The sequence below is a fragment of the Herpailurus yagouaroundi genome, unplaced genomic scaffold (assembly GCF_014898765.1).
Source record: "Herpailurus yagouaroundi ecotype Mexico unplaced genomic scaffold, PumYag 181, whole genome shotgun sequence".
In the NCBI taxonomy this organism is placed as follows: domain Eukaryota; kingdom Metazoa; phylum Chordata; class Mammalia; order Carnivora; family Felidae; genus Herpailurus; species Herpailurus yagouaroundi.
In genome coordinates, this window is record NW_024412412.1 from 18,315,743 (window position 1) to 18,387,831 (window position 72,089).

General features: G+C 39.6%; 2 protein-coding genes across 3 annotated transcripts; one reads left to right on the forward strand and one right to left on the reverse strand.

Annotated features, from left to right (window-relative positions):
• Positions 1 to 23,923: 23,923 nt before the first annotated feature.
• On the reverse strand, positions 23,924 to 39,266 carry TRIML2 (tripartite motif family like 2). Its single transcript, XM_040490022.1, has 7 exons — positions 38,632 to 39,266; positions 38,261 to 38,356; positions 35,485 to 35,673; positions 33,999 to 34,139; positions 31,519 to 31,541; positions 31,249 to 31,349; positions 23,924 to 24,598 (listed from the first exon to the last, which is right to left on the reverse strand). The coding sequence occupies exons 1-7, from the start codon at positions 38,818 to 38,820 to the stop codon at positions 24,009 to 24,011; spliced, it is 1,329 nt and encodes a 442-aa protein (XP_040345956.1). The 5' UTR covers positions 38,821 to 39,266; the 3' UTR covers positions 23,924 to 24,008.
• A 25,428-nt stretch (positions 39,267 to 64,694) lies between these two features.
• On the forward strand, positions 64,695 to 71,433 carry TRIML1 (tripartite motif family like 1). Of its 2 annotated transcripts, none has more exons than XM_040490023.1 (6): positions 64,695 to 65,215; positions 65,459 to 65,554; positions 66,727 to 66,957; positions 68,226 to 68,248; positions 68,427 to 68,587; positions 70,550 to 71,433. In XM_040490023.1, the coding sequence occupies exons 1-6, from the start codon at positions 64,790 to 64,792 to the stop codon at positions 71,098 to 71,100; spliced, it is 1,488 nt and encodes a 495-aa protein (XP_040345957.1). In that variant the 5' UTR covers positions 64,695 to 64,789; the 3' UTR covers positions 71,101 to 71,433. The 2 variants fall into 2 exon arrangements, with proteins under 2 accessions (XP_040345957.1, XP_040345958.1); XM_040490024.1 differs by having other exon boundaries at positions 68,427 to 68,524.
• Positions 71,434 to 72,089: the final 656 nt, after the last annotated feature.

The following is a 72,089-nucleotide window of genomic DNA, read 5'->3' on the forward strand; positions in this document are numbered from 1 at the left end:
AAAGCTGTTTAATTCATTTAGCAAACCTTTACTGAGCTGCTGTTCTGGGAAAGTATCTTGGTAATCACTGGCAACAGGATTTACAGTCACAATTCCTGCCCTTAGAGATCCCAGTTAATGATGAAGGTAAACACAGAGATAAATAACTTTCATAGGTGCAATTGAGACATGCATGGAAAGAAAATAATAAACATGAAGCGATTATCTATCTCAGCAATTTCCAAAGACTGAGTCAAGTAGCCCCTTCTCATGGTGATTTTAGTTGGTCACCAAAAACATTTTTTTATTAGATAATGATTTATTGCAAAAAATATATTACAAAAACTAATAATTTGTGGAGATTAATTCGGTATGAGGTTAAAACAGACAGTTAATTTTAAGAAGTCAGTCACAGTAAAGAAAAATTAAGTAAATAAGAGTTTCGAGAGAGCAAAGCTCTTGGAACACTAGTGAGGCAGAGATAAGGATAACTGATGTTTGGCAACTATTGACCAATCAGATGTCAACCAGAAACATGCTGCACTGGTAATGATATCATATGGAATATCTTCCCGTTTTTTTGAGGGTTTACTCTGGATCCAGGTTTATGTGCTTTAGAGTATCAGTAGTCACAATATCCCAAAGACATGTATTTTCTTGAGGAAACAGAGACTAAGAGAAGTGAATTAAATGGTGCACACAAGTAAAAGTGTATTCTTTAATTTCAGTACAATTGTACCAAGTAGGTGGCTAATATTGGAGGAGATGATAGCTAATTTTACTCATCTCATAAATCTTGGATTTGAATGGGGAAAAAATCCTAGGTTAATAAATACCATTTATGAGAGATGCTATGAAAGGGGATTATGAGCACTTATGGCAGAACAATTAGGGGTGGGAGGTAAGGGTAGAGAAGACTTCCTTCTGAAGGTGATGTTAAATTTGGCTCTCACGAATCAAATAGGAGTTCCTGGGCATGGCACGAAGAAAACTTCAGGGGAAGTTCCTAAGGAAGGACATGAAAGAAGTCTAGTCTGGCTGGGTATAAAGAATTCCTCACAAACAGTGATGGAAGAATGTCTGTGTTTCCACGGTCCTGCCAAAAGTAGTTGTCAAAGTTTTGGATTTTTGCCAATCTCATGGGTCAGAAATGGTATCTTAAGATAGATTTAGTTTCCACTTCCCTTATTATGAACCTCTTTGCTTTCTTTTTTTTTAGAATTTTCTTTATTTGTTCTTATTTTGTATTTGAGAGAGAGTGCTTGAGTGGGAGAGAGGGGCAGAGGGGAGAGAGAGAGAGAGAGAAAGAGAGAGAGAGAGAATCTTAAGCAGGCTCCGTGATCAGCACAGAGCCCAATATGGGGTTCAATCCCAAGACCCTGGAATCATGATCTAAGCCAAAACCAAGAGTCCAATGCTCAACCTGCTGAGCCACCCAGGCGTCCCTATGAACCTCTTATTTTAAGCTTAAGAACAGTTTACATTTCTTTTCCTATAAACTATTATATTATTGACATATTTTATTTTTCTATATATTTTTCTATTTTAATCTTTTGTCTATGATTTGAGGTATTTATTTTTTTTGTAATTTGACACATACCTTTCAGTTTTATTATTTTAATTTGTGATGAGGAAAGTTTCAATTACATTTTAAGCCAAATAAATCTGTATTTTATGTGGTTTTGAGTTTAGTGTCATATTGAGGAGTATTATGTAATCCCAGATTATAAATGTATTTTTCTGTGTCTTCTTTTGTATTTTTCTGATATCAAGTGCTTTGCTTGTTTTCAGATGTTTGCTAAATGTTTGCTAAATACATGATCATGGGGATTTATTTTGGCACAAAGTGTGAGGTATGGATACAATTAGATTTTTCTTGAATTATTTCCATTGTTGACTAATCTATCTTTTCCTAATTGATTTGAACACTGCCTTTATCTAATACTTGATTCTTATAGCATTTGAGTACTTTATTGGACTTTTTTTTTTTGGATGTTTATTTATTTATTTTGAGAGAGAAAGAGAGAGAGCAAGCAGGGGAGGGGCAGAGAGAGAGAGAGAATCCCAAGCAGGCTCTACATTGTCAGCACAAAGCCCAACACTGGGCTCAATCCTAAGAACCATAAGATCATGACTTGAGCTGAAATCAAGAATGGGACACCCAGCTCACTGAGCCACCCAGTCACCCCTACTGGACTCTATTCTATTGTATTGATGAGGCTATATATTCATCCAGTAGTGATGTCATGATTTAATTACTATTGTTTAATTGTTTTATTATTAATTTTTTTTTTTGAGAAAGAGAGTGCAAACATGAGAGACGGGGGACAGAGAGAATGTTAAGCAAGCTCTATGCCTTGCACAGAGCCCAATGCAGGACTCGATCCCACAACACTGGGATCATGACCTAAGGCAAAATCAAGAGTCCTACACTTAATTGAGCCACCCAGGCACCCCAGGAAGATACATTTGGGGTTTTTTTAATTATTTATTTTGAGAGAGAGAGAACACACATGTGCCAGTGCATGTGCAGGGGAGGGGCAGAGAACAAGAGGATTCCAAGCAGGCTCTGTCAGTGCAGTGCTCAATCCCATGAAATGTGAGATCATGACCTGATCCGAAATGAAGAGTTGGATGCTTAACTGACTGAGCCATCGAGTCACCCTGAAGGAAAATATCTTTGTAATAAATGTTTTGATATACTAAATGATCAGTGTTCTGAAGATTAAATGAGATGATCCATGTAAATTGTTTAGCCCAGAATTCACAATACATGTAAACCTAGAAGTTTTTCTGGAAGTTGCTTTTATCTTTTCCATCTATCTATCCAGCTCCTGTCTAACAGTCACATAATGTTTATTTATTTAGCTATTTCCCCTTATTAACATTCCCCCCTCTTATAACTATGTTATAACATTTGTTAGAATGTTACATGGGGTAAGTCCCAGAAGTGGATTTGCTCTATCTGAACCAGTGCATTTAAATAGATTTTTTCAGGTTACCCTACAGAGAGATTGTACTCAAATACATTATCTCCAAGTAATTATCAGTCTCTGTTTCCTATAACCTTGGAAAGAAAGTGTTATAAATATTTGTACATGTAAAAAAAAATCATTGTCTTCTTAATGCCTGAATTTGTATTCCATGCATTATTAGTGAGGGTAAATGTATATCTATTGTCTACTTTAACTCTGCCATTGTAAAATACATTTTCATGCTTGTTTGTTTTTTTAACTTATTTTTCTTTTGGATTCTTTGTCTTTTCTTTATTGATTTGTTGGAGCTCTTTATATTAAGACTATTAATACTTTGTCTTATGTGTTGCAGAACATTTTCCCTAGTTTGCCATTTGTCTTATGTAGTTTTAAATATTTTAACCTTTGGGGCGCCTGGGTGGCGCAGTCGGTTAAGCGTCCAACTTCAGCCAGGTCACGATCTCGCGGTCCGTGAGTTCGAGCCCCGCGTCGGGCTCTGGGCTGATGGCTCGGAGCCTGGAGCCTGTTTCCGATTCTGTGTCTCCCTCTCTCTCTGCCCCTCCCCCGTTCATGCTCTGTCTCTCTCTGTCCCAAAAATAAATAAACGTTGAAAAAAAAATAAATATTTTAACCTTTGTTTTATGGTATTCAAGATTTATGGCATGCTTGGAAAAGCCTTTCCTATTCCAAAATTATAAAGCTACATTTTTCTGTAGTCTTTCACACTCTTGGATTAATATGTTTGCATTTGTGTCTTTAATCCATCTGGAATTTATTGTTGAGTTTGAGGTAAGGCTATCACATTTTATTCCTAACTGCAGAGCCAAATGTTTCAAACTATTTACTGGATAATTTATTGTTTATATCCAGCTGGGAGTTCCCATCTCATTATTATTATTTTTTGGATACTATTTATTGGCTCTTTTCACACATTTGTTATTCCACATACACTTTAGAACCATTTGCTGTGTTTCAAGAACATTCTGAAGGGATGATATTTGAAATCATTTTAGAAATTAGGTGATAATTGCCATTTGTATGACATGAAGTGTTCCAGTTAAAAGCACAGTGTGTCTTCCCACTTTTAAGGTCTTTACATATACTTTATCATGAACTTCTCCATAAGTCTTTCATTTCTTATTAGTTCCTATATATTGAATCATTTTGAGGGTTTTATTTTCTTTCAATGAGATTATTCTTGCTTTGCCTTATTTTAGTTATTGATAAAGTTATCTCTGCAAAATACTATGAATGTGTGCACACACACACACACATGTCATGAGATTAATAATAAAGCACCAAGATGTGAGATGTATATGAACCTTTGGGTGCATCACTCTAATTGTACATGTTTCATGAGTCTATGGGTCAAGAATTACACTATCAGATATATACCTAAGTGAAATCAATTCATGTGTCCACCAAAAAATGTGTATATGAACATTTATAGCAGTTTTGTTCACAATAGGTAAAAATTGGAAACAATCCAAATGTCTGCCAATAGGAGAGTAGATAAGTTATGATTTGTTTATACTATGGGGTACTACACAGCAATACCAACAATAATAAAATAACTGCTGATACAAGAAACAGCATGGAAAATCTCATGACCACCAATACTATGTCATTCTATTTATGTGAACTTCAGTTACTGGTAAAACTAATCCTGTAGTAGAAGTCAGGATAGTGGTTGGGGTGTCTAGGTGGCTCAGTCAGTTAAGCCTCCGACTTCAGCTCAGATTATGATCTCAGCTCTGTGAGTTCGAGCCCCGTATGAGGCTCTGTGCTGACAGCTCAGAGCCTGGAGCTTTCTTCAGGTTCTCTGTCTCCTTCTCTTTGCCCCTACCCAGCTCACACTCTGTCTTTCTCTCTCTCTCAAAAATAAATAAACATTAAAAAAAAAAAAGTCAGGATAGTGGTTACTTTGGGGAAGGTTAGGTATTGTCTAGGAAGGTGTACTGGATGATCCTGAGGTATGATGGAAATCTTTTGAATCTAAACTTAAGTGGTAGCATCAGTAGTCCACAAATGTGTACAAGATAATTGATTTATACACTTAAGATTTGTTCAGTTTACTCAACTAAAGTTTATCCACTTTTTTAAAAGTAAGCTTCCTAATAGGCTTGTGCATATCTAGTCAGTGAAATAAAAATGATACTGAAAAACAAACAGGGGCATCTGGGTGGCTCAGTCACTTAAGTGTCTGACTTCAGCTCAGGTCATGATCTCTGGTTGGTGAGTTCGAGCCCCACAATGGGCTCTCAGCTGACAGCTCAGTGCCTGGAGCCTGCTTCGGATACTGTGTCTCCCTCTCTCTCTCTGCCCCTCCTCTCCTTGCACTCTCTCTCTCTCTCTCAAAAATAAATAATAAACGTTAAAAAATTAGAAAAAAAAGAAAAACAAATAAAATAAGAGAATCATTGTTTCAAAAATCCACTTGTGACCATAAGACTCATTCTAAGCACCAACACTTTGTTTTGCTTTATCCGGAGAGCCCCCAATATTCAATGCAGCATGCCCCTGGAGGATCTTTCCTCCTACACCTGCTGCTCCTTATGTGTCCTATATTTCTCTTCATGACATTTCTATCTCCCAGTCTCCCAAGTTAAAAGTTATGGCATCATGTTTTACACCCTATAATAACTGAACATCATCTCATACAAATCTCTTTTCCCCTTTTTACTAACACTATCTTCAAATGGAGTACAAAAATGCCTTTGGATGGGATCTTGCCCACACAATCCCTGATTCCAGTGTATTTTGCAAAATGCTCTCAGCTTAATTTTCTAGAACAGTACTTTCTGCTATGATGGATATAGTCTATAGCTGCACTGTCTTAATGGGTTAGCCACCAACCACAAGTACTGGGCACTTGAAATGTGGCCAGTTTGGCTGAAAAACTACATTTTAAATTTCATTTCATTTTAAGTAATTTAAATTTAAATAGCCACATGTGGCTAGTGTATCGCATGTTGAATAGCACAGCTGTAGAGATACAGCCCCACAAATGGGATTCAATTGTATATATTCACTGATTGTAGTTCCTGCACCAATATCAGTTCAGTTCTTGTTCGTCATAACGAACAAGTCGGGATGCCCGGGTGGCTCAGTTGCATGAACGTCTGACTCTTGATTTCTGCTCATCTCAAGATCTTGCAGTTAGTGAGATTGAGCCCCATATCTGCTTGGGATTCTTTCTCTCTCTCTCTCTGCCCCTGCCCCACTCTCTCCCTCTCAAAATAAATAAATAAACTTCAAACAAACAAACAAGTCATTTAGCATAATGTACTTCTCCAGGCTGGATTTGATCTATTAACATGGCTCAAGTAATCGAAGAGGAACACTTTTTAATGCTAAAGCTTTTCTTACCACTGTCCATAAATACTAGATTATTTTTAAGTGGCTTGACTCTGTTCTGCAGGTATGCCAAAAGGTTTCCATTCTCTACTTATCAACCTCATTTGAAAAGCATCTTATTGGAGTCTCCATCCCAAATAATAAAACTATGTGTGGCTGAAGCCAGGCGGTATTGTCTATTATATGTACAGATAACCAAAAATTATAAACAACTTAATTGGATCCAGTCAAAACTTGGGTAATTCATTTACAGTAAACGAATAGGATATAACCATATAGTTATTAAAATGATTTAGATTTGTACTGACACAGAATGATATTTATATCAAACTATAATATAAAATCAGCAGGATATAAAATACTAAACATCCCAATCCTAATTTATTTTTAATATAAAAATATGTATACATTCACAGAGGAATAAATTGAAAGGAAATACATTAAAATGTTAACAGCAGTGGTTTATCTCCAGGTGGTAGGATTTTTTGTAGTCAATCAAAATTTTCTATGTTAATTGGCATTAATGCTCTTTAAAAATGAAAACAGCATATTCAAATCCAGCAGCGTATTTCCACACGAGATTTAATTTCTGAGTTTTCTTCATAATCCATGCATAGCTACAATAGTAGGCAAAATGGAAATCCCAAGGTTAGCTTTGTTAATTCTTCAACAATGGGCATCTACTGATGGAGATTCTGAAAAGGGAAAATTTAAGACTCCATATATGGCCCCAGACAACGTCAAGTATAGTTCTATAATGGGAGCAGTATTGTAAGAAATACTTACCAATTCCAAAATTTGGAAATCTATTCAAAGATTCTAAATGAAAAGAGGAAAAGAAAACTAATCCTTAAAAAGGGGATTTGGGGTGCCTGGTGGCTTGGTTGGTTAAGCATCTGACTCTTGATTTCAGCTCAGGTCATGATTTCATGAACTGTGAGATAGAGCCCTGTGTCAGGCTCTGCACTGACAGCAACAGCCTACTTGGGATTCTCTCTCTCTCTCTCTCTCTCTCTCTCTCTCTCTCTCAAGAAAATAAACACTAAAAATTTGGATTGAAAAATAATATCTAGTGGAGAGGATTTTTCTAAACATAGCACATAACCCAGATACTATAGAAGATTCACCTGCATGGTAAAAACTACAAAAAGCAACATCAAAACAAACAACTATTGGGAAAAGGCTGCACGTAATATCACACAGGGGAAACTTTCTTAATACATAGATGCTTTGTATAAATCCAGAAATCAGAAACCAAAAATACATATGAGACACAAATGCAAAATTCAAAATAGTCATTGGGGCCCCTGGGTGGCTCAAGCGGTTAAGTGTCTGACTTCAGCTCAGGTAATGATCTCATGGTTTGTGAGTTCAAGCCCCATGTCAGGCTCTGTGCTGACAGCTCAGAAGCTGGAGCCTGCTTCTGATTCTCTCTTTCTCTCTCTCTCTCTCTCAAAACTAAATAAACATAAAATTTTTTTTTCAAACAAAATAGTCATTATTTTTGGGAGGGAGGAAAAGAGAAAGAATCAGGGAGGAGCCCATAGAAAGCTTCTAAGATACTAGTAATCTACTTTTTTCTTTCAACTAGGTGATGGGTTCACAGTGCTTTTGTTACTCTTTAGTAACTCTGTGTGTGTGTGTGTGTGTGTGTGTGTGTAGTCTACTTATCTACACACATATATATTCTGTATGTATATTTCCAAAAAAATGCATTAAACAAGGTTTGATTACACTACAGGTCAGAATAAAGGGAGAGAGACAATTGTGAGTGAAAATGTATGTTGGCATCTCTGTGAAGAACTAGGACATACATGAAAATGATAAGGCACATACTTTTTGACCCAATATTTCTCCTCTCAGGAAATTCACTCCAAATATATATACTTGAACATGTATTATACGAAACTATATTATATGAGTCTGTTTATTGTAACATCATGAGTTGCGGTAAAAATGTGAAAACATTTTGGGACAGGGAGCCTAGTATATAAAACACAGTAGTGTTTTTAGTACATATGCAGCTGTAACAAAGAATAAAGAAAAAATAGATAGATAGATAGATAGATACACAGATAGATAGATAGATAAAAGGAATTCCATGACATATTATTTTGTGAAAAGCTATGTGGACAAGTATGCTATATTTAGTTTATTAAAAAGAAATACATACATACTTGTATCTTTACAGACTCTCTGGAAAGAGATACTTGGTTGGATAGAAGGGCAAATGTAGGGAAGTGTGAGTATTATCTATATAAAGACTACATTGAAAATTTTTTCACATGGCTTTGTAATTAGTCATCAAAGCAAATTAAGTGCATTTGTAATTATATATCCTACGATTCCAGTTACACAAACTAAAACCTTAACAGAGGAAGGGGAATTGCAAGAAACATTCCATATCACATTAATTACAGTTGTATTTGTGTGACAGAGCTCAGGGGCTAGTTCACGTTTCTCCATTTTCTTTAAATTTTTTTTAATGTTTACTTATTTTTGAGAAACTGAGAGAGACAGAGCATGAGCAGGGGAGGGGCAGAGAGAGAGGGAGACACAGAATCCAAAACAGGCTCCAGGCTCTGAGCTGTCAGCACAGAGCCCGACGCCGGGCTCGAACCCATGAACCCTGAGATCATGACCTGACCAAAGTTTGATGTCCAACCGACTGAGCCACCCAGGCACTCCTTCTCCATTTTCATATTGACAGCTCACAGACTTAGCAACACAACCTTCCAGTGTTTCTTATAAGCTATCATAAGGAGTTGGTCCTGACAAAATGTGAAAAAAGATAACATATTAGTTCCTTCCTCTTGTGTAAGGAAAATGTTCAGTTACTGTCTCACACCATTCAATAAGGGCGAAATATCAAAAAGATACCTGCTCGGTTTCACTGGAACAATTCTGTCCCGACCCTTCTCTGGGAGAGCAGAACAGATGCAAACTTCTCTGGTGAATTGCTTCCTTCTTTACAGAGAGGGAAGAGGTGAGAAGGAGGAAGTGTTAGAACTATTCTTTCAGTCAACACCTGGAACTAGGCCAGTATCTGACACTGCCCTGCGAGAATACCATGAATGCAGCCCCCCAAGGACTACAGAAAGTTATTTGATTTTACTGAATCAAAACTAGAGTCTGAATGTGTACGTGTCTCTGAGCGGAGAGAGAGGGTGATAAAACAAATGTGGCCAAATGTGAAGGTATGTAGATGTTCATTGGAATTCTTGTCCCACTTTCCTACAGGAAAGAAAAAGTTGGTTACAAAGTCTTTCCTAATGCTGAAAATGTAAGATAGAAAGTTGTCTAGTCTCAGCCAGTTTCTAATATGGGAGTGGAGGATAAGGATGTGATCGAGTGGGCAGTGTCTAAACCTTTGTTGGAGGGGTAATGCTGTAATATAAAAGATGCTCCTATTCCTTACCTTCGTCTTCCTTTTAACACATTAATATCATCATGGTCTTTAAGAACTCTCACGACAATGTATAGCCTACATTAGTTATTTATTGCCATATAACAACATTTGTCATATCACAGGTCAGGAGTCGGGAAGGGCTCAGCTCGGTGTTCTGCAATGCTACAATCAAGATGTCACTCAGGGCTCAGCCATCTTTTGAAAGCTTTACTGGATAGAGATTCTTTTCCAAATTCTTGTGGTTGTTGGAAGCATTAACTTCCTGGATGGCTCTTGGACTGAGAGACTCAGTTTCTTGCTGGCTGTTGGCCACAGGCTTCTCACGGTTCCTTGACATATTGACCACCCAAAAGGCTACTTGCTTCATCAAAGCCAGCAAGGGAGAAAGTCTCTCAGAAAGACAAATGTTACAATCTTACATCACATAATGACAGATGCAACATCTCGTCACCTTTGCTGTTTTCTATGGTTAGAAGCAAATCCCATGTTCCACCTACACTCCAAGGGGGTGGATTACACAGACATGAATACCAGGAGGTGAGGTCATGAGGCTCCTTTATAGACTGTCCACCACACCACCTTACAAGGGCAAGTGTTTTCTTTTTTTATTTTAAGAATGTTCAAACTGGTCTTCCTTATAGTTTCAGAGATCGTGTGTATCAATTGTCATCATCCCTAAGACCCTCCCTTACCTTTCTCACTTTATATAGTTGAAGCCAAGTCTCTCCTAGAGGATATTGTATCATTTTTACTATTTATTTCTAGTTTGGATGTTTCCAAATATAGGATATGAGATATTCTAAGAGACTCTTTTATTCTATTTTATACTATTATTATGCTTATATAATCATCATAGAGGCCAACTTAAAAATATCTTTAGAAATTGTTATAACTTTATAAATTATAACTTGGAAAGCTTTCTGAAAGTTTACATCATTTTTCATAGACCATAATTTTGCAGGGAGATCTATAGTCCATGGCGTGGTCTCTTACTAAGTTGCTTCTGCTATAATCTTTTCTTTCTCCAGGAATAGGTACTACTCCCAATGTCTTAATTTCCAAAACATTCTATACTTTTTCACTCCTTTCTGAAAGTGAAAATATTTGTTATGATATCCCCAGATATCAATATACATTATCAAATGGATAGAGGTCTAAAACTTCCTTCAAGTCACTGATTACAATATATTTGTAAAAACATTTTATATTCTGACTAAACAGAGATAAACCTTAAATGAAACGGGTTTGCAGATATTATAAATCATTAGTCCAGGCATTTTTACTAAATGCCTCCAAGATGCCACGCACTGAGATATTTTTGGGACAGACTTTACCTCCTAGGAACACATATTCCGGTGGTAAGAGGCCATCCTTTTATATGATGTAGCCAAGTTTATGAAGATGCAACTATGGCTACAGTTTTTCTGAGTAAACCTGTACTCAGAGAAAAAGATGAAACCAGACACGAACCTTTCCTCTGAGGGAAACTCTTCCTCTTATTAGTCAGCCTCTAGTCCTCAAGTCCCTTTTTTAAGATTATCTAGAATAGCCTCAATCTCCTGGAAATGAAATACGTATGTTCTCTATGGCTTTGACCCTACAAAAGAGCTCAATCCATATTGAGCTGCCAATACTCAATCAGCAGTTGGTATTCGTCAAACCAGGACCCTCATGGGTTCCCCTGTCTGTGGTATTAATGGTGTTAGTGGCTAGGAGAACCATCAGGGGATGTTTATTCTTTTTATGTGCCTCCTATGTGTCAAGCACAAAAAGCTTTAGATTTATTGGCTCATTTAATACTTTCTAACAACCCAGGGAAGTTCATACTATTATTCCCTATTTTATAGATGAAGAAGTAATAACAAGAGAAGTTATGTAATTCATTCAGTGATTCGTATCTAACGAAGAGGATGCTATAGACTTTGAGACCAAGCAGGCCATCTAACCCAAATTCTTCTGCAGCTTTTGGTATCAATTCACTACTCGTCCCCCTCTTCCTGAGCATGGTAGTAGGACATGCAAAAGAGTGGATCCCTGTTTATGCCAACAGCATAGCTTCAGCTGCTCCAGAAAGTGATGCTTGGCTTTACACTTAAACCCTTCTCTGATGCTTTCTCCACTGATTATCCTGTAGAAGAAAAGCCATTTGTCAAGAACCTCCCAAAGCCAAATTATGCCTGGGGGAAACCTTGAGAAAGCTACTTTTTACCCAATGCTGGCCATGCTAAAACCTCATGGTTTCATTTTTCTACAGTTATATTATGAAACCTGGAGGGTTTTTTTTCCTCCTCTTTTTTGATCCTAAGTAATGTTCATGGGTCATTCTATCTCCTCAGACCGAAGTCACCATCTTAATCAACTGGAATTTGCTCCAGGATACTTGCAATTCCGCCATTTTTGTTGTGACAATCCCAGGTGTTCCAAGACTTAACAACAGGTCTCAGTGCCCTCAGGTCATCCCTATCCCAGCTTCCCAGATGTAAGGATTCCTGAAAGGATCCAAAGTTCCTCACAGGGGTCAAAAGCTAGCAGATCAATTTTGTGGGGGGCGGTGGGGGTTGTTATCACATAATTTGAATGACTTCAAATAGAAATGCTGATTCATATTTTTCTTGGAAAATAGAAGGAAGATCTGGCAGTAATGGACCCTTTGTTTCCTACTGGCAATACTCTCATGGAGTAGAAAGGCTCTCTAGTCTGCCCTGGTCAGCACTGCCCTGCTTCATTCCTTTCTTCCTTTCAAGATTTCTTCAAGATTTTAATTCACTGCTCTAAATCTGTGCTATTCAGGGTGCTCTGCAGCTAAGCAGCACCAGCATTACCTAAGGCTTTCAGAAATGCAGAATTTCAGGCCCATTTCATACCTGTTTAATCGCTCTGCTTAATCAGAGTCTGCATTTTAATGAGAGGCTTAGATGATTTCATTGCACATTAATGTCTGAGTGGCCCCGATCACTTCCTGTTTCACCTTTACTCACCACCTGCTAATGTGCAATTTTACATTCCGGCAATACTGAGCTCCTTGTAATTTTCCTACTCAAACTAGCTCCTTTTCTTCTCCTTGACTTAATGGTGCTATTTGCTTTGCCTAAATGGCCTTCTCCAAGTCACCCGCATTGCCCTACAAAACTCAAACTCATCTTTAAATTTCTGCTCAGAGGCCCCTTGGTTTTAAGTCACCCACCCATCCCCACCCCAAGTGTAATGAAGTAAGGCGTTCCTCCTCTGTGTTCTGCTAATGCCCTGTATATGATTCCTCAAGACTATAGCTGTCTAGTTATGTGGTTGTCTAGACTGTAAACTTCTGGTGAGCTCAATGAATGTTCTATCCATTTTTCTAGGTCTAGGTCCTATAAGTGGGTTGAATGATGGTCCTCAAAAAGATATTTTCATGCTCTAATTCCCAGAACCTGTGACCTTGACCTTATTTGGTGAAAGGGTCTTTGATAGTGTAATTACATTAAGGATCCTGAAGTGAGATCATCACCGGCATCCCGTGGGCAGTAAATCCAGAAATAAGTGTCCTTATAAGAGGCACACAGAGAAGAAGGAGGACAAGAAGGCCATGTGGAGGTGGAGGCAGAGACTGGAATGATGTTACCAGAAGAAAAGGAACACCTGGAGCCACCAAGAGTTGGAAAAGGCAATTCCCTGGAAGAATCCTTCCTTCAGAAGGAATGTGGCCCTAGTACCATCATGATTTCCATCTTCTGATCTCCAGAATGGCAAGAGAAGAAATTTCTGTTGTTTTAAGCCAATGAGTTTGTCATAATCTGTTATAGCAGGCAGTCCTAGGAAACTAAGAAAGTGCCTAATATATTTGATAATTTTCTAATTGTATAACAATGGCTGCTGTTACAAGCTCCTACTAGCTACCAGGCATTTTTTTCAGGTGCTTTTCAGATATGTGGAAAGATAAACCACAGGATGGGTGGAAAGGGTATACAGACGTACTACATACAAGGTACTCAGAGGAGGACAGTGTTTGTTATCACACACATTCTCACTTAAAGAACTGGACTACAGATGATGCTTTTAATAATCAACTGAAGATGATTCACCTGTAGGAGTTCATCAACTCTTTACCAGCCAGCCAGCTTGCTCAAGGGCCCTTGAAATCTTAAATTTTTTTTTAACATTTATTTATTTTTGAGACAGAGAGAGACAGAGCATGTACAGGGGAGGGTCAGAGAGAGGGAGACACAGAATCTGAAACAGGCTCCAGGCTCTGAGCTGTCAGCACAGAGCCTGACGCAGGGCTCGAACTCATGGACCGCGAGATCATGACCTGAGCCGAAGTCGGCCGCTTAACCGACTGAGCCACCCAGGCGCCCCAAGGACCCTTGAAATCTTGAAAACAACAATATAACTAATGAAAAAGAGCAACACATAAAGGATAGATAGGTCAAAGAGTCAAAGAATACCCAAACCTAGGTGAGCTCAGTTTCCAAATGCATAAAAACTTAAGCACTTTTATGTGTTTTATAACTTTTTCTCCCCCTCATAACCATAGAGGGCTTACAGGAAATGCTGTTCCTTATAGCAAATGAATATTTAAGTTAAATAATTCTGCTTTTTTTTTCTGAAAAATTATAGGAATTATGAAATCAAATACTTGGTTAAAGAGTGGCACCTATAGGCAGTGCTGTGCCGGGAAGTGTTTAACAACCAGCTGAAGTGAGCAGCATGAATCTCCAGCATTCACTGATTGCCATGGTGTAAATACATTCACCATGACGGACTTAAGGTTCGAATGTGATGTCAACTGGCTGGCATTGTTCCTAAGAATGTAACAGTTGGCTCTCATGGGCTTTATCACAGCAATAAGTAGGGGCGACTAACACAAAAGAATTATCAGGATTCAGATTAAAGAAGTCTACTTACTTGAACAGGGGAGAAACAGGAACTGGAAGAGGCTGAAGAATGCTTGCACACTACCTGAGTGACACAAAGGGAGAACAAAACCTAAAAAGCAGGGTCTCTAATGTGATCCAATTTTTATGACACTTTATCTTTCCACACACCCAGAGATACAAAGAGAAACACGCTAGACTGTTTTATCTAATTCTGTACACGACCCAGTTAAGGTAAGGAAAGGTAAGGAACGAAAGGTAAGTTAAGGAAACTACTACGAAAAATTATGCCTCACTGTATGTTAACTAACTTGGATTTAAATTTTTTTAAAAAGGGAAAAATAAATAGAAATAAATTTTCTGACAACTTTTATGAATGATTAAACATATTTAAAGGAAAATAGAGGATAAAAGCATGGATTCTTGGATCATAATACTGGGATTTGAATCCTGACTTTATGCCTGATTATTGATAATATTGAACTTGTCAGAGCTTCAATTTCCTTACCTGTATAGTGGAAAATAATAGGGAAAATAACCTACTTCACTGGGATACTATGACATTAAATGAGATAATGCAAAAGAAAAAAGAAGGAGGAGGAGGAGGAGGAGGAGGAGAAGGAGAAGAAGAAGAAGAAGAAGAAGAAGAAGAAGAAGAAAGAAAAAATTATGCCCAAGAAATGAGGGAAATTGAGATCAACATAATGGCCCACCCCTATGTTAAAACAATACTAAGACCGAAGGTAATTTAGCAACTAACTTTAGGCAATTTACTCCTGAAAGATGACTATGAATCACCTAAAATGGTTTGGTAAGCCATGCTCATCAATACTTAATCAATACCTAGTTTACTAGGCTCAATATCTGCCAGTTCTCTGCCCCGCAAAACCCACCTTAGAAATTATCTGACACAGACCTTTAAAACCCTATAAATATTCTTCATTAATTTCCCCTTTTGAGACCCTACGTATAGCCTGGTAACCTTAAAAATAAAACTATCGACTATTTTACCAGCAAAATGGGTTTAGTTGGGAGTAGTAGGGAATTGCAATTTAGGACATGTAAACTCCAGCAAAATCTTACACTATACCAGAGAACAAAGGAGGGGAAAACTCTCTTGCAGAGGAGAGAAGGGAGTTGGGATGGCCTGTTATAAACAAAAAATGCATTGAAGTAAACTGGGAGTATGAAGGATTGTGGCTTTTCATTGGCTGAATGTGACAGTTTCTCATTGGCTAAGCCGTCGCCAGGGGAAGAGAAAATCTTTCTTCCTTATGCTGGGGTACTATAGGCTTCTTCCCCATGGGTCTGCAGAAGGCTTCAGGAGAGGTGCTTGCTGTGTGAGCCCCTTCTGGCCTCAGGGCTCCACTTCAAATGAGGCTTCCTTTATTTAGCTCCACACTCCCATGTGTCTTCCCTTAATGCATGAAGTCTAATGAACACAACTTTGCTTTCTGGGAGTCTAATTGTGTGGGTAGGTCTTTGTAATCCTGAGAGAATCTCAAAAATAGATACTTCCCCCCCCCCCCCCCACTTTGGATGCTCTTGTTTGGATGCATACCTAGAACTACAACCACCATCTGGATAGGTAAAAGACCCCGCTTATGACAAAAGGCAACATGTTGAGAAAGAAAGGGAGGGGAGAATGGATGGAATGTGGCAAAGGGTGGAAAGAACATGATCTAGTCTTCAGGTTGCTGGGCAGCAAATCAGTCTCAGATTCCCACTCTGTTTATGGGGGTTGCAGACGGTTCAGAGCTTCCGGTTACTCATGTAGTTATGGCAGAGAGAGGGCATTGCACACACAGAAACAGAGGCACAAACCCCTCGAAAGATCAGATGACATTCCCCGATTGCTTTTATCCGTGGTAGATAAACTTCACTGAAGTAAGAGGGCCGCACAGAGCAAGAGCAGGTATCTTGGTGCATCTTCTAGTTGCTACTGACATTCTTTGTACAAGTCTCATGATAGATCCCAAAAGTGTAGTTTGAAGTTGAATCACAGACACTTTATATGCAATGCTTACATCACCATTCAAAGGTAGTACACAATTTGGTTGCAATATTTCCACTTCTAGAAATTCTACAAACATTGGGACCTACCTGGTACAGAAAGGATCAGAACACATCCTTACCCTGGGGGAAAGGAAAAGCCAGTGAGCACTCAGATTTATTGGTCTCAGTCGCCTGTTATTCTGAGGGTCTGGCAGACCCCGGCATTCCCACCATTGTCAGTTTATTAATTTATGACATATTAGTTAATTGTTGCTATTCACTTAATATAAGTAACATTAGGTTGCATGAATATGTTGCATCATATTAATTAAGATTAATAAGTTCATTTGATTAATTTTAAATATTTAAAACAATTCCCATGCATCCAGGATTCAAACCAGGGCTTACTACTCTGGGACAGCTACCGAACTTGGAAAACGTTAGCCTAAAAAGCACAAGTTTTTTGTTAGACACAGGTTTAAGGGCACACTGCAGTGTTGGTGGAGGACAAAATCACTCACAAAGTAACCAGTAGCTAGATGAACACTGGTCTCTGCACCAAATCCTAGCTGGAACATCACCATATGTTTTTTTGTTGTTGTTGTTTGTTTGTTTTTTTCTTTAGATATGTTCTTACAAGGATGATTTTCTGTTAGACTTTAATGTTATTATGTTTGTCCTAAGTGTGGACTTCTGCATTCCTGCAGCAGTTGATAGTTGGTTTATCTTTACCAAATTTTCACTTTATCTTCCAGCATTTGGTCTTGCTGGGGGAGCTCCCTGGGTCTTCACCGCCTAGCCTCCTTACTCTTATTGGCTTGTTTCTTATTTTCCTCCTTAAATTGGGAAATTGAAGTGTGCACGTTTTGCCTTGTTTTGGAATTATACATATTTTTCTCGTGAGCTCTAAAGGTCTTGATAACACTGCAGACAGAATACTTTAAAGAATCCCTCCTTTTATAATTGTCATAGAAATAATCTGATATTCCAGGTAACCTGTGAGATTAAATTTCTGGTTGTTTAAAGGAATTATAGTATACCACTGAATAAGTGGAGAATATCCAGCATTTTACATTTTCTTTTGCAAATAAATACTGTAGTTCGTAAGATCAAGAAGAGCCACAAGGATTATAATTTTAAAAAATCAACATGAAAATTATAGGTCCAACACCTCTACTTCCCTCCATTCCTGCTACCTAGATACACTCAACTCAGGACTTATAGAATTTACATAGTTCTTTAAAACATTTTTTTTAATGTTTATTTTTGAGAGAGACAGAGACAGAATGCAAGTGGGTTAGGGGCAGAGAGAGAAGGACACACAGAATCCGAAGCAGGCTCCAGGCTCTGAGCTGTCAGCACAGAGCCTGACGCGGGGCTCAAACTCACAAGCTGTGAGATCATGACCTGAGCCAAAGTCGGATGCTCAACTGACTGAGCCACCCAGGTGCCCCAGAATTTACATAGTTCTTAATGTTTCATTTTTAGGCATTATCAGTAGCTCCCTACCCTAAGAAATCAGAATTTACATTACCCCCATCCCCACAGATAAACTTTCCCTCCCTCATCATTCTAATATAATCATACCGACATTTGATTATATCAATTTTCATTGTGTACTTTGTGACCCAAGAAATATCCTTCAGCTGAGCAAATATAAATACTCTTCATTAATCAACGTTATTTTCTTTAGACTTACCTGCCTCATTTTCCCTATGTTTTCTTTCCTTACTTTTCAAATGTACCAGTCACTAACTCATCCCTTAAACTTTCCTATGGAGGTATAAAGCTCTTAATAGTCAAACATCTATCAAATAATCAGTTCTAATGATTTTTTCCACATCTTTCTGTGAATCTTCTGTTCTACTTTGGGCAAGCTGTTGCTGATATCCTGGGAATTTTCTCCTTCACCAGTATTTTGGTAATTCCCTTACCTCTTTCCTATGTTGCATTTACCACTTCTGAAATTCTTTCTTTCACAGTATACTCCCTCATTGTAATGGAGCACATTCTATGATGGCTTAGCAAGCAAAGAGCTAAGCTCAACTGATAATTTGGCTAGGTATGGAATGTAAGTTGGAAGCATTTCTCTGCAGAACTGGGAAAGGCATTACTCCTTTGACTTCTATTTTCCAGTATTGATATTAAGTACGAAGCCATTCTGATTTTGATTTTGTGTTACCTATTTTCTCTCCTCCTGGAAGTGGTTAGACTCATCTCTTTATCTCTGGTATTCAGAGATATCCCTGATAATGTTCCACCTTGCTGTGGATGCCTTCATTCATCACGTTGGTATAAGGGACTCTTTCGATGTAAAATCCATCAATTTAAAATGTGTTTGAAATTCTCCTCCCCTCCACTTTCTCTGTTCTCTTAATCCTGGATTACATTTATCCTTTTCAACTATTTTTCATCTTCTTGCTTTCCTCTCTGGAATATTTCCATCTTTTTTTCTTCCAAACTTCTTACTGAATTTCAGTACTGTAAGAACTATAAAGTTCTTCATTTTTTTTTTGTTTACATATACATAGTATTTCTAGAATATCTTTTCATTTCTGAGGCAATTAATGGTTTTAGGTTTTCCTCCAAATTCCACTTTCTTACTGTTGGTCTTTGTCTACCACATTCCAGATTTTTCTTAAATCATTTGTGGTTCATTTTTATCTATGATTAGGGTACTTAAAAGATGACTGGGAAACTAGGTGGGACAACAAATACCAGGTCTTTCCTCTTAGTTTAACAGTCTTTCTTGGGACAAGGGATAAACCTGATCCCAGCATTCTAGAAGCCATCTAGGGGCCTGGGTTTCACTATTCAGTATTCAAGCTTTAACTTCTTTTCTCTCTTTTCAATAAGGTGTCTCACCACAACCAACACATTAAAAGTCCATTCATTTTTTAACAAGAAGTCCATTCACCAATATTTAATGAGAGGCTCCTGTGGGACATTCACAGTGTTTAAGGTGAGACAGCAGTAAATAAGACAACTTTTCCAAAGGGAAAATGTATTAATTATGTTATATTCTATAAAAGTATGGCTGTATTGTCAAAAAGAAGCCACGAACCTTCTACTGAGGGAATAAAATCACTCAGATATGAAGTGGCTAGTGATCATATGTCTGTCTTTATATATGTGTATACGCATATATGTATATCTTCTCTTCAAGCTAGTTTTTAAAATGAAAGGAGAGTTTTAAACCTTGTATAGGAACACTAATTTAGAGAAACATAACCAAAGAGAGGAACTGCAAATGCTTGCACTGTTGTGCAAAGATCTGTTCTTAGTGATTGAAAAGATTTAACCCCAATGGATTCTTTTATTTGAAGCAAGTATCCAACTCCCCATACCGCATATTCATCTCAGGCTTTATATCTGAGCTGGAAAGTTAGTCTACTATTGGGTCAGAAAAAAATTGAGCTCTGATTTTTTAAATCATATTCAGAAACCTGCCTGGAAAAACCAGATGGTCACTGGATCATGATGAAAGGATCTTAGAGAACTCTGTTTCATTACTAGCTATCCTATTGAGAAAACAAAATAAAAGCCATTTTTAGAGAGTTCCTTAGACAACATTATATTCTAAAGCTCCAATGTCAAACTGTCTTATTTGCCCATCGATGTCAGGGATCTGTGTTTTGTTCTCTCATGTAAAGTACCTGGAATATAGTGATATATGTTGATTGTACTGTTCTCCATTCATTCAAAGAAAGCCCTTGCCATTGTGGAGATTACATTCCCGAGAGAGAAGAGAAGATAGATAAATTAAAGAAGAATCCAGGGAATTACTGTTGCTATAAAGGAAGTAATGTAAGAGGAAGAGTGAGGATTGGATAGAATGTTCAGGGAAGGTCTTTTTTTGTGGAGTGTAGGCCAAGGAAGATAAGAGGGGAAGGAATGTGTCAGAAGGCCACCACAGTAGTTTAAATGAAAGACAAGCCACAAGAACTAGTGTGGAAAGAGGAAAGATGGTTAAAAAAAAAAAAAAAAAGTTTGAATTAGGATATATATAGAAGTACTTGGTGATGGATTGAATGTAGAATGGGAACAAAGTAAAAGGGTCAGTGATGACCCCTAAGCAATTTGAAACAAAGTGAAGCGTGAAGCTTACATGAAGCATGGGATGCCTAAGAAGTTGGCACACTTGGGAATGTAGTGGGCTCGGAAGGTGGGGAAGATATTCTTGATGGATATTCACATGTCTTTTTCTCAAGTTTTTGAAAAGAGGCTTTGGTCTTAAAGAGGTGAAGCATGTCACACACCTTCTCCAATTCCCTAAATTACTCAACCCAGGAAAGTAGTATCTCTCCCTCTCCCTCTAAAACAAGCCACCGAACTCCATAATGAAGAATAGGATGGGGCACCTGCATGGCTCAGTCGGTTTATTGTCCGACTTCAGCTCAGGTCTGTGCTGACAGCTCTGAGCCTGGAGCCTGCTTCGGATTCTGTGCCTCCCTCTCTTTCTGCCCCTCCCCTGCTCATGCTCTCTCTGTGTCTCAAAAATAAATAAAAACATTAAACATTTTTTTAAAAAGACTAGGATATTCTCAAAGAAAATTCACATGTACAGTTCCTGGACTAAAATTCACTCACCTCTGAAGTTCTGAATTTCAACATCGAACGTAGGAATAGCTTTTAACTTCAGAAATTTCGCAGGCCAAAGAACAAGAGTTAAGGAGATTGCAACAAGTACCCTTTGACCCTGAGGTCCACCCTCTTTTTCAAACAGAAAATCCACTGGTTTCTGGAATGACCACATAGTTCTATCTGAAACAGGAAACACAATGCAGGGTATCTTTAGCTGACCGGAGAGTGTTCATTAGAATAAACACAAAGCTCATAAAAATACTCAGAAACAAAAATATTCACCTTAATCGTAATCTATTTTTTAATTAAAAAATTTACTATACAAATACATAAGGTAAAATTATTTTGAGAAATGTGAATTTCACTTTTACATCTTATCAGGCTTTGACTTCCCCCACCTTCCCTTCCAGTCAAGCCTAGTTACCTGACTGAATACCTTTAGGGAGAGACAAACTGAGTGGGTGGAAAGATTAAATAGCCTGCTTAAGAGATTGTGTTACTATTTGGTGATTTCTAGCAAATTTTTGTCTCTGTAAATTAAAAATAAAAGCATCTACCTCTTAGAGTCAAAAGATCCAGATGATACATACAAAATATTTGGAACCTTACCTTGCAGATAGCATATTAGAAACTTAAATTATTTTAATATGTAATATTTAAATTCAATATCCTTTTTGTCATCCTACCACATTCATCATCTATTGCTGCAGAGAATTCTTTCCTCTCCTGTGGGCGTAAATTTCCAATGTCACACTTAGTGCTTTTCAGGGCAAATTTCCCATTCTCTTGCATACTTTCCAATTTGTCCGGACACAACTAAAATGTGACCTCAGTCTTTTTACATTCGCTGTCTATGTGCTTTTTGCCTTCCATGTACTACTGATGGACAATGTTTATCACACAATAAGCAGGAAACCCAAGAAATCAGAACCTTCCCCATGACTTCCCCATGAATTCTTTATCTTCTCTTTATCCTTTTCTTGCTTTATACAAGATCAAGAAAATTAACTGCAGTGAGGTCACTTACCTTTCCTTCTTTTAGCCCCTTATAGATTATTTCAAGCAGCCTGACCTGACTCTCAACTGAAGGTAGGAGTAGGTCTAGATTGGTAGCAGCTGTGAGCCTTCCCTTACTTCTTAACCCAGAAAGGTATCAGTAGTTCAGCTATAAAGAGCCTCACAGCTTGATTTTTGCTACACATTGTAGAGCACTATTTCCAAGCTATAACTACAGAATGGAACTGGATTTTTAACTTAAATGTACCCTGGGCAAAAAACTTAACCATATGCAAAGTGTTTTAAGGGTAGCGATATCGTTCCGGTGTGGTGGGATAATCCTGTTTCAAATCACTGGAGGCTCCTCTGATGACCCAAGATAGCCTTCCTCTCACTTAGCCCAGGTATCCAAGACATTCAGTTTCTTAAAGCAACTGCTAATTATATCTTACCAGCCAACAATTTTCCTAAAACAGCAGTATGGTTGGCAATCCCAGTCACATGAACCGTGCACACTCGTCACTAGATGCCATGCAAAGCTTACTCTCATCTGTAAACCGAATAGCCTACCTCCCCAGTATTATCACCATGTCTTTACATTTTAAGACTTAGAATTGCAAGCCACACAAAAGGCTATAGCCACCGACCAAACCAGCTGTTTTGTTTCTTGCTTTTACTAATTTTCTTCTTAATCTTGGCTGCATATTGTAACCGCCCAGACAGCTCTGGAAAAATGATGCCTGGGTTCCAACCCAAGATTTTGATGTAATTAGTGTTTCAGGAGGGGTGGCTTATTCATATTTTTAATTTTATTTATCTTAGAGACAGAGGGAGGCAGAGAGAATCCCAAGTAGTCTCTCTACTGTCAGTGCAGAGCCCAGTGCAGCGCTCTAGCTTATAAACCGTGAAATCATAACCTGAGCCAAAGTCCAGTCGGGCACTTAACTGCCTGAGCCACCCAGGTGCCCCAGATAATTTTAAAAAACTCCACAGGTGATTTTAGGATAAATCAAATTTGTAAACCTGCTACTGTACATGAACAATAATTTCTTTTTTTAATGTTTGTTTTCGAGAGAGAGAAAGAGAGAGAGTGAGCATGAGGGGATGGGGAAGGCAGAGAGGGGAACATCACATCCAAAGTGGCTTGAACTCATAAACCCTGAGACAATGACCCGAGTTGAAGTTGGATGCTTAACCACCCATGTGCCTCCTCCCCCAAGCCTTATTGTGATTTGCTGTGAAGATGTGCAAAGACTTTTCTTGTCTTGACTTTACTTGTGTATCTTGAAGCATTGAATTATCAGGCTTCTTATAAGAAATCTAATTATCCTTGTAAGAAAGTAGAATACTTGCAAAAATAATTTTAAAATATTCACATTTTCTGCAATACCTCCTCCCCACCCAGATAAAGTACCCGGGGAAATCGAGTTCTCTGTTTAGAACGATGTCAGGAAGTCTTGACACTGCCAATAATAGGATCAAAGGATGTCTTCATTTCACCTGTCACTGTGATGATGTCCTCAAATCTAAAGTCTTGATTATATCTAATTGTGTTTTCAGAAGTCGCTAGAGTCCTTAACTTAGTCCTACAGAGTCCAGGCTGTATTACTTCTCTAAGTTCCCAATTTTATGCTGCATATGCATTTATTGTTCTAATTAGTAGGGCCCTTCCGTTATTATATTCATGACTCAGTTTCAATGTAACCTCTGCCACTAAATAGGTGTTGAAAGCCACATGAATGCAAAAACTCTGGGATAATGAACTAGATTCCAACTCAAGTGTGAGAAATCTTTTATTGGATTACTTTATGTAGATTCTTTTACAAAGTCAAACTCTTTACTTCTGCCCCCTCTTAGATTTCATGCCAAGGAAGACTGTGGGCTAACAGTAACATCACAAGAAGAAACAGGAGGAAGGCAAATGCTAAGTGAGTCTGAATTTGTGACTCCACTTGGGATACAAAGAGAAAATATGGGCCTGAGAGCTCCTTGGAAGGTGAGGGAAGAGAAATTATAAATGAGGGATCTGTTTGCCACATCATAGAAGGATATGTGCCCAGACTCACAGTCTAGGAAGACTCCAACTTTGTGCATCTGCTCTCCTCTCAAGGAGACCCTCTTCAGAGGGGGAAAGGCCCAGAAGGTATAATTGGTTCCCATCAAAGAACCCATGAGCAAGACTTTATTTCCCGAAGCAGTGGGTAGATCACCATGTCTGCTGGCAGAATCTTCAGATACCCCCAACTGCCACTTGGTGGCCTTCTCCACATCCACCTCCCAGTAATGCCTCCCTGAGGTGAAGCTTTCCACACCCAACACGGTGGCACTAAAGACAAATCTTCCTGGGCTGCGAGGCACGTCCTGCTGGACATTTCTGAGATGCATGCTTCTCAGATCCTCGGATAAGACCAAACAGGGATTAGCTGTTTTAGGATCCAAAGTGACAGCTCCTGCAGGGAGAGAGAAACTCAGTTAAACTCAGTGAGAGTTGTCCATGCCCACACCACAGACTATTTCTAACATGCAGAAGCTTGCCAATGAGTGGGCTCGTGTCGCAGGCACAGATATGGAAGAGGCAATCCAAGAGTTCAGGACAGGTAACCTCTGAGCTTTGTATCAAGAAGTGGACACCAGAGAAGAAAGTGACATAATGGAAGGAGATGCAATCTGAGGAGGAAGAACAAAGAATAATGGAGCACACAGAGGTTTGGAAGTACCTGTCAAACCAGAAAGGAATTTGAGCAGGCTGTAAAAATGGCATCCAATCCTACTTAGGTATCACCTGGGACCCATCTCTACTCCTCTGAAGATCTCCAAGCCTGGAACTCCAAGATCTATTCCCCTACAGAATCATCAGAATCTCCTAACAGATCAGGCTTTTCCCTGTGACCGGCTGTGATTCCCTGTAACTGAATTGCTCTCATCTGAAATATCACCAGAGTGTGACCCGGATGCCTACAAATTGTTGCCAGCAGGCCCTTGATATTGAGTAAATCAAAAGAACATATTAGCAGAGGCTAGAAGACCTGAAGGAATCCTCCAGGAAAAAAAAAAAAATCAAGCTGAGAACAAGAAAGCTCAATGTGATTTCTTATACTTGGATGAAAGTAACACTTGCCTTCATACCTCAAACTGTTCCTTCTCTTTATCTCTTTCTCCTCAACCGTTTCTCAGGGCTAAATGGTGGGTCGTCCTTTTCACTACATGCACTCTTTCTCCCCAGGTTACTTCACCTAGCCTCAGTTTTAAATATCTTCTATATGTTCATGGCTTACTTCATGGAGAAGTTGCGAAATACCAGTTCGAAATAACATAAGCATTTAACACATACTGTGCCCAAAATGGAACTTCAAAACTACTCCTTTCTAGTTTCTACTTCAGTTAACAGCATACTTACTTCTTCAGTTGCTAAAGCATAAACCTGGAGTAGTTCCTTATTTCTTACTCTAATTTTTAATCCAGCAGAAGGTTTTGATGCCAAATGCACTTAAATTTCTGGAGTTTAGGCCTCATTCATATTATTAGGTGGTCTTAAAAGCCATAAGCCTTTACATTTAAATACAAGTTGTCCCAGACTTTTAGTATTTCCAGAAGATGGGCAGAAACATATGCGGACTCTCTCTACAATAACGCATATATTCATTTTTGAACTCAAAGAATTTCTAAAAATAATATCCAAGGAAAAAAGCAAAACTTTCTGTTTAAAAAAGTCAAACACATACTCAAAGTAAGAAAGCGCTATTTTTTTAAAAATTTGTTTTTAATGTTTATTTTTGAGACAATGCGAGAGACAGAGTGCAATCAGTAGAGGGGCAGACAGAGGGAGACACAGAATCTGAAGGGGGCTCCAGGCTCTGAGCTGTCAGCCCAGAGCCTGACGCAGGGCTCGAACTCACAAACTGTGAGATCATGACCTGAGCCAAAGTCGGACGCTTAACCAACTGAGCCACTCAGGCGCCCCAAGAAAGCACAATTGAGATTAGCAAAAATAAACCTGAATAACTTTAGGTATTGGAATTACCAGGCACTGAACTAAAATAATTTTTGCTTACAAGTTTGAAGACAAAAGAAAAGCTTAAAAATATCTACAGGATATAGAAAAGCTAAAAAGCAAGACCAAATGGATTTGACAAAGAACAAAATAGATTATCTAGAAATGAAAATTAAAGTGTCTATGACTCCATCAAAAGTCTGCTAGAACTGATATATGAATTTAGCAAAGTTGCAGGGTACGAAATTAATGTACAGAAATTGGTTGCATTTTTATACACGAATAACGAAGCAACAGAAAGAGAAATAAACTGATCCCATTCACAATTGCACCAAGAACCATAAAATACCTGGGAATAAACCTAACCAAGGATGTAAAAGATCTGTATGCTGAAAACTATAGAAAGCTTATGAAGGACATTGAAGAAGATACAAAGAAATGGAAAAACATTCCATGCTCATGGATTGGAAGAATAAATTTTGCTAAAATGTCAATACTACCCAAAGCAATCTACACATTCAATGCAATCCCAATCAAAATTGCACCAGCATTCTTCTCAAAGCTAGAACAAACACTCCTAAAATTTGTATGGAACCACAAAAGACCCCGAATAGCCAAAGTAATGTTGAAAAAGAAAACCAAAGTGGGAGGCATCACAGACTTTAGCCTCTACCACAAAGTTGTAATCATCAAGACAGTATGGTACTGGCACAAAAACAAACACATAGACCAATAGAATCGAATAGAGAACCCAGAATTGAACCCATAAATGTATGGCCAACTAATCTTTAACAAAGGAGGTAACAGTATCTGATGGAAAAAAAAGTCTCTTTAACAAATGGTGCTTGGAGAACTGGGCAGCAACATGCAGAAGAATGAAACTAGACCACTTTCTTACACCATACACAAAAATAAACTCAAAATGGATGAAGGGCCTAAATATGAGACAGGAAACCATCAAAGCCCTAAAAGAGAAAGCAGGAAAAAAACCTCTCTGATCTCAGCCGCAGCAATTTCTCACTTGACACGTCTCCAAAGGCAAGAGAATTAAAAGCAAATATGAACTACTGGGACATCATCAAGATAAAAAACTTCTGCACTGCCAAGGAAACAATCAACAAAACTAAAAGCCAACCAACGGAATGGGAAAAGATATTTGCAAATGACATATTGGATAAAGGGCTAGTATCTAAAATCTATAAAGAACTCACCAAACTCCACATCCAAAAAACAAATAATCCAGTGAAGAAATGGGCAGAAAACATGAATAGACACTTCTCTAAAGAAGACATCCAGATGGCCAACAGGCACATGAAAAGATGTTCAATGTCACTCCTCATCAGGGAAATACAAATCAAAACCACACTGAAATACACCTCACACCAGTCAGAGTGGCTAAAATGAACAAATCAGGAGACTATAGATGCTGGAGAGGATGTGGAGAAATGGGAACCCTCTTGCACTGTTGGTGGGAATGCAAACTGGTGCAGCCACTCTGGAAAACAGTGTGGAGGTTCCTCAAAAAATTAAAAATAGATCTACATTATGAGCCAGCAATAGCACCGCTAGGAATTTACCCAAGGGATACAGGAGTGCTGATGCATAGGGGCACTTGTACCCCAATATTTATAGCAGCACTTTCAACAATAGCTAAATTATGGAAAGGGCCTAAATGTCCATCAACTGATGAATGGATAAAGAAAATGGGGTTTATATATCCAATGGAATACTACTTGGCAATGAGAAAGAATGAAATCTGGCCATTTGCAGCAACGTGGATGGAATTGGAGGGTATTATGCTAAGTGAAATAAGTCAGTCAGAGAAAGCCAGATACCATACGTTTTCACTCATATGTGGATCTTGAGCAACTTAACAGAAGACCATGGGAGGGGAAGGAAGGGGGAAAAAAAGTTACAGAAGGAGGGAGGCAAACCATAAGAGACTCTTAAATACTGAGAAAAAACTGAGGGTTGATGGGGGGGTGGGGGAAAGGGGAAAGTGGGTGATGGGCACTGAGGAAGGCACTTGTTGGGATGAGCACTGGGTGTTGTATAAATAAACTGAAGTGTCTATGGACGATTATAAGAAAGCTATATATCAATATGCCTCATTAACCTAAATACCAAAATTCTTTAAAGTATTAGCACATTGAATCCAGCAATATATAAAATGGATGAAACATCATAACCAGGTTTACTCCTGGAATGCAAGGCTGGGCCAATGAAAAAATATATTTACCATATTAATATATGAAGAAAAAATATGCATCTAATAAATTCAACATTTGTTCACGATACAAAGTTTTAGCAAACCAGGAATAGAGGGAGAACTTCCTTAACTTGATGAAAGGCAACTACAAAAACCTACAGCTAATGAAAAGTTCAAGTGAAAGACTTAATGCTTTCTTTCACCCTAAGATCAAGAACAAGGCAAATGTTTCTCAGTGCTCTTATGTGATATTATATTTGAGGTCATAGCACCAGTACAAGGTGAGAAAAATACAGAAAGGATTACATATTGTAAAGAAATAAAACTGCGTGTATTAATAGAGCACCTGACTCTCTTTGCAGAAAATCCCAAAGAATCTATAAAAAAGCCACCAGCTCTGAATGAGTTTAGCATAGTCATAGATGCAATGTCAATATATACAAATTATTTTTATATATAAGCAATAAACTAGAAATGAATAAAATTTCAATTAGAAGTGTGTATAAGAACTAAAAACTATAAAATACTTAGAGACCCATCTAATATGCATGATATTTGTTTGCTGAAAACTTCAAAACATTGCTGAGTGAAGCAGACCTAAAAAGAAATATATCATCTTATCCCTAAATTAATCTATACGTTCAATATAACACCATTTAAAATCTCAGGTTTTTTTTTGTAGAACCCAACAAGCTGATTTTAAAACTTATGTGGGGGCGCCTGGGTGGCGCAGTCGGTTAAGCGTCCGACTTCAGCCAGGTCACGATCTCGCGGTCTGTGAGTTCGGGCCCCGCGTCAGGCTCTGGGCTGATGGCTCAGAGCCTGGAGCCTGTTTCCGATTCTGTGTCTCCCTCTCTCTCTGCCCCTCCCCCGTTCATGCTCTGTCTCTCTCTGTCCCAAAAATAAATAAACGTTGAAAAAAAAAATTTAAAACTTATGTGAAAAAGCAAAGGATCTAGAGTAGGCAAAATTATTTTTATAAGAACAAATTCGGAAAACTTACATGCCATATTTAAGACTTCCTATAGAGTACACATTCAAGACAGTGTTGTATTAGCAAAAGGAAAAACACAGTGATCAATGGACCTATTAGAGTCAATATAGACCTGCTTAAACGTGCCAGCTGATTTTCAAAAAAGGTGCTAAGTAAATTTAATAAATAATATCTTCACCAAATAATTCTGGAACAACATGAACAAAAAAGGATACATACATGAACAAAAAAGGAGCGGGTGGGGAGTTATACCAGATCCTGAGTCATACACACATATGACTCCAAAAGAATAACAGACATAAATGTAAGAGCTAAAGCTTCAAGAAAAAGAAATCTTTATTTGGATACTAAAATACTTCTTAGCACACAAATAGCACAAACCATAACAGAAAAAAAAGTTGGTAAGCTGAATTTCAAAATTATTTGCAATAATCAAGATATACAAGCCACCCCAAGTGTCCACCAACAGATGAATGGGTAAAGAAGAAGTGGTAGATATACACAATGGAATATCAGTCAGCCACACAAAAGGATGAAATCTTGCTATTTGCAACAACATGGATGTAAATAAAGACTATAATGCTAAGTGAAATAAGCGAGTCAAAGAAATACAAATACCATGATTTCATTCATGTGGAATTTAAGAAACAGAACAAATGAACAAAAAGAAGACAAACTGAAAAACAGACTCTTAACTATGAGAACCAAACTGATGGTTACCAGAGGGACGCAGGTTGGGGAAGGGGTATAACAGGCAATGGGGAATAAGAATACACTTCTCATGATGAGCACTGAGTAATGTACGGGCTTGTTGGATCACTACTTGTGCACCTGAAACTAATAAAACACTGTGCACTAACAACATTGGAATTAAAATTAAAAATTTAATAAAAAAAGAAAATATAAATCACAGAGTGGAATAAATATTTGCAAAACGTGTCTGATAAAGAACTGGTAAATATTAATCAGAAAATATAAAGAAATCACAAAACTCAATAATATACAACAAAATTTTAAAAATAGGCAAAATGTTTATAGATATACTTCAAATAGATATAATAAAGTACAAATAAACATGAAAATATGCTCGACATCCCTAGTCATTTCAGAAATGCAAATTAAAATTTAAAGTGATATATAACTACGTATCTATTAGGTCAGCTTTAATTAAAGAAAAAAAAAGTGACACTACCAAATGCTTATGACGATGTAGAGCAACTGAATCTCATACATTAACAGTGGGAATGCAAAATGGCACAGCCAATTTGGAAAACAAATTTTACAGTCCCTCTCCTAGATATGCAACCAAGAGAAATGAAGTCATGTCCACTTAAAACTCCCTAAGCAAATATTTATAGCATATATTTAGAAATAACTCAAGTGGCCATGGAACTGCAAGAGAATAAATTGTGGTCTATTCATACAATGGAGTACAACACAACAACAAAAAAGAATAAACTACTGATACACACAACAAACTTGGATATGCCTCTCATGCTTTACACTAAGTGAAAAAAGCCAGACTCAAAAGGCTACCTACCGTATGAATCCACCTGCAGGACATTCCAGAAAAGGCAGTGGGGCAGGAGATAGAAATCTTTCATTATACGTATATGTTGACATTTTTTCCCCTAGAAGTTTAATTTTTTTTTTTTTAATTGAAATCTTCTTGCAATCATGTTTCAGGGTTGAAAACTGGGAAAGGATTTGCACAGGAGAGCCTTTCAACATAAGAGCATACAATTATTTTCTTGATAACTATCCAATGTGCGTAGCATTATTAAACTCTCCAGTCTTTTTAAATCCTTAAGCTCTTTGGAATCTACTTGTATTTATGGTAGGATGTTCGCTGGATTTTCCAATACAAAGTCAAGTGCCCTGTAATCATGGAGGTGTGTCGACTTACTTTGCAGAACTTTGAGCATTCTGCTCATTCCTGTTACTTGGCATAAACTCAGGTCCGTGATTTGGGCTTGCTCCAGACACTGAAGCAGTAGTGACTCACTCCTATTAAAAAAAGGACAGCCTGTTATCTGTGCAGACGCCAGGCCCCTCACTATTCAGAGGATGGATCTTGTTACATGACCTCCCGATCCTTACCCCAACATCCCTACTCCTGGGTGCTCGTGTATCAGACCTTGACTCCCACCCCAATGTTTCCAAAATGAAAACTTACCTTTTCAAAGAAGATCCTGCATTCTGCAGGGTGAAAAAGAGATAAGGTTAGTATCTGAGCCACGCCTCTTGTGAGTTGTACCCCTGAAAATATCTTCTCATAATGAAACTCGATTTCTACATAATTTCCTCAGCTTCATGGTACTAATTATCAGATACCAAATTTTAACACTGAATGGTAGAAGTCAGAAAAAATACTTAAAATCACAGTTATATTCCCAAGGTAACTATTTGGGTTTTTTGTTTTAATATTCTTAGTTTTATTATTCAGGGACTATATAGTCATTTTACATGGAATTTAGAACCTGCTGAGTCATATGATGTCTTGACAAGATTTATATTTAATCTGGATGTCTTTCTTTCCTTCTTTTAAAACTTTTTTTTAAGGTTTATTTATTTTGAAGGAGAGAGAGAGAGAGAGAGAGACAAAGACAGAGGGAGAGAGAGAATTCCAAGCAGGCTCTGCACTGTCAGCGCAGAACCTGATGTGGGTCTTGAACTCACAAACCATGAGATCATGACCCGAGCCGAGATGGAGAGTGCAGATGCTTGGGGTGCCTGTGTGGTTAAGTGTCCGACTTTGGCTCAGGTCATGATGTAATGACTGCAAAATTTATCACATCATACACTTATAATACAATATTGTTTAATATATTCATTATACCACGCATTAGATCTGTATTGTTTATTACTATTTATTACAAGTTTGTGCCCTTAAACACCATCACTCTTATCAACGATCTGCCACCCTATTCCATTCTCCAGTAAGTACCCTTTTACTTTTGTTTTTTTAAATAGGTTTAACTTTTTTAGATTCCATATATAAGCAATATTGTACAATAGTCATATTTCTGACTTATCTTGCTTAAGCACAATGTGTTCACAGTCTATCCATGTTATCACAGATGAGAGGATATTTTCCTTTCTCATGGCTCAGTAATATTCCATCATGTATACGTACCACACCTTTTTCATTCATTTATCTTTTAATGGACATTTGGGTTGTTTCCAAACATGAGTATGTGTATCCCTTTGAAATTCTGTTTTCATTTCCTTTGGGTATAGGCACACAAAGGGAATTGCTGGATCATATGGTAGATCTATTTCTCATTTTTTGAAATACTTCCATATTGTTTTCTACAGCGGTTGGACCAATTTACATTCCCACCAACAATGTTTAAGTACTCCCTTTTCACCATATCCTCACCAGCACCCATTGTCTTTTATTGATGATAGTCATTCTAACAGTTGAGAGGGTCTATCTCATTGTAGTTTCTTATTTAAATGTTTATTTTTGAGAGAGGAGAAAGGGAGGGAGGGAGAGGGAGACAGGGAAAGAGGGGGAGAGGGAGTAGGGGGAGAGAGAGAGAGAGAGGGAGAGAGAATCCCAAGCAGGCTCTGCACTAACAGCATGGCTCGATCCCATGAACCATGAGACCATGACCTGAGCTGAAATCAAGAGGTGGACACTTAAATGACTGAGCCATCCAGGTGTCCCTCACTGTGGTTTTGATTTAACTTTCCCAAGGAACATATTTTCCATTCCTCATCTCAGTCATCTTATCCAGAATAGTCATCATTTCAAACTCTGCCCATCTACTTGCTTTCTATACTGTCAATGGCAAGAGTTGAGCAGGTGCAAGGGCTTGCTAAACTGGGGATGGTGGGGGAAGCTGGGTCAGAAGCTGAGCATAACTGAGCCACACCTACTTTAACTGTCTGGGACTGGGCTCTAGAATAGAACCCAACAGTTTATCAGCAAGTGTTTCTCAAATAAGAGCACTCCCATTGCAAATACGAGTCCAGCAGCAGCAGGATATGGATAAAGTCTTAAAAAGATAATAATTTACTAGTTGAAAGGTGACGCATTTAAAATATACAATACAAGTCATGCAAATAAATCTCACCCTTGTTTCTCCAAGGTTACTGCTCAGTGTTTGTGTTACAATCTCTGCGTTTATTTTGCCAAAGTCAGTCCGTGAATGTTAACGAACATATGTCTATACATATATACGTATCCACAAAACCAAACAAAAAAGCAGTTCCGTATGTTTCCACTCCAATCAAATACCCTGAAAATACCTTTTACCACTATAGAGTTGCTTCATTCTTTTTTTCTGGTTGCAGAATATTCTATTGTATTGATGTGTCATTATTCGACTAACCAATTATTCACCCTAATAAGGGATATCTCAATTCAAACTAATTACTGATAGTCTTAAGGTGAGAATTCATACCATGAAGTATGAAGTAATCAGTAACTAATTACTGATAGTCTTAAGGTGAGAATTCATACCATGAAGTAACTCTCCCCTGTACCAGGGTTTTAGATAATTCATAATGCTTTTGGTGACTGCCAAAAGCTACACAGCCTTCATGTATGTTTGCAAATTATAGAATATTCTAGAACTGACATTTAATGAGAACGGTCCACTTCTCATTTCTCAAATACTGCAATGAAGATCATTTCTGGATTCTTACCTGGAGCACCATTAGGGTGTATTTCCCACACTTCTTCTCCAGCTCTACAGTCATCTTTTGGAGGCTGCAGATGTGTCCCGAAAGCTGGCCTTCACTCTCCTTCAGTTTATTCATGTTCTCTTTCCCCAAATCGTTCAGTCTCTGCAGAATCATCTCTTTATTACTATTTTACAAGTGATAATCTCATTTATTCACTAATTCAACTACCTCTTCAATGCACTTTTCTTCCTGCCATTTCAGAGATACATATAAGTAGATATGGCCCGACAACTCCTCTGTGTCAAGAAGGACACCTCACTAGAAGCTAGATTCTTTGACACAATATATTTGTGTTGATGTGGAAGGTATGCACATAGTCCACTTATACAGAAGACAACCTGACTCTAAAACAGATCACGTTATTTTGCTGTACAGTTTTGTCCAGAAAGTCTCCTATTACCTTCATTAAATTAAGATTTGAAATTAAAAATATAATCAATTAATAAGAAAGAATGAATCAAGCTACTGACATTTTTTTATCCTTGCAAAGATGCTTTATCTAGGCATAAGAGCACATGCTCATGTTATTTTTCTTCTTAACACAAAGGATGCATATTATACCCTACTTTAAAAAATTTTTTTTAATGTTTATTTTTGAGAGAGACAGAGAGTGAGCAGGGGAGGGGCAAAGAGAGAGGGAGACACAGAATCTGAAGCAGGCTCCAGACTCTGAGCTGTCAGCACAGAGCCCGAAGTGGGGCTCCAACCCACAAACTGTGAGATCATGACTTGAGCTGAAGTTGGTCGCTTAACCTACTGAGCCACCCAGGCGCCCCTACTTGTTTTTTATTAATAAATAGTATGTTCTTGGAGAGCATTTCTTATCCATACACATACGGCTGTGTTATCTTTTCTAACTGCTGAAGAGCATTCCATTTTAAGTACATAATACAATCTATTTTGAGAGTCCTGTATTGATGGATATAGGTTGTACTTAATCTCTTGCTATCATAAACTTTACAATTAATAATAATGCCTAATAGTCTCCACTGCATAATACGTGCAAACACTATTTAAAGAGCTTTATGTAGATTATCACATTCAATCCTCACAATAGCATAAAAACTACAGGTATTTTCTCCACTTTATAGCTAAGGAAACGGAGTCTCAGGTTAAACAACATGTATAGGTTAGACTAGCCACTTAGAGACTAGTAAATAGCAGAAGCCAGGTAGGAATTTCACCAGTCTGGCTTCAAACATGACCTCTAAACCATGGCTCTATACTGGAATAATTTTACAGCATTCCCTTATCCTTGCATCTTTTTATATGCATGTAAGTATATCTGTAAGATAAGTGACCGGAAATAGAACGGCTGGCTGTACATACATTCTTTTAATGTACGCGTGGCTGTCACTGGATGTCTCATTCTAGAATTGGCATAATGTTCAGCTCCCCTTTCCCTCACTTCCCAAATACTGTGAGCGTGCCGTTTTCCACCTCTCACCTGTAGCGTTTCCTGGGACTGCCCCTTCAGCTCTGTGGCAAATGCCAGCACTTGATTCAGATGGTCTTCCCTCAACTTTGGGTTGAATACGCAGTCTTGTAGGCTCCGGAAGTTCATCTCTTCAACCATCAACCGGAACCTTATTCTATATTCAGACTCAATCATCTCTTTAAAATCCTGCTCTTCTCCCTTCATCACAGATATAGATAAGAGACTTCAAGTTAAACAGCAGAGATAAATATTCATGGTCACTTTCCATCTCTAACTCCAATACAAAGACAAGGGAATATCAAGTACAGGGGAAGAAACAAAATGCATACATACAGAGGGCAAAGAAAGTTTCACGATCAACCAACATCAACATAATCTTAGAACATGCAATGCAGATGAACACATGTTAACTGACTTAGAAAACTGAGGAATCTACAATCACAGTGGCAAAGAGAGGGAGATGAGGAAAATTGGAAGGTGGGGCAAATGGATTTGGCTGTGCTTTGGATAGTGAGTATCAGGAAAGGGAAATGGTAGGGTGACACCAAAGTTGTTAGATAAAGCAACTGGAAGAAGGAAGTTGCCAAAACAGGAAAACAAGGGACGGATAGATTGTAGAGGCAGGGAGTGTATCAGCAGCTCAGTTTTTGGATATGCTGGTTTTGATTAGTCAATCAGTCATCCAAAAGAGATGCTGAATAGAAGTTGGATGTGAAAGCCTATATCACTTGGAAGTCGGAGCTACAGACTGGCACTGGGAGTGGCCAGCTTAATGATATTTCATCTCATGAGACTCCGCAGTCAATACTTATCAAGAACCGAACCACTGCTCACCACCTCTACCACTAACCCCTGGTTCACCATCACCTGTCCCTGATAACTACAACAGTCCCCTGTCAAGTATCCCACCTCTGCTCTCACCCTCCTACAGTCTTGTCTTATCTCAGCAGTCAGTGTTTCTGTGAGAATGAAAGTTCAATCAAGCCACCCCTCTGTTCAAAACTTTCCTCGTTTCCCTATTTCATTTAAACAAAATTTTTTAAAGTTTATTTATTTATTTTGAGAGATTAAGACAGAGAGCAGGGGAAGGGCAGAGAGAGAGAATGAGAGAGAGAATCCCAAGCAGACTCTGCACTGCCAGCACAGATCCTGATGTGGGGCTAGAAACCAAGAACTTTGACATCATGACCTGAGCTGAAATGAAGTCAGATGCTTAACAGACTAAGCCACCAAGGCACCCTTCCCTATTTCATTTAAAGTCATCTGCCCTAGGGGTGCCTGGGTGGCTCATTCGGTTAAGTGGACTTTAGCTCAGGTCATGATCTCTCAAGGTTAGGTTTGTGAGTTTGAGCCCCACTTCCTGCTCTGTGCCGACAGCTCCGTCTGGAGCCTGCTTCAGATTTTGTGTCTTCCTCTCTCTCTGCCCCTCCCCTGCTGGCACTGTCTCTCTCCCCCTCAAAAATAAATAAACATTAAAAAAAAAAAAAGTCAGCTGCCCTATAGATTTGGCCCCTTTATCTTCTAATCTCACCTATCAGCTTCCACTGCCTTTCCAGCCCCAACTAAGAACCTACCAGATTCTGCCCAAAACAGTATAACTCAATCCCTCAACAGCTTGAGTTTTCTCAACTGCCACTTTCTGAACAAGGTCCTGATCACTTTATTTCAAAGTATATCCCATCATGCTTCCCTCTGCCCACCCCTCCCTGAATGTATAGCATTTACCATGTAACATTCATTTTACTTATTTGGTTTACTTCCATGAGAATGTCAGTTGCTCAGTTGCACAAGGGCAATTTTTTTTTCCCTCTCTTACTACTGAATCTCCAATACCTAGTATAGTCCCTGGCAAAGAGTGGGACCCCAATATTTTATTTTTGAATATATGGTGGTTAAGGCTGAAAAAAATGGGGATCAGTTGAAAAGTTCTTGCAGAGTCAGTCAATTCTTCTCCTCTATCATCTTCAACTAGCCATTTATTTTCTTTAAAATTGAAAGAGAGAAGAGTCAGAATCTGGATATCTGGCACAGAATAGAGTTAAAGGCTTGAGTTAGAAGGTTTGAAATCAGAAGTGAAACATGGGCATAACAGACAGCAAGCCCTCATTCTGGACAGTAATTCTCAAACTGCCTTTTAAATGGTTTTAGGATTCAAATTTTAAAAAAGGGGGAGGGGCACCTGGGTAGCTCAGTTGGTTAAGCATCTGACTTTGGCTCAGGTCATGATCTCATGGTTTGTCAGTCTGAGCCCCGCATCAGGCTCTGTGCTGACAGCTCAGAGCCTGGAGCCTGCTTCAGATTCTGTCTCCCTCTCTCTCTGCCCCTCCCCCACTCACACTCTGTGCCTCTCTCCTTCAAAAATAAATAAACTTAAAAAAAATAATAAATGGTTTCAGGATTTACATGGCCACCAACACTACATGAGATGCTCACTCGCCCATGGCACTGTTATAAACTGTTATCAATCATTAGTATCTTCCAATAAGGGTTACAAATGTCATTTCACAAATTTAAGAGTTAATTTGTATTCTTCTTACCATAAAAAAAGTTCAGGATCTTCTTATTCAAAAGGTAGTTGCATTTCCTTTTCTGCAAAATCTCATTTCTTTGATCGTTTTTCTATTGAATTTCTAGTCTTCTGCTTATTGATGTTAGAGAGTTCTTTATTTGTAAAGAAATTAACACTTTTCCTACCAATAGATTTCAAATATTTTTCCTGGTTTGTCATTCATCTTTTGACTTTGTTTATGTTATTTGCTGTCCAAGACTCGAGATAAGCACTGACCTGAATCATCACCATTCTTTCTTGCTCATCAGCCAATATGCTTTTAGCTACTTCAAGTTTCTCCTTCAATGTGTTCAATATCTCCTGGAATAACTTCTGCAGAGAAATAGATCACAAAACTCTAGGTAAAGTAATTGCTTTAGAATAGTTAGATTTTTCACCTTGGACAACTGAAAAAGGGCCAATACACCTATGTTTTCTTAGCCTTTACGTTTAAGGTCTAAATATAGTACCTGTCTAGAATTCTCTGATAAACACTGCCTAAGGGAAGTGGCCTTGCGGGATCAGAATATCGCCTCCCCTCCCCCAAATAAGTTAGTAAGAGGAGGCGGCCAGTGTTAAGAGTGCTCTGGGATCTGCAGGAGGCTCACCCTATAAACGCCAGCAGCCTCTTGTACTCCACACACCAAGTGATTCTCGTGCTCCTGAGAGTGGAAGCACTGGCCACACAGCAGGATTTGGTCATCAACACAGAACAACTGCACTAGTTCCAGGTGTTTCTCACAGTAGACATCTTCTGGGGATTTTTGCTGTAACCGGGAGCTGAGCCTCCTGGACATCCTGGCAGGTGTCCCTAGGTGAACTTTCTGCCGTGGAATACCTCCCTGCACACTGAACCATAAAAGAGCGGCGGTGATTTGGGGGAGTCACACTTGCCAACCGCGGTGTCCACCCTCAGCCAAGCATCAGATCCCCTCAGCGCATCCGCGGCTCCTCGAACCCGCAGGTCTTCCGCAGCCAGCAGCCACGTGCTCGGGGGAGGACACACGGGACTCACACCCCTATCCTGAGATTGAGGGGGCTTCCAAGTTTTCTCAAAATTTAGCACTGGGCTGAAAATCAGTTACAAGTGAGGACACAGGACACCACTTCCCCGTAAGGCACTAGGAAAAAAAAAAAAAAAAGCAGCTGAAGAAGAAAGAAAAAGAAGAAAAGGCACTTACTAGAAGGCAGAGTATTAAAGCTCTGGAGGAACATCCGGGACTAGAGTGCCGCAAAGACTGGCTTCAGGCATTTAAGGACGCTCTCCCTTTCCCAGGGCTTGCACAAGCCGGAAAATGCAGCCAGCTTCCCGGGCCTCCTTAAAGGGGAGTGGCACTTGGGTGCCAAGTTTAAGGGAGAACCCGCTTTCTAAGTACGCATGCGCCTAAGTGTGAGGCACCTCAAGTTTTGTGGGCAAAGCCGAAGACATCTGTCATCTAAGAGCTGGCCAATAAAGATATCGATTAAAAAAATAAAAAGGCACCCCCAAAAGAAAAACTTAACAAAATTTAAGGGAAACTAGATTTTTCACCTTGGACACCTGAAAAAGGGCCAATACACCTAAAGGGAAACTGCTTTTAAGGAAAGAGAGAAAGGGATCTATAATCTCTTCCATCCCCATTTCCAGACGATTCTGATTACCTTTGAGCAACAATTCTGATACTCGAGGAACATTTTAATTCTATTCCTAAAAGGGATTACCCACTGAATTTGGGTAGCTTTTCACCAACGAAGAATTGCCTTGCCTTACTTCTCTTTTCTAACTCCATCTCCAGCCATTGTTACGGTGGTGACACTGTAACACCCAAGTATTAATTTCTCAAAAAAAAAAAAAAATCCTCTATCCTGTTTACATTTGTCCCCATTCCATCTTATTAACCAGCTCTTTTGACAAACTCTTGGAACAAATCTGACAGACCTCCGAAGTCCCAGACTTCCATTTGTGGACTTACTAGCTTCCCCCTCGCCCGCCCACCAGGATGCTCTCACTGTCACCCAAACCCTGCCATCAACTAGACCTCCTGTCTTTTCATTCCTTCTCATTTTTAATTTAAGACATGCAAAACACTTTTATAGCTATGAAGTTGATTAATTGTGTATGTATGATAACTTTGTATTTTGTGAGGATAAATATTAAAGCAGCAGTTTTCAAAGTGTGGTTCCCAAGACTTGGTTTGCCTTTTTTACTGTGTTAACATTTGTGCTGATAGTAGATAAAACTTCTGGCATCTTACCATTCATCAAGTAAGTAGCACCAAGTATGGTCATTTATCGTGTTTTTCAATCTCTTGCATACTCCCAGTTAATTTTTTTTTTTTTTTACTTAATAACCTTACTTTCTTGATGAAACAAAATAATAAGTGAGCTATTAAGTACAGGATTTAATTAATATTTTGGGTGACAAAATGAAAACTGCATAGAGCATTTATGCTGCATTTGGGAATACAGGCGTTGTCTCAAGAAAAAAACACTTTCTATAACAGTTACAAGCCATACTAGCCATGTTTTTTCCAGCACGTTTTTGTTGAAAGAACAAATGAGACAAATGTGGTCATTCAGATGTAGCACTTTGGAAGATATTTTCTCAAACACTAACAGAGTGACCCTGTCATTTCAAGAAAACCAAGTGAGTGTATTAGTTGTCAATGATAAAATTCTGGCTTTGGAGAACTTGTATCCACTGTCGAAAGCTTGACAGCTTCCCAAGACTTTGACAGCTTCTTTTCTGATAAAAATTGGTGGTGATATTAACAAATGTGACTTGGATATTGTATAGTGAAATATGTCAGCATTTGGAAAGCCTGAAAGACCAATGCCTGATGTTAAGATTATGCAAGGATAGGGGCGCCTGGGTGGAGCAGTCGGTTGGGCGTCCGACTTCAGCCAGGTCACGATCTCGCGGTCCGGGAGTTCGAGCCCCGCGTCAGGCTCTGGGCTGATGGCTCAGAGCCTGGAGCCTGTTTCTGATTCTGTGTCTCCCTCTCTCTCTGCCCCTCCCCCGTTCATGCTCTGTCTCTGTCCCAAAAATAAAAAAACGTTGAAAAAAAAATTAAAAAAAAAAAAAAGATTATGCAAGGATAAAATGTAGATGCAAAGTATCAGACAGAACAATGGATTTTAATACAATAGAAAACATTCATTGGTAAATTCAGGAAGAAAAGTGCTAATTATCTGAAAAAAGCTATTAGAATGTGCTCTCCTTTCCCAACAATGTATTTGTATGAGGACAGATTTTCTTCATATATTTCAACTAAAATAGCACTGCAGTGGGTGGAATGTTGGAGCAGATATACTAGCTGTCTGATAAACCAGAAATTAAAGAGATTTGCAAAACTGTAAAACCATGCCACTTTTTTTCAATTAATTGTTCAGAAGAGGATCCTCATAAAAATGTTATGTTTACATTTAATAGTTTAATATATATATATATATATATTTTAAACTCAGTTTTTTTTTAACGTTTTTTTAAATTTATTTTGGGGACAGAGAGAGACAGAGCATGAACGGGGGAGGGGCAGAGAGAGAGGGAGACACAGAATCGGAAACAGGCTCCAGGCTCTGAGCCATCAGCCCAGAGCCTGACGCGGGGCTCGAACTCCCGGACCGCGAGATCGTGACCTGGCTGAAGTCGGACGCTTAACGGACTGCGCCACCCAGGCGCCCCTTAAACTCAGTTTTAATTTCTAAATCAGTGACTACAGATAGATATGACACACAAAAAACGTTTTAAGGTCTTCACCAATAATTTGGGTACAAAGGAGTCCTGAGACCAAAGTTCTGAACCATGGTCTTAGAGGACATATTCCTGAGAAATGGGATTCCTGATAAATACACCTATAATTTTGGTACATTTTGCTGGAATCCCAACCACAAAAGTTGCACAGTTTTGTGTTCCAAGCAACATATGAGAAAGGTGTCAAATTTTTGCTTGCTTGATAGGTGAGAAATGGTATCTTTATATATTGTCAGTTTACATTTTATTTTCACATGCTAAAAAGCCATTTTCATTTCTTTTTCTATGAACCATTTGTTTAAGCCTTTACTCAAAAACATTTTTTTTAAGTGCTTATTTTTGAGAGAGAGAGAGAGAGAGAGAGAGAGAGAGAGAGAGAGAGAGAGAATGAGTGGGGGCAGAAACAGAGGGAGACACAGAATCCAAAGCAGGCTCCAGGCTCTGAGCTGTCAGCATAGAGCCTTATGCGGGGATCAAACCCACAAACATGAGATCACCTGAGCTGAAGTCTGAGGCTTACCCGACTGAGTTATGCAGGCGCCCCACCCTTTACTTTTTTTAAACCAGGCTTTTGGGGGCTTTTTCCTTAATTTTAAGAGATATTTATACATTGAAAAGATTGATCCCTTGTTACTACACAAACTGCAAATATTTCTCTCTACTTTGAGATTCTTCAACCTTCTTGTGGTTTCCCTTGTTTTGCTTCCCTCATGTCCTAGACCACTCAACTGAAAAGACTTATCAGTCACAAAATGAACACAAGTTTACAATTCAGCAGCCACTCCTGGCTTTATCTTACCTGACTTCTCAGCAGCAGTTACAAATGACCATGACCCTCCTCTCAGAACGTTTCCTTTTGCAGTCAAGATCTTAGATCTGACATCCCTCTACTTTCCTGGTCTGCTTCTCAGCATCCTTTTTTTAACCTTACATCCTCTTGAGATTTTAAGTTTTGGGGTGCTTCGAGGGTCAATTCTAGTCCCTTATTCTAGTTCCAGTGACTCCCTAGATAATCACATTTCCAAAAATTTAAGTACCTCTCTCCAATTTAATCTTCTACCTACACAGAACACTTCCAACTTATTGGCAATTAAATGCCTAATAAGCACCCCACATTAGCATATCTAAAGCACTATCCAGGATTTCAAACAATACCTTCTTTTCCCCAGCTCACTTTAAAACTGATTCATTTAGAAGCATAATTTAAACCGCCATCATCTCAACTACTTTGTGTTCAGCCCTGCCCCCACCCCCCATCCCCAACTCCTCAGCTCAACCAGAATACTTTTTTAAACCTAAATCAAGGTTTCTGACAACTTCCCTTTGCACTTAGGCTAAAATCCAAATGGCTAAGCAAGTTCTAGATGGTTTCCCTGCCTACATATAATCTCACCTTTATCTTCCCCCAGCCATTGTCCATTCCAGTTATGATAAATTCATCTGTGCCCTTTCTGCTTCCTCACTCGGCAATGCTTTTCTGTCATATTTTTATACTTCTAGTTCTTCTTTCTTCCCTTCAGTTCTCAGCTCAAATATCACTTCAGAGAGGCCCTTTTAGAACTACGCAATTGGAAATACCCTCCCACTATTTATATCCTTTCGTTTTCTTTGTTATCTAATTTTATGCATGAACAAATATATTTGTTGTTCACTCTCCATCCACAAGAAATTACAATTCCTTAGAGGCCCTATATCTGCACCTGACTTACTAGGTGCTCAATAAATATTTTGAAGAAATGTTTAAAATCAAACCAGCACAAAGTTAAAGGGAAACCAGAGAAAGAGAGAATAGAGATTAAATATTTTTACAGGAAAAAAAGAAAGGAAAGTTGGAGAATACTTTGTTTTCCTAGAATGTTGACTATGTGCTAAACTGTTACCAACATTTATCTCATTTTTCCTAATTTAATCTTTCCCCTTTGCCCTCGCTTTCTTATTTATTCTTTTATAAGGTTACATTTCGTATATACACTAAAACTTTCACAATATTAAGATCAAGTCTAGATATTTAAAGAAAACCATAAGGAAGGAAATGGTCTTCAGGAAAAAAATCTCACCTTTCTTTGTAATCCTGAGTATTTCCCTTCAGGGAAAAAGCCAGAATAGTGGTGACTGAAGGGCTTTTATCTGTTCAGCTGCTCCCAGGACCTCACCTCTCACCATCATGTAGGAAACCTGTGAAGTTTCAAATTCTATCCATATGATAAATCTAGGATAGTGGTTATCAAACTTCAGTGAGCATTAGAATCATAGGAGTTTAGGGGCGCCTGGGTGGCGCAGTCGGTTAAGCGTCCGACTTCAGCCAGATCACGATCTCGCGGTCCGTGAGTTCGAGCCCCGCGTCGGGCGCTGGGCTGATGGCTCAGAGCCTGGAGCCTGTTTCCGGTTCTGTGTCTCCCTCTCTCTCTGCCCCTCGCCCGTTCATGCTCTGTCTCTCTCTGTCCCAAAAATAAATAAACGTTGAAAAAAAAATTTTTTTAAAAGAATCATAGGAGTTTATTAAACCAGATTTGTGGGCTCCACCCCCAGTCTGATTTGATAGATCTGGGTGGAGTCTTAATTCATATTTTAATGTGCCAGTGACTTTGGTCAGGAGGTTTAGTCTCTTTGGGTGGGTCAGTATTTTGTTCTGTCTCCAAGGTCTGAAATGGTGATACTACATTAGTAGCCTCATTATTATTTTTTTAATTAGTGATATAGGTATATAGATATAGATACTTTCCACAGGAAGAAATCCTCCTAGAAGCCATTGCCCTAGAATCTCATTGTGTTTATGCCTTAACCATACCATTTCATCTGAAATCATTAAGTATTTTCACTAAAGAATAATACCAGAGTTCGTTGTTAGTTTTCAGGATATTTACTAAAGAAGGTGATCATGGCATTAGTTGTGGATAGAAAAGTCAAGAGTAGAAATAACAGCTTGAGGAACGTGTCACAGGTGGGAAGTCAGGGGACAAACCAATAGTTCATAGTTGGTCTCAGTGGAGAGGAAATCTGCACGACTTCCCAAGTTTACAGTTCTACCTCTGGAAGATGTTCACTGCATCAGTCAATTCCCTGCTAACCATACTAGAGTGATTTATTTATTTTTTATAATGCTGACAGGACAATGAGAAATTCTACTACTTGCTATCTGATTTTCCAAAATCTGGCTCCACCCTTTGGAATTTTAAGTACATCTTTTTCCTTATCTCAACACTCCCATCCACTCCCTCTTCTAAATCCACATTCCCCAGGTAGACCCCACTCATTTTTGTGTGCCCCTCCCCTTCTCAACCAGAACAATCTCCTTCTCTATTCAATATTTTTCTTACCCCCTTCTCCTTTCTAAGCTTTGATGTAGCCAACTTCTGTGAAGATTTAATCAATTACAATGTCATTTATTCTCATCATCCCAAGCTTCATAATTCATAAGATTTTATTCTTACAGGAAACCTTCACAATCTTTGTCTCGAAAGGTAAAACATCAAGCAAAATTCTCATGTCTTGTAGTCTCTTAAAACCTATTTTAGGTTTTAAGTAATTAGTAAATTATCAATCCTAGAAGATTACACATTTTACCTTAATACTAGTCATTGTGTTATATAGTGTGCTAAAGAATTTTTTATAGTGTGCTAAGGAAAGTTTATATATCCCACAGTCCTGCGAGGCAGGTGGTATCAGAATACATTTTACAGCTGATAAAGCTGATGATTTAGAGGTTAAGTAATTGACCCAAAGCAGTAACAGAAATTACAGATCTAGGGTTTGAGTCACAGCCTGTCTGATGGCAAATTTCATGATACTTCATTACCTCTATTAAGCATTAATCAAGTACCTTGCCAGTTTAAAAGAGAAAATGCCTCAAGTTTGCATTACAGTTTAACACAAGATTCTTCTATAGGCCTGCAGTAACAACATTATAGAGAGCACAGATCATTTTAAAGTGGTAAATTTTTACGTAGGAATGCTCTTGATTAAAAAATAAAAGGTTCCTGGGATTGCCTGGGTGGCTCAGTTAAGTGTCCCACTTTGGCTCAGGTCATGATCTCACAGCTCAAGGTTCGAGCCCCGCATGGAGCTCTGTGCTGACATCTCAGAGCCTGGAGCCTGCTTCAGATTCTGTGTCTCCTTCTCTCTCTGCCCCTCCCCAACTTGCACTCCATCTCTCTCTCAAAAACAAAATAAAAACATTAAAAGAAAAAAGTTCCTGAAGAAATTTTTTTTTTACTCTCTCTCTCTCCATTGTTAGAGAACAAAATGATCAAGTCATAGTCCTCACAGCTCATTTCATGAGCGATCCTATCACATGCGTCAGCCACTGGTCCCCTCACCTCAGGCCCCAAGTATCACACTCTCAGCTTCTGGGGAGGGTGAAGATGCCTGCTGCCAATCAGGATGTTATTTGTTACTCCTGGGCTCATTTCTGCTACAGTAGACCCACTTTGCCCCATTTCAGAAAGGAGCGGGGATGTGGCTTAAGATCAGCCACCTTGTTATTCTTCAGGAAGGACGAGCTACTCTCCGGCTTCTCTTCCAAGGCTGTTCTATCAGAAGCAGGGGCTTAACTTTCATTGGCCTGCTCCCCACAACTCCCAAGAGGTTCAGAAGTCTATGCTCAACTGTTTCTTTATTATTTAGGAATAAACAATCGCTTCTCGGCCTTTTGGCTAAGATCAAGTGTAGGAATAAACATTCATGGCAGACTCCTGTGGTAGTACAGCTGCCTTTCTGTTGTAGATCAATGGTGATCTAAACCCAACCCATCAGTTTTTTACTCTTGGAAAGGAAGATAATCCTCCTAGATAAGATTAAGAGGTCACCTTTACCTCACCTAGTCCAACACAGGACAAGCAAGCCCTCCCTGTTTTGACAATAGAGTATCTTCAACAAAACAAATGGGCTGGCTACACTTGGGGTCAGTTAAGATTCTGAGCAAATGAAAGTCAGATTTTTGCCAGAGGCCACACATTAAGAAGACTGTCATATCTAACTGATGAAGTTAGACTAAAGTGGATTTTGATTCCAGCTCTGCCATTTAACTGCCATGGGCTTCAGCAAGCCCCTGACTACTGAATATTATCTGCAAAATAAGAACCATTATAACCATCTTTTGTGTACACGTGAGCATATGAGAGGCTGTATGAAATGCAAGAACAAGGTGGTAACAAGAAATTTCTCTCTGTAGGAGTATCCTTCCCTTCTTCCGCACATCCACAGTTGTGCTTCATGGGCAGAGTCAAGGCATCGCCTTCCTGAAGAAGGGAGTGTGTAACTGGTAGTGGTAGAGGAGATACAGAGTGGTTACAGGGAAATGAGAAAGAGCATTTTTATGCCCCTTTAATTTCTTTCAATACACATTAGATTGGTAACTAATTTATATCGAGGCACACATATTCAGCCTTTAGAAACGTAATTGTATTAATTTTTAACTTTTATTTAATTTGTTAATTTTATTAATTTTGTATTACTGAGATGCTTATTCTAGAACTTGAAGACCTCTTGTCTCTATCATGTCACTACTCAGGAAGGAAATATTTTTTCAATAACATCTCCATCATCAAGATATTAAGACCTACTTGCTCACTATCACTAGAAGATATGCATCTTTGAGCTTTCACATGGAATGGGGACTCAAAAAGCCTGTTCTATACGTTAAAGTCATACCTAAGACATCTTTCAGGACCAGGAAGTATACTTGTTAAAAGACTGGCATCGGGGTGCTTGAGTGGCTCAGTCGGTTAAGCGGCTGACTTCAGGTCAGGTCATGATCTCGAGGTCCGTGACTTCGAGCCCCACGTCGGGCTCTGTGCTGACAGTTCAGAGCCTGGAGCCTGTTTCAGATTCTGGGTCTCCCTTTCTCTCTGACCCTCCCCTGTTCAAGCTCTGTCTCTCCCTGTCTCAAAAATAAATAAAACGTTAAAAAATAAAAAAAATAAAAAAAGACTGTCATCAACTGCTATAAAGGATTGCCCAAACTATTGGCTTTGAGAAAAAGGCAACTTTATAAATAGCCGTGCCCAGAGCCTGGTTCCAATGTGAACGTAATCAGCTCCAGCAGCTGTCTTGAGTCAGATATTCTATAGGACAAAAGCTATACATGTCAGAGAAACAAAAAATAGGAGTCTAGGTCCCTGAACCCGTTGTTCCTTCCAGATGTTAAATGAGTAAAAGAAGTTCTACTTTATTTAACCTGCCATTATTTTGTTTTTTTTACTGTTACTCATGACTGAAGATAACTCCAATACATTGATTGTCCCAAAGTTAAGGTCTGGAAGCCCCAACATAAAGGGCTTGATATGGGATTTAGAGTGATCATCCTGCTTGTTTTTGTTTTTGTCTTCTTTTTGGGGAAGTGCTGGGGGATGGGAGTTGAAGCTAGGAAGGAAAGACCTCTGTGGAATAACTACAAGAAATTATACATGAACTGGGAATGAAATCTGTCTTTTATGCCCAGCATTTCAGAGACCCAGATGAAGAATTATTTTCTTCTGCTTTGAAAGACTGTATCCTACAGTCAGGTCCAGGGGTATAACATTAGTATGTGTCCTCGCTAGGGACAGAAGCTAGGAAGGAGCTTAGGCAATGAAAGAGCGGACCTAGACTGGCTGACTCCATTTTGTTCTGTGTCCTCCATCTTGAGTGACTATGTCCCCAACATGGCCCCCTTTCCGGGAAAACCGCAGAAAGAAATTCCCGTTCAAACTTCCCATTCAAACCACGCCCAGCAACCTGCGCAACGGGACTCTGACCCTTCCCCAGCCAATCGGCTAAGGCCACGACCATTACCCCACCAACTGCCCTAGATCCCTATAAAACCTTTGTGCTTTTGAAACTCGCTCTCCCCCCCCCACATCTCACCGCTGCGTCTGTGCAGGTAGGGGATTGAGCTCGAGCTATCTCGAATCTAGCTCGGATCTAGCTCGAATAAAGGCTCTTTGCTTTTGCATCGGACTCGGCTCCCTGGTGGTCTTTGGGGATCACGAATTCTGGGCATAACAGCAAGAAAAAGTGGTAAAGAATGCAGATTATCTGTGCTTTCTAAACTACTTGGCTTGGGGGACCTGAATGGCCCAGTCAGTTAGGCATCTGACTATTGATTTTGGCTCAGGTCATGATCTCATGGTTCATGAGATTGAGCTCTGCGTCAGGCTCTGTGCTGACAATGTGGAGACTGCTTGTGATTCTGTCTCCCTCTCTGTCTTTCTGTCTCTCTCTCTCATAAATAAATAAATAAATAAATAAACATAAAAAAAAAAAACCTACTTGCATTTAAGAACAAAAAAGGACTGTAATATATTGGTAAGCTGCAAATCCAAACAATCCTCTCAAAACCGGCAGTACCTAGAAAGAGAGGGTAGTAAAAATACCACTATTTATATTTAGGCTCTGTGTGTCAGGAATAGTTCCATTTGATCTTAGTCCTATTTGGATAAGCCCTGGTCTTTATTAATTGGTTCAAACTTGGAGAAGTAGTAAAATGATAGAACTACAGAGAATCCAGGCCTATGTTCTTGTTAGGATAGCTCAATTTTACCATTGCTGAACCTCACCTGAAAATCCTTATCCATTCTAACTATCTTTGTGGTAAAGTCAAGACTGAAAGTGAACTTGGGAAAGTTAATAATCTTAAAATGGTGTCTGTGAACAAAGATGGAGTTACAAAGATGTTTAGGCAATGCCAGGAAGTTATTTTTCCAAAGTACCTTCCCTCATTAGACTCCCTCACTAAGTCTTGCTTGAAATAAGATATAGAATGGATGGTGTGGTAGGCAGAACTCTGAAAAGGCTCCTAAAATCCTACGCCCCCCCCCCCCCATACATTCTCCTAGTTTTTCAAACACTAATCTGGATGCTGATGTGAAGGGATTTTGCACATAAAATTGAGGTCCCAAATCAGCAGACCTTAGAAGTTTACCCTAAATGGGCCTGAGTTAATCAAGAGAGCCCTTAAACAGGGATGGGCTCTTTGTGGGGAGAAAGATTCTACACTAGGGATGGGTGGCTTAGGAGATGGATAGGGCATATATGGCATGGATCTAGGAATGGCTTCTAGGAACTGAGAGCCATCCTTCACTTGATAAGAAAATGGGGTCCTCAGTCATACAACAGAAAGTAACCGAATTCTGCCCACAATCTAAATGCATTTGGAAGAAGATCTCAAACTTCAGGTGAGAGCACATCCCTGCCAACACCTTAATTCTAGCCTCATGAGATCCTGAGCAGAGAACCCGGACATGACATGCTAGATTTCTGACCTACAGAAATGTAAGCCCATAAATAGGTGTTTTCAAGCTGCTAAATTTGGGGCAATTTGATACACAGCAGTGTAAGACTAATATAGACACCAGTGCACTGCTACTTGGTGCCTGGGAGGAGAAATAGGGCTAGAAATTAACTTTTCAGGCAATTTCTACATCTTAAGTTGGATATGGAGGACACATCAAGAATTCTGCTTTAACAAGGTTTTGTTAGACTGTTAGCAGTTAACTGTGAAATTCCAATCACAACCTACAGTAGAGTCACTAAATTTGGATCCTAAGTAGAGATCTAAATATATACAAAGAATTGTAATATTTAAGAACTTGAGGTTCTAACTTCATGCTGGTTGAAGTTAGTGGCATGTCTCAATCTTATGATTAGTAACAAGTACATATTGTTAGCAATGATTTTCTACTTTAAGAAGTGAAATCCTTCAGGGTGCGCGGGTGGCTCAGTCGGTTGAGCATCTGACTTCAGCTCAGGCCATGATCTCACTGCTTGTGAGTTTGAGCCCCCTGCATCAGGCTCTGTGCTGACAGCTTGGAGCCTGGAGCCTGCTTCAGATTCTGTGTCTCCCTCTCTTTCTGCCCCTCCCCTGCTTGTGTGCACGCGCGTGCATGCTCTCTCTCTCTAATATAAATAAACATTAAACAATTTTTTTAAAGTATATAAAAAAAGAAGTGAAATCCTTCAAAGGGAGCCTTACAAGGAATTATAACATACAGATAAAAGTTGAACTTATCCACCCATTTTTAAAAAAAAAAATTTTTTTTCAATGTTTATTTATTTTTGGGATAGAGAGAGACAGAGCATGAACGGGGGAGGGGCAGAGAGAGAGGGAGACACAGAATCAGAAACAGGCTCCAGGCTCTGAGCCATCAGCCCAGAGCCTGACGTGGGGCTCGAACTCACGGACCGCAAGATCATGACCTGGCTGAAGTCGGACGCTTAACCGACTGCGCCACCCAGGCGCCCCCACCCACCCACCCACCCATTTTTTTTAAATCCAACTATTAAAATATCTGCTTCCAGACACATGGAGCTGTTACACTGCAATGGTTTAAGAAAACAAACATTTCTCATGGTCATGGGTTAGTTTTCTAGCCTGCAGGTTGCTATCTATCAGTTTACTGAATCATGACCACAATTAAAAAATAATGACTGAGTACCTTCTCCATGGAAAAGTTAATTTGGGACTCACAGCTTATGAAACATTTTCATCAAACTCTTTCTTCCAGTGTGTCAGGAACAAGAGTTTGAAAAAAAAATGACATAAGGAGAGTAGAGTCTAAAGCAAGAGACAACTTAAAAAATAAGCTGCAACATGAAGGAGAGGTACAAAGGACTAAGAGATGAGGAACTTGGTTATCCAAGGAGGTCAGGAAATCGTTCCCCAAGGAAGCTGAAGCTGCGAAGGCAGGAAGTAGGGGAGGTGCAGGGAAAGCCAGGATGCCCTGTACCCCCTGAGGAATCTGTCATTCATCTATTGGACTCATTTTCAAGGCACTAGTTGTTGGGCAAACAGTTAAACAAATGTTTGAATTCTTTAAAGTGATCGGTGTTTGAAGGGAAAGCTATTATCAAGTAGAGAACAAACACATTCTTTGTGTTTCTCTTTCCCCCTATCATCTAGATGTGCTTGGTCTCAATCTTTCAAAATCTTTTATTAGTCTTTCACATGGTGTTGTCTATGGCTCCACAAGGCCTTCATATATAACACAAGTTGGGGGTAGATTGTGCCTCAAGGGCACTTAGAGTATTTGGTTTTATAAATATAAAATCTCCAAACTCAAGAAGTTCTACTTTTTAGTTTAGTCTTGTTATATAATTCTAGCAAACTTTACTACACAAAGAGCCTTACGTTTGGTCCCACTTGTTGAGTTTCTATTTCATGGAAACAGGCTATAGTTATCAATTTAATCTAGTCAGTATCTTTGACTACTTCAATGGTTTGACTTAAAACCTCCCTAAGCATGAAATTCTTGTGGGAAGTTAAGCTTATTAAGAATAGTGAACCTAGGAGCACTTGGGTGGCTCAGTTGGTGGAGCAAACATCCGACTTCGGCTCAGGTTGTGATCTAGCTGTTTGTGAGTTCGAGCCCCATGTTGGACTCTGTGCTGTCAGCACAGAGCCTGGAGCCTGCTTCAAATTCTGTGTCTCCCTCCCTCTCTGCCCTCCCCCACTTGCACTTTCCCCAAAATTAATAAATATAAAAAAATAAATAAAATAAAAATAATAAAAAAATAAAACTAGTGAACCTCAAGTTCTTAAATATTACAATTCTTTGTATATATTTAGATCCAAATTTAGTGACTCTCCTGTAGGTTGTGATTGGAATTACATGGCGACTACTCCAAGCCACATTCTCTTGCACAATTAATCTACACTGAGTAGATTTCCTATGTTCAATACAAAAATGCTAAAGTCTTTGGTTAAAAAGGTACAAACCCACTAGGAAATAATTAGTTTCTTGGTTAGATGAAGTTACATTGGGCCAAGAACTTCAGTTGGGTATGAGTGTAGAGGCTGGAGGTATCCAGGGGCCTTCGTCAGGGCCACCCAGGAACCAGAGATCATACCATGATTGATAAATCCCATCCTATGCATGTTTTTAGTTTATTTATTTTTTGCAGTTCCTTTGCAGCCTGCTTCAAATGGCAAAATAGCCAGATATGTACACCAAGACACTTGCTGAGATCTTGTCAGACACCCTGGTAGAACTCTAAAGTTTCCTACATTAGTGCCCTGGTAGCCCTTCCAGTTTTCTCTTCCTGAAGACGAAGATGTACCTCCCTGCTCTTCACATACACCTATCGCTTGACAGATTTTTACACGACTTTTTCCCTTGACTCTTTAAGCGTCCTTTTCATTGAAATCTAGCTTGATCTTGATGGAATGATGTATTTTCTATATATATACAGGCATTTGTTATGTGACGTGTTTTCCTAAAAAAAACACAACCCATCACTCTGCAAATCATACACTAAGAGCACTTTTATAAGTGTTGGAGCAGGGCACTCAATCCCTATACAACTTGAACCAGATGTTTATAAAAATATTAACCATCCTTAAAAGAAAAAACTCATGGATGAACAGCGACAAAAAAATCTTAACAGCTTTTTCAAGGAGTAAAAATATCTGACAGGCTTGGGAAGGGTTGAGGCTGAGGAGGTAGGATGGCAAGGACAAAATGCACATAGAACCAAATAAACATCTGTAAGACAGTACCTGGTTGAACTGAGCCAGGAAGTATATAGGGTGAACTGTCATCATGGCAGTGAGTAGGTTATCTATCATATTGATGGCTTTTTCTGCATTTGTCTGTGTTAGTGTACTTAGCCTTCAACTGATTTTACTTGGAGTAAAACTTCAATGTGCTAGCAGAGTCTTATTGGAACCAATGTGACTTTCATGTTACAACTCTCTAATTTTGCATTACAGAGCATGTGGTTTCTAGCCCGACAGTTGATGTCTAGTCATCTTGTCATTCCAAGGATGCCTGATAGCTAGTTTAATTTTGAATTTTACCTATCTTCAGTAATCATTCCATTGAGGCAGAACTTTACCAGCCTTGAGTACAGTTCAGGTCCTGGCTTTTGAGCAAACTGTTGTTTGAATGCTCGGGTAAAGGTGGAGCTAGAACCTGAAGATGTAAGTACAGCCTTGGACCCACTGAAGACTCCTCCTAGACTGGGCGTCCATTCTGATTCAGCAGACCCTAGGTATACCTACCTGCTCATTTCTCTCTTGCAAAGGATCTGCTCTCTTACCAGACTCTAAGGATATGCATAAAAGATTCAGGATTTCTTGGATCTTGTTCTGAAAAGAAAATATCAATTCACTCCTCTTAGAGGTTGCTATTAGAACTATGAAAATAGAAGTTACAGCAAACTTAGGAGTTACACAGTGAAAATTACTCCTAGTCAAAAAGGATCTTTTGGGGATCTCAAACCTTCATGGTTGACAGCTCAGGGATAGAAATAGAATTTAAGTGTTTATCACATTAAAGACCCAAAGTATTAAGATTAAGGATGAACCTCTAGGGTGTCTGGGTGGCTCAGCTGGATAAGCGTCTGACTTCAGCTCAGGTCATGATCTTACGACCTATGAGGGTGAGCCCCGCATCCAACTCTGTGCTGACAGCTCAGAGCCTGGAGCCTGCCTTGGATTCTGTGTCTCCCTCTCTCTCTCTCTGCCCCTCTCATGCTCCATCTCTGTCTCTCAAAAATAATAAAATATTAAAAAAAATATTTAAAAAGAATGAATCTCTGGAATTTTGAAAGATAAGACGATCTTACCTTGAAGATTCCTGTTGCCTTCTCCATGGTAAACACTGTGAGACTCATGTGCCCAAGAGAGAAAAACAAATCTCACAAAGGAGCATCTGATCTATCACATAGAACCTCTTCAGTTTCTCTTGGTTAGGATCACATATTATTAGTCTAAAAGTTCATGTCGTGAGGACTTTGCTATCTCAGCCGTCATCTCTAGCTGCAAGTTACATCTCTCACCTCATAAATATCCTTGACCTTGAGGCAGGTTCAATGTGGGCTTTCCTTCCAATTTCTTAAGAGAACCTCATAGCAAGACTTGTAACCACCTTCAATTGCAGGTGGTTCAAGTAGCGTAAGGGGATGGAACAGCTCAGCTCTTCAGCAAGGTAGATAAGAGGCAGCTGTTGTCCTTTTCCATGAGGTAGAGAAAGATTAAGAATGGAAAAAACAATCACTCATTCCAACCTACTCTTTTGCAGGATCAGATTTGTCTTCACAATCAGCTCATGGTCACATTCTTTCATCTTCTTAGTCACTCATTCTTATTCCATTGAGAAGTTGTCTGGGGCTTTAAATCCCCTGCTCTAGACTTCTCTTAGATGCTATTCACCATCCATGTTCATACTGCAAACTCTTGTTTCTAACCCGGGGGTAGATAGATGGTTTTCATAAGAGGAAGACTGAAAACATGACCGATTGGTCAGCCTTCAGCTGCCCTGGAACCCCATCTTTGCAGTGTAGTTTTATTAACGCTGTGGTTCTGAAACTTCATTGCATATCAGAATTATCTGGAGACCTGTAACCATTGTGATGCCTTCATCTGTGGCCTCCTAACTTTAGAATCCAAGTGTCAGAATCACCTGGAGATCTTGTTAATGCACAGGCTGCTGGGCCTCACTTCCAAAAACTCTGATTCAGTAGGACTGGGCTGGGCCCAGGAGTTGACATTTCAAACAAATTCTAGGTGATGCTGAGTCCAAATACTCTATTCCAATTAGGACACTAACAATTCAATCAGAACCACTAGGAAAAGGCCATGGACTTCAGGTGTCTAACTCATCAGGTGATTCACATATGCAGCTAAGTTTGAGGACTACAACTCTAAGGCTGGCAGGATTTAAAGGAGGCATGAAGGTACACCTAGAAGGAAGCTTATGTAAAACCTAAATCCTAGCCCAGCCGGTGATCACAAAATGGGTTTTGTGTCCCCAGTTGCCCTGCCAGCAAAGACTTCAGTCTTTAGGGAGTGCATTACCCCTAAAAGTCTTTCTTTAGCTTTCCTTAGTTTTTTCAGTCATCACAGCAATGTTGCCTTCCTCTGCCCCCAACCATGTCAAAGCTCTTTAGAGGCATTTAGCTCAGTTCTTACACGTGCAGTAATTTTCCTTAATGACACTTATGCAGTGCCTGGTAAATGACATGAATTCCTACAGTTCATGAGTGCCGATGGCTAGGACCCACATTCTTTCAAGTTCTCTCCAACTATTGGCACCCTAGCCTCACAGACAATTTTTAGGTTGGGCATCAAAGGCCAAGAAAGGCCTAGGGTAATGAAGGCATTACCAATTTTGTTTCTTAAGAGATTCCATTAGTTCTTGTCTATGTCCTAGTACAGCATAGGGAATAGAGTCAATTCGGTAATAACTTCGTACGGTGACAGATAAATAAAAAGCTGTGCCATAAACTTATACACCCCAAAGTAAGTGCTCTCATCTGACCCTAATCTGGGCCTGCAAACAATACATAAGCTTGTGAGAAGCGCCCCCTGGCAGTGTCTGGAGCCAGTTACCATTAGGTAGATGGGAGAAGGGGAGACTCAGCCCCATCCACCTTCAGCTGGACTTGACTGGATCTTTGCACATTCAGCAAACCTGTTTTTGGTTGCAGTTGTAAGTACCTTGAGTTTAATATTTGTGGCTGATTCGATCACGTGGAAATGGCAGTCTTGCTCTGTGGGCACTAGCATGGACTCTGAAGTCAGGCCACCTCTGTGCATCTAGGGGAAGACTCATAGCCACAGTTTGGTTTCTTATCTGTAAATGGTGCTAGAATACCCATACCATAGGGCTGCTGGAGTATTAAATCAGTAAATACAGTAAGGTTTTGAGAATGGTGCCTGGCACAGAGCCAGAACACTCTACTTGTGTTAGCCAGCCTCGTGGTGTTTTTCCCCATAAGAATACTGGTTTATGATTAGAGATTAAGAGCCTTATGAATAAACGTTAAGATTTTCCTAAGAGAAAAGTAAATAAAAGGATGGGGATCAACATGTATATGCATAAGCATCAGTTTCCTACCTATAAAATACTAGTTTAATACGGTATCGGTTGTTCATATTTATCTAATCCCCCGGGTGTATAGTATACCACCTGGAATGTGGAGAGATTTCCTAATTCCTGCAGAATTAAGTGACAGGCAGCTTGTAAAGGGTGTCCTATGATAGGAGTAGGACAAAAGCAAGTGACTTTTGCACTCTTAAGGTTTTTTATTTTTATTTATTTACTGTTGTTGTTGTTGTTGTGTTTTGTCTTAAGGAGGCTCCACACCCAACATGGGGCTTGAACTCATGACCCTGAGATCGAGTCACATCCTCTACCAGGCTGAGCCAGCCAAGTGCCCCCTTAAGATTTTTTAAAAGATAAATCTAGCTTTATCCTTTACTGATAGTAATCCTATTCACATGGTAGCTCAAATTGTCTGTAATAATCTCAAGCCCCATAATCCTCATGAAAAAGGAGAAAGAAGTTAGACTCTCTTAACAGTCCATCCTCACTTTAGACTATGTCTTTTTATTCTTATTTGTATTTGTTGGAACGGCTTTTAAAAAGTTTTCTGTTCATATCTCAACTCATACAATTTCTCTTTGGCTTCTCTTCTTCTCTCTTTAAGAGACAAAGTACATAAAACACTCAGCATGAAGCCTGGAGCAAGTACATTTTCAACAATTAACTTTGTGTAAAGCAAAGGGATGAACAATAAAAGGGTCTACTCTTGAGAAAAACAAACAAACAACAAACATCACCTTAAATTCTTGTGTAAGTGGTCCAAGCTCTGGAAGCTGACTTCCTACCTGCATGAGTCAGCAGGCATGGCTGGGTTGTGGCTTTCAACTGAATCCAAGTAGTGACAACACCAGGCGCCTTCCAGGGGAGTGCTGGTCTCCAGGTGTTACTGGCAGGCCCAAAGTGCTACCTATAAAGAATAAGAAAAGTGAATATTTCCAAGGTGAATTGTTTTTTAAAAACTATTTGTGAGACGGTGTGCCTGGGTTGCTCCGTCGCTTAAGTGTCCAACTCTTGATTTCGGGTCAGGTCATGAGCTCATGGTCGTGAGATCGAGCCCCGCATCAGGCTCCCATCTGAGCATGGAGTCTGCTTGGGATTTGCTCTCTCCCTCTCTTTCTGCCCCTCCCCCACTCACGTGTACACTCACTCTCTCTCTCAAAACAAAAATAAATATTTTTTAAAAAGATTTAAAATTATTTCTGAGACAAAAATAATGTTACAGTCTAGGCTTTTTGTTATGGTAATATTTTGATCCACTGTCAGATTATGTATTTTATTCTTCAAATTTTCCAAGAGTCCTTTGAAATGTACTTAAACTCTTAGTTTAAAGGTCTAGATCAAATGCCATTTCTCCCAAGTTTTCCCTGATTGTTCCAGCAAAAATGAAATCTTCCCTCCACTAAAATGCCAAAATTTTAATAAATTTAAATACTACCATGTGTGCTTAAAGCACACGTCTTTTAATACTTTGTCTTCGTACTTTCTTCTTTTTTGCACATATATCTCCTGCTCTCAAAGAAGAGAATTTTTGGTCGTATTTATATCACTTGCTGAGCACTGAGCTCATTGTCTATATATAATAGAGGCTCAATACCTATTAGTTACATAAAAGCTGTGTTAAAACCATAAAACCACTACAGACATTTTATTATATCACAGCTGAAACCAATCCTCTGAGATATTTTTATCCCTCAACCTGAAGAAAATCACCTCATTAATTGGTTTACTGCAAGTTACACCTCACATTTCTTTGCTCCGACCCCATTCCCCAATATTTCTTTACTGCCAAAACGTTGAAAACACATTAAGAAGTAAAACAAAAACAAAAACAAAAACCAAAAAACCCCCAAAACTATACTTTTATACAAAAATTTATATAATAACAAAGTAAAAGTGATGCTTTCCAATTCTCCAATTCCACTACAGCAGTATGTACCCTTCCATACGTTTTCTTTCCTTTTAAATTTTATTTTACTGTGGTAAGAACTTGTAACATGAGATCCACCTTCTTTACAAAACTTGAAGTGTACCATATGCTATTGTTAACTATAGGCACAAAGTTGTGCGAGAAATCTCTAGAACTTCTTTACCTTGCATAACTGAGACTTTATGTCTCTTAACAGCTCCCCATTTTTCTCTTCTCTTGGCCCCTGGCAACCACACTTTTCCTTTCTGATTCTGAGTCTATTTCTTTTTAAAGATTTTTTATTTTTTTTCAGTCATCTCTACACCCAATGTGGGGCTCAAACTTGCAACTCCAAGATCAGGAGTCACTTGCTCCACCAACTGAACCAGCCAGGTGTCCCTGAGTATATTTTAAAGCAAGATACTTCATGTGAGTGGAACATCCAGTATTATCTTTTTGTGACTGGCTTATTTCATGTAGTATGATGTCCTTGTGTTTCATCCAGTGCTGTCACATATGACAGGATTTTCTTTTTTTCTTTTTTTTTTAAATTATTTATTTTGAGAGAAAGAGAGTGAGCAAGGGAGGGGCATAGAGAGAGGAAGACATAGGATCCAAAGTGGGCTCTGTGAGCCCGATATGGGGGGGCTTGAACTACTCATGAACCATGAGATCATGACTTGAGCAGAAGTCTGAAGCTTAATTGACTGAGCCACCCAGGTGCCCCAGAATTTTCTGTTTTTCAAAGGTGGAATAATATTTCCTATGAATATATACCATAATATCCTTTATTTTGTCATACATAAATGGACGTTTAGGTTGTTTTCACATGTTAGCTTTTGCGAATAAGGCTGCAATGAACATTGGAACATTAGTACCTCTTCAAGATCTTCATTTATTATTTTTTTTGAAAATTCTTTTACAGTTTATTTATTTTGAGAGAGAGAGGGCATGAGTGAGTGGGGAGGGGCAGAGAGAGAGAGAGAGAGAGAGAGAAAGAGAGAGAGAGAGAGAGCGAGAGAGAGTCCTAAGCAGACTTCACACTGTCAGCATGGAGCCTGACAGAGGGCTTGACCTCACGACTGCAAGATCATGACCTGAGTTGAAACCAAGAGTCGGATGCTTAACCAATTGAGCCACCCGGGAGCCCCTAATTACTTTTGATGAATACCCAGAAGTGGGATTGTTGGATCATATGGTACTTCCGTTGTTAATTTCTAAGAAATTTCCATATTATTTTCCATGGAAGCCTTACCATTTTGTGTTCCCACCAACAGTGTACAATAGTATCAATTTTTCCACATTCTTACCAACACTTGCCTTTTTTTTTTCTTTATATATAGTGGCCATCCTGACAGGTGTGATGTGATATGTCATTGTGGTTTTGATTTATGCTTCCCTGATGATGAGTGACATTGAGCATCTTTCCATACACCTGCAGTTCTTTTGTGTATCTTTTTTAGGGAAATGTCTATTCAAGTCTTTATTTTTTATTGGGCAATTCGGTTTTGTTTTTTGTTTTTGTTTTTTTGCTATTGATTTATAAGACTTCCTTATGCATTCTGGAAATTAACCCATTCTGATACATGGTTTGTAAATATTTTCTCCTATTCCAATGGTTGCCTTTTCACTCTGTTGTTTCCTATGTAGTGTGGAAGCTTTTTAGTTTGATGTAGTCCCATTTATCTACTGTTGCTCTTGTGGCCCATGCTTTTGGTGTCATATCCATGAAATTCCATACTCTCTCTATGCCTTCATGTACACACATACATTACCAACATCTTACAGCATGACCTTATTTTTATAGGAAAAAAATACACTTAGAACCCAATTTTTATTATTATACTTAAATTATTTGTGGGAGCAGAAATGTATTTTCCCTTAATATCATATAATGGATATCATATCATGTCAGTGTGTATATATTGATCTGTTATTTTTAAAATGGTTATATAGTATTAAGAAGAGTGATTATTTTTTTGGAAGAGCTATTATTCAAAAAAATTTTTAAGCTCTTTTATTTATTTTGAGAGAGACACAGACAGGGTCAGCAGGGGAGGGGCAGAGAGAGAGAGAGAGAGAGAGAGAATTCCAAGCAGGCTCTGCACTGTCAGTACAGAGCCCAATGTGAGGCTAGATCCCAGGAACTGTGAGATTGACCTAAGCCAAAACCAAAAGTTGGATGCTTAACTGACTGAGCCACCCAGGCGCCCCCTATTTTAATGTTTATTTTTAAGAGAGACAGAGCATGAGCTGGTGAGGGGCAGAGAGAGAGGGAGACATAGAATCCTAAACAGGCTCCAGGCTCTGAACTGTCAGCACAGAGCCTGACATGGGGCTTGAACCCATGAACCTTGAGATTATGCCCTGAGCCAAAATCAGATACTTAACCGGCTAAGCCACCCTGGCACCCTGAAGAGCTATTATTTTTAAGTATATATTTATGTAAGTCCTCTTTGTAATTTATATTAGGTATTTGATGCATGTGTTCCAAATTCTCTTTCCCAGATTGTCATTAAAAAAATTATTTTAACCTGAAACCAATTTTACCATATATATTAATAAACTGGAATTTATTTTTTTTTTAATTTTTTTTTTTAATTTTTTTTTCAACGTTTTTTATTTATTTTTGGGACAGAGAGAGACAGAGCATGAACGGGGGAGGGGCAGAGAGAGAGGGAGACACAGAATCGGAAACAGGCTTCAGGCTCCGAGCCATCAGCCCAGAGCCTGACGCGGGGCTCGAACTCACGGACCGCGAGATCGTGACCTGGCTGAAGTCGGACGCTTAACCGACTGGTCCACCCAGGCGCCCCTATAAACTAGAATTTAAATAAAAACTTGAAATAAAAGTTATTTTATTTACTTTGCTGTATAAAAGTATTTACTTTTTATTTAAATTTATTAATCTTTTCTTTTAGGGGTGTCTAAGCTCTGAAGCATGCTTTAAAAAGCCTTTTCTAAGTAGTCTATTTTAAATTTCTATGTTACCAATTATTTCCTTTTATGATGTGCTTCATTTTTTTGGACACAATAATTGACCACATATTTAACAAATATGCTCCTTACTTGCTAAATAGATGTGGGGTGATCTAGAACACAAACACATTCAAAAATAAAATAATATAAATAAATGAAGTAAAAAAAGCAATACAAAGGGAAATAATAGGAGTATAAATTCACGACCAGAGTGGGGAAAATACACACACATACACACACACACACATACATACATCTGGAACACACATTGGTATAACTTACTAGGTAGAGATCCAACTTTGTCTTTTTCTTCTTTTTTTCCCAGATGGCTACCCTCACTTGTCCCAAACCAGTTGTTGAGTAATCTATCTTTTCCACACTGATATGAAATGACAGACATATTTCTAAAATCAGGCTTTCAAGTAGTATGTTTTTCCAATAAGTCCCCATCTAGTCCACTGCCTTCATCAATAAGTAAGCTCTAACCACATCTTTAAACTTTCTCTTTTTCTGTGTGCTCCAACCCTAATAGCATGTGGATGACAGTTGTGACTGTGGAGACCTTAGGGTGTATCCCTACTGTCACCTCCACAGCAGGAGACAGGTCAGAGAAGAAGCTATTTGAGCTGTTGATCTCAGAAATCATGTCTGACAGTGCAGTGCCCCAAGGGTAGGTGTAATGTATTTTGGGGTGGCTGGCCCACTCTTTGTCTACGAGTTATCTCTGAATTTCTTCATCTATGAACTAAGCTCAGTCAAATGTGTTGTGAGCGATGGTAAAGAAGTCTGCATCCCCAATAATGAGTGTGGCCAGTGATTTCAGATACCTGTCACAACATCACACCATAATAACAGCTGTCCAATTTCCTTCTGAAATATTCTAGCAATACTCACTGTATTGAGATAACTGGAAAATTTCATCCACTCACAAGTCAACAAGTGAGATGCAGTGTAGTGTATGAACAACAGAGGCCCGGTTTCCCAGTCCCAACCTGACTCATGTAGTAAGCAAGTAGTCAGGGGATCAACTCAATTTATTTGTCTCAATTTTCTTCACCATCTATACATGGTAGTTGGACTACATAATTACTTGGTTTCCAGCGAGATAAAAGACTGTGGTTGTATAACAATATAGTTCCTCTGTTTTTTCATTTACAACTTACGAATAAGTTGAGCCCTTGCTATATGCAAATAATTCTTCTAGTCACTGATGAATAAGATATGGTTATTGTATTAAGGAGTTTATTAAAGGAGTTTGCTTAGAAGAGGGACGTGGGATGGAACAGATCAGTGTGACTTTAACTTAGAACATGTCGGTTTCCCCATTCCAAATTGGAATACAGTATCTGTGATGTACCATATATCTACTGAAAGGCTTATTCTAATGGTCCTGGTCAATGTTAAAGACTCCTTCTGGGTTTGTGTGGGAATAACACACTGAATGTAGGTGGTAGTTCATAAATCCTTTTTCCAGCAAAGGCAGTTAATGTTATTATAGATTTTATTTTTTGCAAGACCCTTACTTAAGACTAACTCCTAAAAAATACTGTGAAGCTGTACCTCAGTTACTAGGCTAGAAGTAATCTTAAGTAGTAGAGAGAAGTTTCGTGACCCCAAATTGATGCTTCCTCTCTTTCTATTTAAATTATTATAACTGGGGCGCCTGGGTGGCGCAGTCGGTTAAGCATCCGACTTCAGCCAGGTCACGATCTCGCGGTCCGTGAGTTCGAGCCCCGCGTCGGGCTCCGGGCTGATGGCTCAGAGCCTGGAACCTGTTTCCGATTCTGTGTCTCCCTCTCTCTCTGCCCCTCCCCCGTTCATGCTCTGTCTCTCTCTGTCCCAAAAATAAATAAACGTTGAAAAAAAAATAAATAAATTATTATAACTTGCTGTGTTACTTGCTGTTGTTGTTGTTGTATGTTTTTGTAAATTCTCATTTCAGTAATTCACACATGTTACACAAAGGACATACAATGAAAACATTTGGATTAATAACTTCAAAAGGATGAGTGTTGACTAGGAGGAAGAAAAATGGAGGAAACTTCCAGAAAACTTCTTTTTACAAAAGTTCAAGATAGGAAAACACCCAGCATCTGTTGGAGGTAAGTGGGGAAGAAGAATCAGTGGCAACCGCAAAAATCAGAAAGCAATTAATGAAATAGCATAGGTAATAGAGACACATGGATAGTTGCCAACGCTGGCACAAGACAGGATAAGAACAAAAATAAGGTATGATGAACTCAACGGGAGGGAGAAACTGGTTAGATTCTAAGGAAAAGCTTCTAAGTTTGCACTTTTTGTCAGTCAGTGAGCGGGTCGTGGGCCATGACAAGTGCTGCCTCATGAGCATATGGCAATACAGATTTATAGAGTAAGGCACTAATAATCTCAATGGTCACTGGACACCATTTCCATACTAGACATTTAGTTTCACATAGGTCTGAAACTATTTGCACATTGGATACCTGTTCAGTGAGAACTGATATGGGGTTGAAGAAGACCTAGTGAAAATAAGTGAATAAAATTATATTTATTCTGAAGTACAGTTTTTTTGCCCCCATTCAGTCCATAGCGTTTATGGCCTCTTGAGGCAACTTCCAACAATAATGAGGTTTTGCATGCCTTCAATGGTGGTGGAGAGGTATCATGGTCCGCAGGGCAGAGCACTAAATATAACTCTGATAATCCATTATACGTTTAAAGTCAGGGAATATTTCAATGGACTTGCTCTCATTTTGTTGGGACGAATAAGATTAAATAAAAGTACACAGTACCTGATTAAGGAGAAAAATATTTTAGGCTTTGGTCAAGCACATAAAAGGGCCTATCAAGAGAAGGGATCGGTATTACGATTTTCTGCCTTCGGTTTCTTAACTAGATTCCATTAGTGGAGTCTTCCTAAATGGGCCATATTTCCAATTCGGATATTATTAGAGATCATTATAACTTAAATCTGTGTAATGGCTCACACCAAATTACCTAACCTTTCAGCTTAAGATCAAGGTACTTGATTGTTTTTCTGGTGCTATTTACATATAATAGCCTACTCTTGAAGAAAGTCTGTTAGAAACAAGTACCCTCCGTATCCAGTATGTTGCTTACACAGTGAGACATTCCTTAAAAGTCTGGGGTTGATGATGAACCCAGTGTACAAGGGTTCCACATTAAGTCATAATTGGCCTTTTGTTGGGAGAGTATGTGTCAACTGGTGAAATCAGGCACAGAGGAGAGTAAGAGTTTTTCGTATTAACAACACAGAAACTGACCACCCACCTGTTACTCAAAACAATAGAACCTCAGGGAGGACTTTTCTAATCCCGGAATAGAGGCAGCACCTTGCCTTGATGTCTTTCTTTGTAAAAATGTCTACAGCAGATTTGATGGAGAATCTCAGGGAAGAACTGACCTGTTTCATCTGCTTGGACTATTTCACCAGCCCGGTGACCACTGAGTGTGGGCACAGCTTTTGTCTGGTGTGTCTCCTGAGGAGCTGGGAGGAACACAGTACTCCTTTATCTTGTCCTGAGTGCTGGAGGGCCTTGGAGAGTCCACACTTCCAGCCCAATGAGCGTCTGGGGAGGCTGGCTGGCATCGGCAAACAGCTCCGATCCCAGGTGCTGCAGAGCGAGGGCGGACAAGGCGGCTCTGGGAGAATGCTGGCAGTCGCTAAGGCTTTTTCTGATGAGCAGCAGGGTGTAAACGCTTTCTCAACCCAGTGTCACGGAATAAACAGATTGTATCCCTCCAGTGAGGCTGAGGAGCGTCACAAAGTAAGATTGGCTGCTCAATATAAATCTCAGAACACAAACCACGTTCCATCACTTATGCCCATAATATTCTCTATTGGTGACAATCACGGGTCCTGGTCTCCAGGCACCAGACCCCAAACTTGGGGTGGATCCTGCTTCACTCCTTGTGTTAGGTCCCGCTCATCATATTTTTATTGGTCCTCAAGTCTTCTTCACAACCCGGTGCTCTGCTCATTTGCCACAGAGAATTTGTTTCTATTGCAGGAGAAACTCCAGGAAATCTTAAATCTTTTGCGTAAAAAGAAAAAGGAAACTCAGGTTGTATTATCCCATGAGAAGGAGAGAGTAACACTGTGCAAGGTCAGTATCTGTCTTACTTTTGGATCTCGTATATGTTCTATGAGGGAGACTAAAGGGATACCTAGTGAAAGACCAGGCAAAAAAGACCAAATTTTCCAATCCCTGTCCTACAATATGCAGTGCCTTTACTTTGGGCTGTGTACCTCTGCTTGTCCACCTGGAAATCCCAAGACTCACTTCAAACAATTTCCCCATCCCCAGGCCTGCTTATTTTCTTTTCTTCTGGATACACCTATACAACTTGGTGGCTACCTCTATTATGGCTCTGATGATAATTATTTAAAATTACAAGTTACAGACAATAGAGGATCAAAAATCAATAAAAAGGAATAGCTCAAATGCTTTGGGGTAAAAAGAAAGTGAAAAAAAAAAGATAAAATAAAGGCCAAATAATAGTTTGGTTTAGTACGTCTAAACAAAAGCTTGAGTTAGTCACAGATTTGAACATGAGCTGTCTTGCAAAGACCTAAATGTTGAGTCACATGTTTAAAAATGTATCTGATTCTCCCAATAAACGGAGTTCTCAAAGCCGAGTATTTGTGATGTGTATCTCTATCTCTAGGATGTGATCCTATGTCTGCTTTCATTGGATATTTGTTAAATAAATGAATATACACTTTTTTTTCATATTTTTGCCCTTGCTTTATTTTGCTTTAAAAAAAATTTTTTTTAACATTTTTCATTTTTTGAGAGACAGAGTGTGAGGGCGGAGGGGCAGAGGCAGAGGGAGACACAGAATCCAAAGCAAGCTCCAGGCTCTGAACCACAGCACAGAGCGCAACATGGGGCTCGAACTCACAGACGGCGAGATCATGTGAAGTCAGATGCTTAACTGACTGAGCCACCCGGGTGCCCCAATTTTGCTTCTTTTTTTTTTTTAAATTGTGGTATGGATCACCACCTATCATAATTGTTGTTTATATTTTTTTCCCCAGTAGAATGACAGTCTCCTGGGAATAGACATTTTGGTTTTGTTTGCTACTGTATCTATAGCACATGTACCCCCTAAAATATCACACTAGCCCCCAACTACTTAATAGAATATGGATTATGTGTCACAGTGGAACTCTAGGACTTTGCTAGGACTAAAAGTCTACACAGGCATTTCTGTCACTAACTTTATTATATTGCTCCCGTGTGTGTGTGCACACATGCGTGTGTGTGGATGGCAGGAAGAGACAAAGGCCTGTAAGCAGGTTGTTGTGTCAGAATATGTAAAAATGCACCAGTTTTTGAAGGAGGAGGAACAACTACAGCTCCAGTTACTGGAAAAGGAGGAAAGGGAGAACATGAAGAAGTTGAGGGACAATGAGATCAAGCTGACCCAGCAAATAAGAAGCCTAAGCAAGATGATTGAGCAGATAGAGTCCACCTGTCAGCGCTCCACTTTAGAATCTTTTGAGGTAAGAATACTGGGAAAATCAATGCCACAATAACAACAACAACAACAACAACATGTCGTAGCCCATAATATTTCAAGCCATGCAAAATTAAGTGTTTATTTACCCAAAAAACTAAGTTCCAGCCCCAACATAGTTTTCCTAAAGAATTAATGTTCGAGGGGTGCCTGGGTGGCTTAGTCCCTTGAGTATCCGACTTTGGCTCAAGTCATGATCTCATGGTTCATGGGTTGGAGCCCCACGTTGGGCTCTGCGTTGACAGCTTGGAGCCTGGAGACTGCTTCTGATTCTGTCTCTCCCTCTCTCTCTGCCCCTCCCCTGCTTGTGCTCTCTGTCTCTCAAAAACAAATAAACATTTAAAAAAAAAAAGAATTAATGTTCCATAGTATAAAGACAGTCCTGAAGAGGCAGAGAAAAACAAAACCCAGTAGAACAGCTATCCAAACCAAGCCTGAGGATGACTCCATTTTCTGCTGTGCCTGCCTGTTTGCAACTTCAGCTTCGTTAGTTATTTTGTTTAATGAGCATTTACTATGTGCTGCTGGCACACTACATTTCATCTTCACAGAGACCTGATGAAGTTAAATACTGTTTTATGTACTCTTGGTGATTGTAATCTACCCTGTGGGTTTACAGTAGCTCTTACTTAATAATTCAGACCTCTGGCAGTTAGGTAATTTGCCTATCAAACAGCTAATATGTAGTCGAAACGCGGTATTCTGTACCAAGCCCATATTGTTCACTGCCTTTGCTCTGTTGCCTCCCGGGGCTACTACTGCATTCTCTGGGGCCTTTGTAAATGCGGGCTGGGCTGTGTAAGCCAGATGCTGCTTCACCTCTGCCTCCCAGATGCCCCCACAGAATGCTATTTAACTTAGTGATTTTCCAGCAAAGCACGCACTCCAACTGCGCACAGGCTTACTCCAGCTCTCCCACTTCCCTTTTGCTGATCTTTGACTCCCTGAGGCATCGGATAACAAGATCGATGGTTTGGCTCTTTTGTCAGCATCAGGTTCTCTTGACCAAGTGTTGATATGAGGAACAGACAAGAGAGTCCAGCCATTAGGAGAACCCTCTCCTGTGCACAGGAACCCACCCTTGGAGGAAGTTGGGGATTTTTTCCCCCTACCCCGTGCTCTCCCACGCAAGGTGTCCTACAGCCATGGAAAGTGGATTCTGTGAAGTCAGAAAGGACTAGATCCCAAATGGATTCTGTCTTTGTTAGAGATCAAAGGGCACAGATACTAACCCTCTTTCTTTTCTCCCCTTAGGATGTGAAAGGAACACTGGAAAGGTGGGTTTCCAGTCTGTGTTCAGTTATGTGAGACACAGGGGTGTGCTGCTGCTACATTTGTCAGGGTGGGGAGGAGAGTGTCCATGCTGTTGGGGAACATCAAGCTGGACCCTCAGCTTGCAACAGGTCCTGCGGGCTGCGCAGGACAGACAGAGTGACTGTCTCTGCCCTCTTGCAGGAGTGAGCCACTCTTGCTCCAGTGTCCAGAGGCGGCCGCCACGGAACTGAGTCTGTGCCGCATCACTGGAATGAGGGAGATGCTAAAAAAATTCAGCAGTAAGTCAGCCTCGTTTGTCAAACCTCCAGGGATTTGCAGACTGAACTTCAGTGTGTACGAGGGTATGCAAGATTGAGCTTTTCGGCAGCTTCCTCTGACAAAATACTCACCATCTGGGTGCCAGGCTTCTAGTGAAGGCGCCGTGAGTCTGTGCGAACCCTCAGGGTGGGCTGAGGCCACAGACCGTCTGGGTTCTGGAGCCGACAGAAGCACACTTGATTGAGGGTTCGCTTACCTGTGTTTTCTAAGGATTCCTGGCACTTCCTTTGTTTGTTTTTACTGTCCCATTTTGTCTATTTCATCCCCTTGAGTGCGCACACGCACACTCGCGCGCGCGCGCGCACACACACACACACACACACACACCCCTCCTCAGGGGTTTCTGCATTTCTACCTCTGTTCTTGTGAGGGTAAAAACTACTTAAATTCTTAATCTCAATGAGGCAACATTCAAGCTATCCTTTTAGAATGCTCTAGATATTTAGGCTAGCTATCGTGAAGAGAATTCAGCCTTCATTTTTAACTTTTATCTTGTTGACAATCTGACCTTCAGAGGAAAGTCTAACGGGCTTTGGATTCAGTAGATACTTGATAAGTGCCAACCATGTACCTGGTACTATGCTATTAAACTCTCAGCTTTCTTATAGTGATAAATAAGACAGGCCTGCCTTTGCTTTTACAGAACTTTCAGTGGAACTGAGGAGACAGACATTAATCTCAAATAATTAGTGATGATTAGAATTTGATCTATAAATAAAAGTATGAAATTACATGGTAGGGGCACCTAATTTTGTCTGAGAGGCCATTGAAAGCTGGAAGCCTCTTCCGTGACCTCCTCTCAGAAGATGGGAAGGAGGGGTCTCTCACTGGTTCACAGTGTACTTATCAACTGGTCACAGGTGGTTTCACTAGTCTCACAGGAGGCTGCATCTCAGCATATGACATAATGAAAAACGCTGACTTGGAATTGCTATTTCAACACTCAGTAACTTTGTAATCTTGGACTAGTTTCCAAACCTCCGTGAACCTCAGTTTCCACTTTTGTAAAACTGGGAAGGGACACGTGGGTAGCTCAGTTGGTCAAGCGACTGACTTTGGCTCAGGTCATGATCTTGCAGTTTGTGAGTTCGAGCCCTGGGTCAAGGCCCGCGTCGGGCTCTGTGCTGACAGCTCAGAGCCTGGAACCTGCTTCGGATTCTGTGTCTCCCTCTCTCTTCTGCTCCTCCTCCGCTCATACTCTGTCTCTCTTTCTCAAAAATAAACATTAAATAAATAAATAAATACAATGGGGGGAAATGCCATGATTAAATGAGATATTGTACAGAAAATGGTTGGCACCTAAGGAGAAGTCCAGAAAGGATGGCTGCCTCTATTTCTCTCCCACCCAAACTGAAGAATCAGAAGGAGCCTTGGCTCAACTGAATACAAATGACAGAGTATGCCCCGTGTGGATAAATAGCTCTGAGTTTTAAAGCTATGCTGTAAACAGAAACCTGCTATTCTATTCCATTCCATTATATCAGCGATTCCTCTCTCTCTCTCCTCTCAGGCAGGCTAAATATCACTGTCCACATGACTCTCTTCTGTTTCTTTTCAGAGATTTGCTCTCAGTGTTTGTGAAACAGTGAGAGAAGGGCTCAGAGATTCTGTTCTCAGTGAAACAAAACTCCTCACCACACTCACCTAGATCATATTTTTTTTTTTTTTTCAACGTTTATTTATTTTTGGGACAGAGAGAGACAGAGCATGAACGGGGGAGGGGCAGAGAGAGAGGGAGACACAGAATCAGAAACAGGCTCCAGGCTCTGGGCCATCAGCCCAGAGCCTGACGCGGGGCTCGAACTCACGGACCGCGAGATCGTGACCTGGCTGAAGTCGGACGCTTAACCGACTGCGCCACCCAGGCGCCCCACCTAGATCATATTTTTAAAAATAGGACTGGAAACTAAGAATTTAATTAAAATTCCACATATGTAAAAGGGTTTTCAAGAATGCGAGGGGTTCATTCTTTTCTCCTCTTGCAGCGGACATAACTCTGGATCCAGCTACAGCCAATGCCTATCTTGTCTTGTCTGAGGATCTGAAAAGCGTGAGACATGGAGGAATCCGACAGCACTTACCCGACAACCCAGAACGATTTGACCAGTCTGCAACTGTGCTGGGCACTCAGATATTCACCTGTGGGAGACACTACTGGGAGGTGGAGGTGGGCAACAAGACCGAGTGGGAAGTGGGCATTTGCAAGGACTCCATGAGCCGAAAGGGCAATCTCCCGAAGCCACCTGGGGACCTCTTCTCACTTATAGGCTTAAAAATTGGAGAAGATTATAGTCTTTGGGTCTCATCACCTTTAAAAGGTCAACACGTCCGAGAGCCTGTGCATAAGGTTGGCGTTTTCTTAGACTACGAGTGTGGACACGTAGCGTTCTACAACGTGACAGATGAGTCCCTCATCTACAGCTTCCCTCCAGCCTCTTTCCAAGAGGCTCTCAGGCCGATCTTCTCCCCTTGCCTCCCAAATGAAGGGACGAACACGGGCCCTCTTACCATCTGCTCACTGAACAGTTATGTCTGAGGGACATGCCCCCGAGCCTTCACCAAGGATGAGGTCTAAGACCAACAGATGATTATTAATTAAGATGATTTATGCATTGACACTATCAATATTGGGTGATCTTAAAGGAAAGCCCCTGAAAAGGCTTTCTGTTAACTTGAGCCACAATCAACGACCAAGTTGGACAATCAACTTTCAACACCATAGAAGGCTGATCAAATCCTGTCTTTGACCAAATTCATTATCTAGACTGTCCCGCATACATGGTGGTCACTGAAAATGTAGAGAAAGAATTAGCCCCTATTATCCCTGATCCCATTGTCATAGGCCAGTTTTATAAATGTATGTCATGTTTTTGAGTGTATTTATTTATTTGACTCTAAAGAACTCTATTTTTTATATTTTTTAATATTTTTAATGTTTATTTTTGAGAGAGAGAGAGAGAAAGAGCAAAAGACAGAGCATGAGTGGGGGAGAGGCCGAGAGAGAGGGAGACACAGAATTGGAAGCAGGCTCCAGGCTCTGAGCTGTCAGCACAGAGACTGGTGGGGGGCTCGAACTCATAGACAGTGAGATCATGACCTGAGCCAAAGTTGGACACTTAACTCACTGAGCCACCCAGGCACCCTAATAACTCTGCTGTTTGAATGTCTTTGTTCTATGTGCAGAGCTCTGCATGCTGGGACAAGACTGACTCCTCTGGGTGGGAGCAAGTGCATGGGTTCTCCTTTCCAGGGTTGGTGAGAGGGACTCATGACTCAGCCTCCACTGAAAAGTTGCTTTTCTTTCCATTCCATGGGGCCTGGAGTATCTGTACTCGGGAAGGCTTATATGTTCAGAATACTGCAAATTTAGGTGTCAATATCATCATTATCCTTCATGTTTACCACAACCACAAGAGGCTGGAACCTTCTGTGAATATGTTTAAAGATCACAGAACAAAGTCTCTATTCAATAAATGTATCAATGCTATAGGTGCCAAATGACTTTACTGAATTTTTTATAAGGTT

What these genes read in the sequence shown, in the direction of transcription:
- TRIML1 (XM_040490023.1), top strand. Translation starts at nt 64,790, where the DNA reads ATGTCTTTCTTTGTAAAAATGTCTACAGCAGATTTGATGGAGAATCTC. An exon ending in CCACTTTAGAATCTTTTGAG is followed by an intron (nt 66,958 to 68,225) that starts GTAAGAATACTG and finishes TTCTCCCCTTAG; the next exon opens with GATGTGAAAGGAACACTGGA. An exon ending in GAACTTCAGTGTGTACGAGG is followed by an intron (nt 68,588 to 70,549) that starts GTATGCAAGATT and finishes CTCCTCTTGCAG; the next exon opens with CGGACATAACTCTGGATCCA.
- TRIML2 (XM_040490022.1), bottom strand. Translation starts at nt 38,820, where the DNA reads ATGTCCAGGAGGCTCAGCTCCCGGTTACAGCAAAAATCCCCAGAAGAT. An exon ending in AAAGAATGGTGATGATTCAG is followed by an intron (nt 35,674 to 38,260) that starts GTCAGTGCTTAT and finishes TCTGTGATGAAG; the next exon opens with GGAGAAGAGCAGGATTTTAA. An exon ending in AATGCTCAAAGTTCTGCAAA is followed by an intron (nt 24,599 to 31,248) that starts GTAAGTCGACAC and finishes CTCTCCCTGCAG; the next exon opens with GAGCTGTCACTTTGGATCCT.